This window comes from Rattus norvegicus, chromosome X (genome assembly GCF_021556685.1).
Source record: "Rattus norvegicus strain SHRSP/BbbUtx chromosome X, alternate assembly SHRSP_T2T, whole genome shotgun sequence".
NCBI lineage: Eukaryota > Metazoa > Chordata > Mammalia > Rodentia > Muridae > Rattus > Rattus norvegicus.
In genome coordinates this window covers 10,391,343-10,463,431 of record NC_141554.1, presented here as the reverse complement: position 1 = coordinate 10,463,431, position 72,089 = coordinate 10,391,343, and the positions used below count along the sequence as shown (strand labels likewise).

General features: G+C 42.0%; 1 long non-coding RNA gene and 1 pseudogene across 2 annotated transcripts; one reads left to right on the top strand and one right to left on the bottom strand.

The window, feature by feature from the left end:
• Positions 1 to 36,293: 36,293 nt before the first annotated feature.
• On the bottom strand, positions 36,294 to 37,738 carry LOC100359876 (multifunctional protein ADE2-like; annotated as a pseudogene). The gene has a single exon (XR_015646464.1). The product of XR_015646464.1 is annotated as a multifunctional protein ADE2-like (transcript).
• A 17,453-nt stretch (positions 37,739 to 55,191) lies between these two features.
• Positions 55,192 to 62,167, top strand: LOC147998135 (uncharacterized). Its single transcript, XR_015646463.1, has 2 exons — positions 55,192 to 58,794; positions 61,145 to 62,167. It is a non-coding gene; the product is annotated as an uncharacterized LOC147998135 (long non-coding RNA).
• Positions 62,168 to 72,089: the final 9,922 nt, after the last annotated feature.

The window sequence follows — 72,089 nt, the reverse complement described above, 5'->3', positions numbered from 1 at the left end:
GCCAAGAAGCTGTTGTCATCCGTGTACCATGTGTGGTCAGCATTCTGAAGAGGCTGGTCCGATAGGTCCGGCCTGGTTCCATGTACTTCTGTGAGGATTTGTAGGCAGTCATGCTGTTCTGCCTCCTCTGGTAGAGGAAGCAAGGTGGCAGGATTGAGGGCGACTACGGGCCCAAACTGAACCCGTTCTGCATCCAGTAACAAGGCTTGGTAGTGGGTCATGCGAGAATTAGAGAGCCAGCGGTCTGGGGGCTGTTTTACCAAGGCCTCCACTGCGTGGGGTGCTAGGATGGTGAGTGGCTGTCCCAAAGTCAATTTTCCAGCGTCCTTGATCAGGACAGCAATAGCAGCCACCATCCTTAGGCACGGTGGCCAGCCGGAGGCCACAGGGTCCAATTTCTTAGACAGGTAGGCCACGGGGCGTTTCTAGGGTCCCAACCTTTGTGTTAGGACCCCTTTAGCCTACCCCTGTTTCTCATCGATGAACAGTTACTGAGCAAATTGTAAGGGTTTGGAACAGTCAGATGAATATCTTCTATCCTCTTGTTGACCTCTCTCAAGTCTTGTATTGTTTCTCACCAGTAGTTCCTTGTACCCAGGCCGTCCGGTCGCTGAGTTGTCCTGAAGCTTGACTGAATGCTGGGCTCCTGTGTCTACCAGGAAAGTAACCGGCTGCCCCCCAACTTTAAGCGTTACCCTGGGCTCGGGGGGGGGGGGGGCTCCTGGCCCTGACCTCCCTAATCTTTATCTAGAGCCAAGAGGGAGGTTCGTGGTCGAGGCTTTCGGGGTCCGCCAGGCTTCTTGGGGCACTCTCTGGCCCGGTGCCCTTTCTCTTTGCAATAGGCACATCGCTCTTTATCTAGCTTCAGCCCCTTTCGAGCTCCCCCCTATCTCCCTTCCTTTCTTGGCCCTGAACTACAGCGGCCAAGATTCGACTCAATTCTTTGTTTCTTTTTTATCTCTCTCTTATTAAAAATCTTTTCAGCTTCTTTAAGTAAATTCTGTAATGTATAGCCCTGTAAATTTTCTAACCTCTGTAACTTAGTCCTGATATCTGGAGCAGCCTGCCAGATGAAGGACATAGAGACACTTGTCATTTGTCCTGGGTCATCTGGGTCATAGGGAGTGTACATACGGTAGGCCTCCTTAAGTCTCTCTAGAAAGGCGGAGGGAGTTTCCCCTGCTTCCTGTAATACCTGTTTTACCTGAGCCAAATTAGTAGGGCGTCGTATAGCCCCTCGGAGACCCGCTAGAAGCAACTGGCGATAAAGGCATAGGTGTCCCTTACCTTCAGCTGTATTAAAATCCCAGTTTGGTCTCTTAAGTGGGAATGTAGCATCAATTTCACAGGCAGCTGGGTGGGACGCCCATCATCTCCCAGAACATGCTTTCTGGCCTCTAGGAACACTCTTTGTTTTTTTTTTTTTTTTTTCTGAGGTTAAGAGGGCCTGTAAGAGCTGTTGGCAGTCATCCCAAGTAGGCTAGTGGGTAAGTAAAACAGATTCTATTAGGTCGGTGAGTGCCACCGGATCTTTGGAGAAAGAAGGGTTGTGTTGTTTCCAATTGTAAATGTCAGCTGCTGAAAATGGCCAGTATTGGGTCTGGCCACCGGTTCCCTGTCTAAGTGGGAAAGCCTGGGAGGTTGAATCTGGCATCACCTCGCGCTTATTGCGCAATCTCCCTGCGACAGGGGAGAAACCATTATCAGACTGTGTCCCGGCAACTGATCTGGCCGGCGGCTCTGCCTCCTCCGTTTTAGCCGGGCCTGTCAGAGAGAAGATCTATGAGAGGGGAGTTTGGGTCTGCCGGGAGGACAGGTTTCTTAGAAGGCTCTGATTTCATAAAGGTAGAGACTGTCCCATGTTAGTTCTAAGGAAGATTAGGACACAGAGAAAACAAACAACACCAACAGTCAAACAAACAACAGACAGGCGTGCTGCATGGCTTTGGTACCAAACTGAAAGCAAAAAGTCAGATGGAGGTGGCAAAGGTCCGGGGCCCTCTGAAAGCCAAAAATACAGACAGAGGTGCCGTAAGTCTGGATCCTCCTCCTCTAACCAGAGTCCCAGATTGGGCCCCGAAAAGTTGGGCCCCTAACACCCTTGGAACGTCTTCCAGGGCTGCAGGGCGAGAAGTCCGAGCTCGTCAGCTCCTTCTTCGTCCCGCCCAAATTCCAAACAACCTGGCTGAGTGCTCACAGAACAGACCTGGCCGAGCGCTCACAGAACAGACCTGGCTGAGCGCCCACAGAACAGACCTGGCTGAGCACTCACAGAACAGACAGAATAGTCCCAGATTGGGCCCCGAAAAGTCGGGCCCCTAACACCCTTGGAATGTCTTCCAGGGCTGCGGGGCAAGAAGTCCGAGATCGTCAGCTCCTTCTTCGTCCCGCCCAAATTCCAAACAACCTGGCTGAGCGCTCACAGAACAGACCTGGCTGAGTGCTCACAGAACCTGGCTGAGCGCTCACAGAACAGACCTGGCTGAGCGCTCACAGAACAGACCTGGCTGAGCGCTCACAGAACAGACAGAATAAGGCAGAACGAGACAGAATCAGACAGACGCCGGCCGGCTTACCTCCCAGTGGGTGGTCGGTGGTCCCTGGGTGGAGGATCTCCTTTCCCGGCCAATGCACCAAATGAAAAGCTCTCAGGAAGAACTTTCCCTCGGGATGGAGACCGTCCAACTCCAAAGACCAGACCGAGACACCACAGGATGCAATCAGCAAGAGGATTTGGTTTATTGTCGGGATACACAGGCACAGGCACCTGCGGGCGCTTCAGTCACTCGGGGGACTGGCGCGCCCCACGGAACCAAGGATGGGCTTTTTATAGGATTCTGGGGAGCAGAAGCAAGCATACAGAAGCAGATGCATGGTTACAGGGATATAATTGGTGGATTTTAATGTGGCAAGGGTTTAGCCCGGGGGCAAGTTTCCTAGCTACCTTCCTGAAACATAACGGCTGACTCGGCCCCCCAAGGGTTCAGCCCGGGGGCAAGTTTCTTAGCTACCTTCTTGGAACATAACGACTGACTCGGCCCCCCACCAGGGTGTGGGACCTCTCCCAGGGCTTTTTTTTCATTGTCAGGTGCTCAACCGCAGTCGTCCTGTTGCCAAGCCTTCAACCAAACATATCTTGCTTGGCAGCCGCTGTGTACTCAGTGTTCTAACCTTTCCCTGAACCAGTCATCTTAAGTACAGCCTTGCAAAATGGCGTTACTGCTGTTAAGCTGGGGTCTTTCATTTTTTATTTCAGGGGACTGCAGATCATGAACTAGAACTGTTCAAATTCAGAGTGGATCTTCCCTCCTCAGTTATACCTTTCTGGAAATACTTCCATATATACACTCAGGTGTGTTTCTTTGGTGATTCTACAACACTTCGAATTGGCAATCAAGACTTTACCATCTATATGAAACAAAAGGTGTATAAAGATAGTATATGATAACCTCCCAAAATAGGGCTAAGAAAGTCTAGATCACATCAAATTCCTTGTCTCAATGAGAATTATCTTTATTCAGCATAAGTAAGACATAGAAGGAGTGAGGCAATAATTTTTGACAAAGGAAAGTAAGCCATGATATTCATGAGTTGATAAACACACAGTACATTGTGTTAGAGGCAGTGAGGAGAGAGAAGAATGGACTGGAGCCAGGAGTGCTTATATGTAATTGAAAACACAAGTGGGTTTGACAAATGCTGGCTTCATCAGGATTATGTCAAAAGCCTGGAGTCTGGAACTATTCTTGGCCTTCTCTTTCCACAGTCCTTAGGCAATGGAGGTCTTTATGAGATACGATCATTGAGATCCTTTTAAGTTTTCCTTAGCAGAAGGATGCATGGAGAAAGTGGCCATGCAAATTTCATAGTGAATATTGGGTATTTGTGAGAACTGATAAGGTATATTATTTTTGCTCCTAGGCAGGGTTTGCCATATATACTTGTGATGGTTTGTATATGCTTGGCCCAGGGAATGGCTCTATTAGGAGGTATGGTCTTGTTGGAGTAGGTGTGTCAATATGAGCCTGGGCTTAAAACCCTCACCCTAGCTGCCTGGAAGTGAGTATTCCATTAGTAGTCTTCAGATGAAGATGTAGAACTCAACTCCTCCTGCACCATGCCTGCCTGGATGCTGCCATGCTTCCACCTTGAGTGCAATGGACTGAACCTTTGAGCCTGTAAGCTAGCCCCAATTAAATATTGACATTTATAAGATTTACCTTGATCCTGGTGTCTGTTCACAACAGTAAAACCTTAACTAAGGTAGAAGTTGGTACTAGAGACTGGGGTATTTGTGATAAGCTGACCTTACTTTTGTTTGGAAGATGTGGATTTGGGGACTTTGGATTGGAAAGCAGTGAAATACTTTAAATGGGGCTTAGTGAGTGAAAGACCCCAGCTTAGCAGCAGTAACGCCATTTTGCAAGGCTGTACTTAAGATGACTGGTTCAGAGAAAGGTTAAAACACTGAGTACAAAGCGGCTGCCAAGCAGGATGTGTTTGGTTGAAGGCCTGGCAACAGGAGGACTGCGGTTGAGCACCTGACAATGAAAAAAAGCCCCGGGAGAGGTCCCACACCCTGGTGGGGGGCCGAGTCAGTCGTTATGTTCCAAGAAGGTAGCTAAGAAACTTGCCCCCGGGCTGAACCCTTGGGGGGCCGAGTCAGCCGTTATGTTCCAGAAAGGTAGCTAAGAAACTTGCCCCCGGGCTGAACCCTTGGGGGGCCGAGTCAGTCCTTATGTTTCAGGAAGGTAGCTAGGAAACTTGCCCCCGGGCTAAACCCTTGCCATATTAGAATCCACCAATTATATTCCTGTAACCATGCATCTGCTTCTGTATGCTTGCTTCTGCTCCCCAAAATCCTATAAAAGCCCATCCTTTGTTCCGTGGGGCGCGCCAGTCCCCCGAGTGACTGAAGCGCCCGCAGGTGCCTGTGCCTGTGTATCCCGACAATAAACCAAATCCTCTTGCTGATTGCATCCTGTGGTGTCTCGGTCTGGTCATTGAGTTGGAGGGTCTCCATCCCGAGGGAAAGTTCTCCCTGAGAGCTTTTCATGAGTTATTCTAGTAGGAATATAAAAGACTTTGTTACTGAGAGTGATCTGAACTGTGAGAACCTGGCCCAAGAGGTTTCAGTAAAGGATTTCAATATGTGGCCTAGAGACTATTTTTGTGGGATTTTGGTGAACCATGGCTGCTTTATGCCATCATCTGAAGAGTCTGTCTGAGGCTAAGGTGAAGAGATTTAGATTAATTGCTTTGAAAAAGGAAGTCTCAAAACAGCCTGGTGTAAATTCTGTTGTATTGTTACTAAAGTTTACTCTTATGAAGAGCATGTTTATGAATGAACAAGTTGAGAAAGGAAACATATAAAATATATAGTTTGAATATTTAAGGGGTGACAGGAAGTGAATCCTGTGTTCAAGGATATTAAATCGAATAAAGAGAATAATGACCTTGGGGCAAGATCCCACCCATCTGAGTTTAGCTCCATGTAACTTGGTAAACAGATTTAATCCCAAGAGACAAAGACAAACAGATCTCTGAGTTCAAGGCCATCCTGGACAAACTGGGTTCTAGGTGAAGAAAAAGCTTAAATCCAGGCACGGTGGTACACACCTTTAATTCCAGCATTACAGGATATAGAGTCATGCAAATCTCTGAGTTCAAGGTCAGTCTACAGAACAAATTCTAGGGCAGCCAAGCTTAGAGAGGGAATCAGGAAAATAGAAAACTGGTAATATAATAAGGTAGGGTGCATGTTGCAGTCCCAGCAAGCAGCAGAACTCGGCAGCTTTAGAGTCAGGAATAGAAGAGGCTACTGGGACAGTTGATGCTGGCTAGCTGGAGCTAAGAAGTTAGCTGTGATTAAGAAGAGACCAGCATCACTGAGGTGATATCTGCTGGCCCAGGGAGTGGCCCTATTAGGAGGTGTGGCCTTGTTGGAGTGTGTCACTATGGGTCTGGTCTTAAGCACCCTCGATCTAGCTGCCTGGAAGTGAGTCCTCCACTAGCTGCCTTCAGATGAAGATGTAGAACTCTCAGCTCCTCCTACACTATGCCTGTCTGGATACTGCCATGCTCCTGCCTTGATGACAATGGGCTGTACCTCTGAACATGTAAGCCAGCCCCTATTAAATGTTGTCTTTATACGATTTGCCTTGGTCCTGGTGTCTGTTCACAGCAGTAAAACCCTAACTAAGACAATACTCTAGACTTCTCAGGCAAGCTTAGACTATATACAAGGAAAGAAAGGCCCATGGTACCACATTATGTTTGGCAGTTTGGGGTTGCAGTTTAACACAGCAGAGAAGATATGATGGTAGGAGAAATGAACATGTTTTTTTCTTTCCTATTCTTTCATTCAACAATTAGCACAGAAATTTTTTTGTGAGGATGTGGGGATGTCTTTTCAATAAGTCAGCCAAATTTTAGTTGGCGCAGCTAGGTGTCCTAAGGAATGCTACAGGGACTCCTATCAGACAGTTTGAAGCCAATTGGCAAGACCAGTACATACAAGAATGGAGAAAGCTTCATGACCTGCAGTACACAAGGAAAACACTGGAGTTCTTCCAGAACAATACTCTTTTTGATAAAAGGAAACATGGGGATTTTATTTGCGGAGTTTATACAGCTTTATATATGAAACCAATTTAGGACACATGTTTTGGGCATGCTCAGTTTAAGCAGTATTTTACTGAGCATGCTCTTAAGGTTATAATTCAAAAGGTACAGATGACTGATACAGTTTTGGGCATGCTTACATTAAGTTCATACAACTGATGTGCAAAATACCAAGTGATTGACAGGAGCAGGTCTAAGCATCTGTGTCACAAAGACTGTAGAAAAGGATATCTTTGGACATATGAACATTGCATCACAAAGGTGACAGACAGGAATGCTTGTGGGCACGGTCAGTTTTCTCAAAAGTTTTTAGATGAAACAGATATTTTACAGATGTATTAATGCAGACATCCCTCTCCCCAATGTGCTTGCCTTCTTTTGTGAACAATTTCCTCTGTGACATTTCCTCCCTTGTTTTTGATGGATTTCGAAATAGAGGTTGCTCTGAACCTGCCTGTGGTAGTACTGGGGTCCTGTATCTTCTTAGGAGAGTGAAACAATACTGAGATTGAAATTACACTGAAGTTGAAACAACAGTGAGCTTGGTTTTGGAATCCCAGTGGATTTGTTGTTGTTGTTCTATGTTACCTAAAGGTACATCAAATTATGATACAAGCTGTAAATAAAATGAATAACATTGATATTTTCACTTCAAGTAATCCAGAGAATATACTTACTGTTCCAAGTAATTCAGGCTAAAATACAGTTGTGCACATAAGGAAACTAACAGAAAAGGGAAAACTAAATGATTACTGTTGAAGTTGTATAACAGTTTCCTCTGATTGGAAACATTTGTTCCAGGAAGGTATAGGGAGGCTTGGAAACTCAGAAGTAAACAAATTCCACATGTTTGAGAAAGCTGAGATTTGCAGGATTCACTATAGAGATTAGAAAGCAAAAACCACTGCTACACTGATGGGCTGAGCTGAAAAAAAAAAAGACAGATTTTTTAGTCCTGTTAAGATTCCTGAAAGTTGTGCATAAAGATCCAGCTTTCTGTACATCTTTCACAAGTTGTTACCCATGCTGGGAATGGATCTTTTTGGTGCATTATAGCCATTCCTGCTCCTGTAAGCAACCTTTTATCCATGCTTCTGTTAGTAACCTTAATAAACAATTTGGACATTGGTACAATTGTTTCTTTCGTCTTTCATGGTTCCAGGGTGGGCACACAAGGGGTGTGTGTGTGTGTGTGTGTGTGTGTGTGTGTGTGTGTGTGTGTGTATGTGTCTCTGTGTGTGTCTGTGTCTGTGTGTGTGTAGTATCATCTCAGGAAAGTTTGTAACACAACAGTTGAACATAATTCTAAGCTTCTGGTAAGATACAAAAGAGATTTATCAGACAGAAGACTAAAGTTATTATGAATGAATAAAACAACTAGGAGAGTAGGGAAAAGAGTCTTATTATTTGGCTGTACTTATTTGATCTTTTGTGAGAGATTGCAAGATGGTATAGTGGTTAAAGGTCATTGTCACAAATGCTTGGTGATTTGAGTTTGATACCTGGAACTTACATGCTCTACTTTGGTTTTCTGTTGCTGTGATAAACACCAAAAACAAAAAAAACTTGGAGGAAAAGTTTCATTCGGCTTATCTGGTTCATAATTGAGGGGAGTTAGAGTGGGAACTCAAGCAGGGAATGAAACATAAACGATGAAGGAAGCATGGTTCCTGGCTTGTTCTTCCTTGCTTGCTCAGTCACCTTTCTTTTCGAGTCCTATTGCCTAAGGATGGTAACCCCTATAGTGAGCTGACCTTTAATACAAGTCTCATAGACATGACCACAGGCCAATTTGATGGAGGTAGTCCCTCAACCAGGACTTCCTTGGGTACCTCTGTGTTATATCAAGTTGAGGGATGAAACTAACTAGAGACCATGTAAAGGTAGAAGAAGAGAACTGACCCATGGCTCCAACTGCATATGTAGCAGAGAATAGCCTTGTTGGGGCACCAGTGGAAGGAGAAGCCCTTGATCCTGCCCAGGTTGGACCCCCAATGCAAGGGGAATGTTGGGGGGGGCAATAAGGGGGATCGATGGGGGGGGTACCTGTATGGGGGAGGGAGAGGAGATGGGGGCTTATAGGCAGGAAACCAAGAAAGGGAATAACATTTGAAATGTAAGTAAAAGAAATATATCTAATAAAAAAAGAAAGAAAAAATAAAAAAAGGAGAGAACTTGTTCCACAAGTTGTCCTCTAACCTCCATAGCCTCCTTGTATAGTGTGCATGATAATATACACATACTCATAATGCAAGCACACACATAATATTAATACTTAATAAATGAAATAAAATAAACTAGAATGTGAGTCTTGATCCTACTTCATAGGAGAAGATATTTGTAGGAGCATTTGAATCTTTTGGTTCTTGAACCTTTATAACACTAGAGGGATGAAGGCAGGGAGTTGTATTTTACAATTTAACGGAGGAGTGAGTCATTAGTAACATAAAATAAGGTTCTATGAAAATTGGACTATGCCGATTATGAATGGCCCCTGAATGCTATAATTTTTTCATTTAATTTAAATTTTGAGTTTTTTAGGAGTACTTCACACATGAGCATAAGTAGTTTACATCACTTCACTTCTCCTTTCCTGGACAACTCCTTCTATCACCACCCTAACTCCCTCTGGAATTCCTGTCCTCTTCTTCAGTGTTTATTATTGTTATACACAAACCCACACGCACATGCACACACACACACACACACACACCTACTGAGTCCATTTAGTGTTACTTCTATGTACATGTCTGTAGGGCTCACCACTTGGGATTGGATAGCTTATTAGAGGGCTCATTTCTGGGGAAGCATGTACCATATTCCTCTTAATAGGCACAAATTGCCTATAGTTCTTTTTCCAGATGTGGGGCCTTGTGATTTTTTGCCCTATGCCCATTAGCATATTGACTCTCATTTAGGTAACCATATTGTTGAAATTTTATGGGTGCAGCTTCCCTGTCATGGGTATAAGAATAGGTATTTAAAGAACCATCTATCTGTCTGTCTGTCTATCTAATCTAAGTATTGTGTGTGTGTGAGTATTTTACCTGCAGGTATTTCCATGTGCCATCTTTATATCTTGTGCCTCTACATGTCAGAAAAAGGAGTTGGATCTCCTGGAAGTGGAATTACAGATAGTACTGAGCTGCCATGTGGGTTCTGGGAATTAAACCTAGGTCCTCTGGAAGAACAATCAGTGCTCTTAACCATTGAGTATCTCTTCATCCTCAAGGATATGAATTAAGAATACAGTTAGAAACTATGTTGATTTAGTAAAATGTTAGTAGTTTGGTTTTCCTCTCAGGTCTCTGACATCTCCAGTTGTTTGTAGTTGGTTAGGTTTATAGTTCCAGACATTAGTTTTCATCTATTTAGAGGACCTCAAATCCAATAAGACAACTGTTGACTATCTCCAGGCTATAAGTGCTACCATCGAACCATTTGAAAAATCTTCCCAGACTATTTCTCAGACTTTACATATAGGTAGGTAGAACAGTTTATTACTATCACCCCTGTCATGTTTCATAACATCTTCTGATATGATCTGATACTGTAAGTTCTCTACTTTTTGGGTTGGCTTCCAGGTCAGTCCTGTCTTACTCCTTATAAGTCCTATATGTCTTTAGTATTTGGGGGAGCAGCAGTGATTACCAACATTGTTTTGGAAGTTTCTTGGGTTCCTTTGACAAAAAATTTAGAGAAAGGTTTCCTATACCTGGTACTGGGGCATTTATTAGACAGTTCCTGGGGGTAGGGAGTATTATCATTCTGTGTGGTATGATTTCATTTAATCTCTCTCTCTCTCTCTCTCTCTCTCTCTCTCTCTCTCTAAAATATTGATGTAGATGCAGGTATAGATATACATATGATATACATATAGATATAAACATATCTATGTGCTTTTGCACACATATATACATATAAAATATGTTGTTTTAAGTAAGTCTAGAAAATAACATCTTCCTATGACTTTCTATTATTTAATGTTTTCTATACCTCCTTTCCTCTACTTCTATGTTACTTCACCCCCATGAAGTCTTTCCATTCTCCCTCTACTCCTCTTCATAGCACTGTGTCATATTATCCCCCTCCCCTAGAAATCCTTCTCCTTCCCCCATCCCTTCAGTCCTTAGTTCTTTTCTGCTCTCTTGGCTTCTGTTGTTACTACTGACTATGTATTACAATCTAGGATTCAGATCTGGGATCTAAAATAAAAGAACACATGTGCTATTTGTTTTTCTGGGTCTAGGTTACTTTATTCAGTATAATGTCTAGTTAGACTCATCTACCTTAAATTTTTATGATTTTATTTTTCTTTATAGCAGAATAGTCTTACATTGTGTATATGTACCACATTGTGTTTTCCATTAATTAGTTGATGAACAACTAGATTGCTTCCATTTCTTGGTTATTGTGAACACTAGAGCAACGAATGCAGCTGAGGAAATACATGCAGAGTAGGATACCAAAATCATTGAAGATTTGCCCAGGAGTGATATATCTAGGTCATAGGGCAGAGTTATTCGTAGCTTTTTGGTAATTCTCCACATTGATTTCCACAGCTGCCACACTAGTTTGGAATGCCACCAACAGTAAATGAGGATCCCTTTTCCCACATCCTCATCAGCATTTGTTGAAGGTTGTTGATTTTAGCCACTCTGATTGGGGTGAGCTCTCAAAGTACTTTTAATTTGCATTTCTATAATTGCTATGGATGATAAGCACTTTAAAAAGATATTTATTGGTCAATTTCTTTCTTCTTTTGAAAACTATCTGTTCAGATTGATAGCCTGTTTTAATTAGGCTGCTTATTTTCTGCTTTCTTTTTATATTCTTGGATATTATTCCTCTGTCAAATGTATAGCTGGCAAAGATCCTCTCTAACTCTGTGGCTTTCCTTTTCACTTGACTGATTGTTTCCTTAGCTGCACAGAAGGTAGTTTTATAAGATCCTTCTTGTCAATTGTTGGCCTTAATTCTTGGACAAATAGAGATCTATTCAGAAAGTCATTTCTTAGATGTATATTGTCGGGCATTGTCTACATTTCCTTTTAATCCTTCCAGCATTTTAAGATTCACACTGATGTCTAAATATGAGTCTAATTTCATTCCTAAATGTGTACACATTCAGTTTTTCTAGCACCATTTGTTGAAGATGCTATCTTCATTGTGCAATTTTGGCATCTTTTTCAAATAGAATGGATATAATTATGCACAGTCATGTTTGGGTCTTCTGTTTTATTCCACTGATCTACATGTTTGTTTTTGTGCCCGTACCATGATGTTTTCAATAAGAAAGTTGTTATGTAGCTTGAAACCTAGTATAGTAATCAAATTTGATGCTTTACAATATACCCGATCTTTTATTTAGAGGGTAGAAAGTTTTCTTGTTGACCTATTAAGGGTCAACATCACCTGCCTTGGAAATATGATGCTTAACTTCTAATGCAAATTTCATTCTAGGATTTACTTTGAGAATTATTCCACCTTCCTTCCATACAACATTATAAATGGGGCTGAGTTTGAGTTGTGGAATACTCAGTGAAGGTCAGAGCAACAGATAAAGTTTACCTAATTTGAATGAGCTTTCAGATACAATTTTTCCAAGCTTACCTTAAGAATGTACTTGGTATTAATTTCTGCCAGATGGATAGTCTCCTAGCTTCCATGCACCTGGAAATCTCACTACCATTGAAACAAAGATGGGACTTTTGTCACTTTGGACAGAAGTGGGCAACCCACATGTAGATAATTTCCACTAAAGGCTCCTGATTTTTTCTTTTCTACAAGCGAAAGCTTCTATAGAACCAGTATAAAGGTATCCAAAAAAAAAGAGTGATGTTTAAATGTGTCTGAGGTAGTTGGTAAGAATGTAAAAGTCCAATTACCAGTCCTATTTGGTCAGAAACTCAGACCTTTATTGCTAATTCTGATGGAGGAAGAAGAGGAGGAAGAGAAAGAAGAGGAACGATTTGGGGGCCTTATCTGCGATTTTCCTTAAACTGTAGTTTTTATTAGTCTAAGAAGCTAGATGTAAGGAATTTCTTTTCCACAATCAGATGAACTATGGAAAAATTAAATAAATGTTCAGGGCCTTCTTCTATGGCAAGCCTGTCTGGAGTGGCATGGACTTTCTCAAGGGGCTTTTTTGCTACATCTCAGCAGAAATCCCAGGTGTAAGAAGTCATACATTAATCTTCTTGTGATGCAGACAATATAATGGTTAGTTCAAGGTTCCAGAAAGGCTTTTCAGATTGGGCATCTCACAACCAACTGAGCATAGTAATGTTCAGCTGCTAATTAGTAGGACTAAGATTGTCAGTGGCTTCCTCATGTTAATAGACTACCTTCTAATAGGGAAATTGGGCATCACAAACCCACAAAAATGGGAGCTTTAAAAACTTTGAGGATTTCTGACTCTAGAGGAAAACGCCTAGCCATCTGGGCCCCCTGTGCACAGGATCCCGAGTGAAGGCGGGGCAGGCCCTTCTGGTTGCGGCCCACACCAAGAGCTGAAACCCGGATCTGAGAAGAGATTCAAGAACTGAGACAAAAGGTAAGACCAACTTTTCTGCTCCAAGTGACCTGCCTGGTGGACTCAGGACTCACAAAGGCAAAATTCCTCTAGGACCGGGCACTTCAGGTTTCTAGCTGGGGCCCAAACCTCACTGATCCTGGCCCAGTTTCCTGCTCCCAAACCCCGTGGGAGAGAGAGTTCACCACCCAGACAGGTGGGCACACCAGAGACTGCAGGGCAGGAGAGACTGATAGTACTGCCCACCCCTGCCCACATTTCTGGCCCAATAGGAAACCTTATAGGGCCTCTGGGAACAGGAAGATAGGGGCACTCATCACTGTGGTCCAGACACCACCCAGATCTGAAGGAACCCAGTCAAACAGCTCCCTACACCCAATTCCTGAAGGAGGGAGTGCTAGACATTCAGAGGGGCAGGAATGCCTGGGAAGCCAGAGGAGAATACTCTCTGCCCACATTTCTGACATTAGAGGAAAACGCCTAGTGCCATCTGGAGCCTTTGTGCACAGAGACCCAAGTGAAGGCAGGGCAGGCCCTTCTGGTTGCTGCCCTCACAAAGAGCTGAAACTCGGCTCTGAGAAGCAACTCCAGGCCTGAGACCAGAGGCAAGACTAACCTTTCTGCTCCGAGTGACCTTCCTGGTGGACTAAGGACACACGCCCACAGGAACACCTGAAGACCAGTAGACAGGAAAGACTACATGTCTGAAAGCAGGACACCCTGTTCCCATAACTGGCTGAAAGAGAACAGGAAAACAGGTGTACAACACTCCTGAGACACAGGCCTATAGGATGGTGTAGTCACTGTCAGAAATAGCAGAATAAGGTAACACCAGAGACAATATGATGGCAAGAGGCAAACACAGGAATGCAAGCAACAGAAACCAAGACTACATGGCATCATCAGAGCCCAATTCTCCCACCAAAGCAAACACTGAATATCCAAACACACCAGAAAAGCAAGATCTAGATTTAAAATCACATTTGATCATGATGATGGAGGACTTCAAGAAAGACAAAGAAGTCCCTTAGAGAAAAGCAGGAAACACAAATAAACAAGCAGAAGACTATAGAGAGGAGATGCAAAAATCCCTGAAAGAATTATAGGAAAACACAATCAAACAGGGGAAGGAATTAAAAATGGAAGTAGAAGCAATAGAGAAAGCACAAAGGGAGACAACCCTGGATATAGAAAACCAAAGGAAGAGACAAGGTGCCTTAGATACAAGCATCACCAACAGAATGCAAGAGATAGAAGAGAGAATCTCAGGAGCAGAAGATTTCATAGAAATCATTGACACAACTGTCAAAGACAATGTAAAATGGAAAAAGATACTGGCCCAAAACATACAGGAAATCCAAGACTCAATGAGAAGATTAAACCTAAGGATAATAGGTATAGAAGAGAGTGAAGACTCCCAACTCAAAGGACCAGTAAATATCTTCAACAAAATCATAGAAGAAAACTTCCCTAACCTAAAGAAAGAGATGCTTATTAACATACAAGAAACCTACAGAACTCTACATAGATTGGACCAGAAAAGAAACTCCTCCTGTCACATAAGAGTCAAAACACCATATGCACAAAACAAAGAAAAAATATTAAAAGCAGTAAGGGAAACAGGTCAAGTAACATATGAAGGGAGACCTATCAGAATCACACCAGACTTCTCACCAGAGACTATGAAAGCCAGAAGATCCTTGACAAATGTCATACAGACCCTAACAGAATACAAATGCCAGCCCAGGTTACCGTATCCAGCAAAGCTCTTAATTAACATAGATGGAGAAACCAAGATAGTCCATGACAAAACCAAATTTACACAATATCTTTCTACAAATCCAGAACTACAAAGGATAATAAATGGTAAAGCCCAACACAAGGAGGCAAGTTACACCCTAGACAAAGCAAGAAACTAATCATTTTGCAACAAATCAAAGAGAAGACAAGCACAAACATAATGTCACATCCAAACACGAATATAACAGGAAGCAACAATCAGTATTCCTTAATATCTCTCAATATCAATGGACTCAATTCCCCAATAAAAAGATACAGATTAACAAACTGGATATGCAATAAGTACCCAACATTTTGCTGCCTACAGGAAACACACCTCAAAGACAAAGCAGACACTATCTCAGAATAAAAGGCTGGAAAACAATTTTCTAAGCAAATGTTCTGAAGAAGCAAGCTGGAGTAGCCATTCTAATATCGAATAAAATCGATTTTCAACCAAAAGTCATCAAAAGAGATAAAGAAGGACACTTCATAGTCATCAAAGGAAAAATTCACCAAGATGAACTCTCAAACCTAAATATCTATGCTCTAAATACAAGGGCACCTACATACATAAAAGAAACCTTACTAAAGCTAAAAGCATACATTGCACCTCACACAATAATAGTAGGAGACTTGAACACTCCATTCTCATCAATGGACAGATCATAGATACAGAAATTAAACTGAGACATAGACAGACTAAGAGAAGTCATGAACCAAAAGGACTTAACAGATATCTATAGAGCATTCTATCCTAAAACAAAAGTATATACCTTCTTCTCACCACCTCATGGTACTTTCTTCAAAATTGACCATATAATCAGTAATAAAATAGGCCTCAACTGATACAGAAAGATAGAAATAACCGCACACCCTTCATAATAGTCCCAAATAATATAAAATACCTCAGTATGCCTTTGACCAAGCAAGAGAATGATCTTTATTATAAGAACTTCAAGCCTCTGAAAAAAGAAATTGAAGAAGATCTCAGAAGATGGAAATATCTCCCATGTCCATGGATTGGCAGGATTAATACAGTGAAAATGGCAATTTTACCAACAGCAATCTACAGATATGATGCAATCCACATCAAAATTCCAACCCAATTCTTCATAGAGTTAGACAGAACAATTTGCCAATTCATCTGGGATAACAAAAACCCCAAGATAGCTAAAACTACTCTCAACAATAAAAAGACTTCCGGGGGAATCACAATCCCTGAACTCAAGCAGTATTACAGATCAATATGATAAAAACTGCATGGTATTGGTACAGAGACAGACAGATACACCAGTAGAATAGAATTGAAGTTCCAGAAATGAACCCACACACCTATGGTCACTTGATTTTTGACAAAGGTTCCAAAACCATCCAATGGGAAACAGATAGCATTTTCAGCAAATGGTGCTGGTTCAACTGGAGGGCAACATGTAGAAGAATGCAGATCGATCCATGCTTATCACTCTGTACAAAGCTTAAGTCCAAGTGGATCAAAGACCTCCACACCCATAAAGAAGAGGAGGGGGAGGGGCTAGGGGGATGTTGACCTGGAAACAGGGAAAGAGAATAACAATCGAAATGTAAATATCAAATACCAAAGTTAATAAAGATGGATAATATGGAATAAAAACAAAACAAACAAACAAACAAACAAAAAACAGAAAACAAAGAACAACAACAACAACAACAAAAAAAAAAAACATTTGAGGAGCCAGAAGGATAGCTGAGCAGTTAAAGGCATCTGCCACCCATACCTGAATTTAATCCCTCAGATTCATTTGGTGAAAGGAAACAGATGACATCCTCACCTTGTCATCTGACCTCAACAACTAGGCTATGGAATGTGTACCTCCTCACACAATAAGTAAATGTAATAAAAAGCCTTTGAAACCGTTCCACAGGTGAGAGATTAAAGAAATTATTTTATTTCTTCATGCTCAAACACTTCTCCTATGTTATATCTCTTTTGGACTAAGTGTCCTTTTTTGAATTAACGTAATGTATGTGCTTCAATACTGAGAAAAAGTCAACATTCTTGGTTTTTTAGGTTTTTTTTTTTTTGTTGTTGTTGTTGTCTTTTTTGTATTATCTAAGGCAACTTAGGTCTTTTTGGTAGAACTCTGGATTGTACTAAAGGACAGAAATGGAAAGTCACTTGGCTTCTTATTTTCTGTAAGAAGTACTGAATGAAATCATGTTGGCTCCCCACTTTCATTTTGAGTATGGTTTGGGAATTTCCTCTTTCAAAGTTTCTCCTGCTTTGAAGAATTCACATTGGTTTGTGAAGTGATTCTTAGCACCATCTTGTCCAGATGCCATTTTCTGTTTACTTAGGCCATTCTTAGACACACTTTCCTCTGCAATATTTACATCTGCCTTAGCAACACATTTGATGTATTCATGACTTCCATCATGGTCAAGATACAATAACCAAACTAATGTTTATACTTTCTTAACATAAATTAAAATAACCAAAGAGGATATAAATAAAAAATAATTGTCATGTTATATCTAAAATAATTGGTATGTCCTACCAGAAACAAATGCTTCAAGGTAACTCTAGCCTTCATCTAACTTTGTTGTAAATTGTGGTTTTTTTGCTTTGAAAAATGCTGTATCCCTATGTTTCAGCATCAAAAAATCTTTAAGCATGAACCTATTTTTGGTTGTTGTCTAATACACTCATATAATTTTTACTGTGATAATTACTGTGGTTGTATCTTTCTCACATGCATTATTGTAATTAGACCCAGATTTAATGGTGGTTGATGGAGCCTATGCTGGGATATGGAAAACTTATCACTCAGGAATGGGTGGGGTTGGAGAGGAAGTTTTAATATGGCAGCTTAAATTAGAATTTTTGTCCTATTTGTTGTCAAAAACCTTAAAGACAATAGTTATCAGTCAAGAAATGTTCATTTTTGAAATGACAACCTATGTCAGGAATTTTTTTGAATATCAGGAATACTCTAAATATGAAGTAGCTTCCTAGGAATGTCTAGTTAGCATCTTTCATAAAAGTCATTGATTTGATTAAACTTATATTTGTGATATTTCTGTTATCTCATTTTAAGCCATTTTACTTTAGGACAAAACCTCATTTTATCACAACAATTTATTCAAATTTCAATTTATTTTTTAACTAAAAATAAATTTTTCTTTAGTTTTTAAAATATTTATTTTCCTTCCAGTTTCTGTCTGTCCCCCAAGCTGAACCACTCCCACCGCTCTCTATACTCAAATGCAGTAGGGGTGAGAGCTGGATTCTCAGAAGTGCAGATAATCCTGAGAGCTCAGAGGAAACAACTATTTCTGCTCACATTCCTGACCTAAGAGGAACCAGCTTAGTACCTTCTGGGCACAGGAACTTAGGAACAGTCAGGGGCAGTACCCTTCCAGTTTCTGCCTGCACCAAGAGCTGAAAGCCAGTTGCCAGGAGCATTGAGAACTGAGGTAAGACCAACTCTTCTGCTCCAAGCAAGAAACCCTGAGGCCTCAGGACACATAACACCAGGAACAGTCTGGTAGAAGACCCTTCCAGCTTCTGCCTGTACCCAGAGCTGAACCAGTCACATATCTCTTTGTACCCAGATCTGGCTGTAAGAAAACAGGTCTACAGGAGTGATGATACACAGGCTTACAGGAGATCAAGCCACTGTCAGAAAAAGCAAGACAACCTAACACCAGAGACAACGTGATGGCCAGGGGCAAGCAAAGTAACCGAAAGCAAAAGAAACCAAGACTAATGGGTTTCATCACAGCACAGTTCTCCCACCAAAGCGAAGACAGCCGGAAAAGTAACATTTGATTTTAAAAAACACATCTCATGATGATAATAGAAGACTTTAAGAAGGACATAAATAACTCCCTTAAAGAAATACAGGAAAACACAGGTAAACAAGTACAAGCCCTTAAAGGGGAAAAAGAAAAAATCACTCAAAGAATTACAGAAAAACACAACCAAAGAGGTGAAGGAATTGAACAACATCATCCAGGATTTAAAAATGGAAATAGAAATAATAAAGAAATCACAAAGGGACACAACCCTGGAGAAAGAAACCCTAGGAATGAGATCGGGAGTCACAAATGGAAGCATCAGAAACAGACTACAAGTGATAGAAGAGAGAATTTTGGGGCAGAAGATACCATAGAAAACATTGGGCAAACTGTCAAAGATAATATAAAAGGTAAACAGCTCCAAAAACAAAACATCCAGAAAATCCAGGGCACAGTGAGGGGATCAAACCTAAGGATAATAGGTATAGAAAAGAGCAAAGACTCCCAACTTAAAGGGTAAATATCTTCAACAAAGTTATAGAAGAAAACTTCCCTAAACTAAAGAAAGAGATGCCCATAAACATAAAAGAAGCCTACAGAACTCCAAATAGATTGGACTAGAAAAGAAATTCCTCCCATCACATAACAGTCAAAACACCAAGTGCACAAAACAAAGAAAGAATATTAAAAGCAGAAAGGGAAAAAGGTAAAGTAACACATAGAGGCAGACCTGTAAGAATTAAACCAGACTGCTTTCCAGAGACTATGAAAGCCAGAAGATCCTGGGCAGATGTCATACAGACTCTAAGAGAACACAAATGCCAGCCCAGGCTACTGTAGCCAGCAAAACTCTCAATTAACATAGGTGGAGAAACCAAGATATTCCCTGACAAAACAAAATTTACAAAATATCTTTCCACAAATCCAGCTTTACAAAGGACAATAGATGGAAAACTCCAAAACAAGGAGGGAAACTACACACTAGAGAAAGGAAGAAAGTTATCTCCGTACAGCTGAACCAAAAGAAGAGAGACACACATACATAATTACACCTCTAACAGCAAAAATAACAGGAAACAACAATCACTATTCCTTAATGTCTCTCTTTTCCCCATCTTTATTAACTTGAGTATTTCTTATTTACATTGTTATTCTCCTTCCCGGTTTCTGGGCCAATATCTTCCTAACCCCCTCCCCCTCCCCTTCAATATGGGTGTTCTCCTCCCCATCCTCCTCCCATTACCACCCTCCCCACAAAAATCATATTCACTGGGGGTTCAGTCTTGGCAGGACCAAGAGCTTCCCCTTCCACTGGTGCTCTTACCAGGCTATTCATTGCTACCTATGAGGTTGGAGACCAGGGTCAGTCTTTGGGTAGTGGCCTAGTCTCTGGAAGCTCTGGTTGGTTGGCATTGTTGTTCATATGGGGTCTCGAGCCCCTTCAAGCTCTTCCAGTCCTTTCTCTGATTCCTTCAACGGGAGTCCCGTTCTCAGTTCAGTGGTTGGCTGCTGGCATTCGCCTATGTATTTGCTGTATTCTGGCAGTGTCTCTCAGGAGAGATCTACATCCGGTTTCTGTTGGCCTGCACTTTTTTGCTTCATCCATCTTATCTAATTTGGTGGCAGTATATGTATGGGCCACATGAGGGGCAGGCTCTGAATGGGTGTTCCTTCTACCTCTGTTCTAAACTTTGCCTCGCTATTCCCTGCCAAGGGTGTTCTTGTTCTCCTTTTAAAGAAGGAGTGAAGCATTTGCATTTTGGTAATCCTTCTTGAGTTTCATGTGTTCTGTGCATCTAGGGTAATTCAAGCATTTGGGCTAATATCCACTTATCAATGAGTGCATACCATGTGTGTTTTTCTGTGATTGGGTTACCTCACTCAGGATGATATTTTCCAGTTCCATCCATTTGCCTATGAATTTCATAAAGTCATTGTTTTTGATAGCTGAGTACTATTCCATTGTGTAGATGTACCACATTTTCTGTGTCCATAACTCTGTCATAGGGCATCAGGGTTCTTTCCAGCTTCTGGCTATTATAAATAAGGCTGCTATGAACATAGTGGAGCATGTGTCTTTCTTATATGTTGGGGCATCTTTTGGGTATATGTCCAAGAGAGCTAGAGCTGGGTCCTCGGGTAGTTCAATGTCCAATTTTCTGAGGAACCTCCATACTGATTTCCAGAATGGTTGTACCAGTTGGCAATCCCACCAACAATGGAGTAGTGTTCCTCTTTCTCCACATCCTCACCAGTATTTGCTGTCACCTTAATGTCTCTTAACAAAAATGGCCTCAATTCTTCAATATAAAGACATAGACGCACCACCTGGATACCAAAAGAGGATACATACAGGAAACATACCTCACTTACAAAACAGAAACTACGTCAAAGTAAAAGGCTGGCACAGAGTTTTCTAAGCAAATGTTCCCAACAAACAAGCTGCAATAGCCACTCTAATATTGAATAAAATTGACATCCTGTCGCGCGCCTAACGTCCCGCCAGCAAGAACACGCGCGGACACCAGGATCCTTCTGCAGCAAAGTGTTTATTGCATCTTGAAGAGGAGAGACCCGGGGCCCAGAAAGGCGCTGCTTATAAAACCCTAGCACGGCGCATCCACGCCTGATTGGTCGCTTACCCATGATCTCACTGGCATGCCCCAGGGTGGGCAAAGACTTGGCGCGAACACACTCTTGCACATGCACACACAGCTAGTTTCCTGAAAGGAAGTCGGGCTGGCGCAGCAGAAGCCAGCCCCATCTTTTGATGGCGAATGTTATTGCGGCTTTCCACATCTCCCCCTTTTTTTTTGGTTCTTTTTTTCGGAGCTGGGGACCGAACCCACGGCCTTGCGCTTCCTAGGTAAGCGCTCTACCACTGAGCTAAATCCCCAGCCCCTATATCTCCCCCTTTTTGTTTTACTAGAATGAGGCTGGTCTAGGCCTCTGCAGTTACGTCCATCTGCTGTGGCTCCTGTCTTAGGTTGTTCCTCTAATGTCACAGCCTTATCTGTCGTAGGTTAACCCTATCGCCACCGGGCCCTGTGTCTTAGATTGGTCTGTGCATGAGGAAAGTTGCCCGTCTCTGGATACCGCAGTGCTGTGTGACAGTAACTGCTAAACGACCTAGGGCGAACTCTACAAAAGAACCAAATTCCAGGGAAGGCCCCTTGTTCAATGGCCACAAATGCTTGAGTGACAACGACCTTGTCACGTTTCTGTTGAGATCTGAGTTTGCAAACCAACCATAGCATGAACAGTAATCTACAGCATAGGGCTGTACCAAACAGAGCCACTCCCGATAAGTAGTGGGCACCTCATCTGGTTCTCCTCAGCTGCTACCACCAAGGGCCGTAGTCAAGCCGCTCCTATAATAAAATTTAGAATTCCCAATTGTTAGCAACTACTCCAGAAAGTTCACCCACTGTGCTTGCCTAAAAATAGATTGGGGGAGGGTAACTCTAGACAATGCAGACTCAATGGCTGCAGCAGTAATGGCTGCTACAATAGCAGCGAAAGTAACAAGGTCTTTCCCAGGACAGTTTAGGATCGGTCATTCTTCTCTGGAACAACCAGCAGGCAATGGAACCATGTTTGAGATCTGTACAACCAGGGCAGAGTTCCCCAGTCCACAGCAGCTTCACGCAGATGGCATTCCTGTGAAGCTACAGAGTGCAAAATGACAACACCAGTTAAGGCAGCAAGAGTCGCCAGGGGAATGAGGGGGGCAAGGGTAACAGCTGGAGTCCAGTCTTCTCCAGCAAGCAGCAGTGCACATGGGGTTGGAGCGCAGGCCAAGGTGGGACGGGACACACGCAGTGGTAACACTGACTGCAGCAACGCCAAAATCTCTGTGATGACAAAAGATGAGGGGGGATCTTCCATCTTCCTCTCAGGGCAGAGGAATGACTTCAGGGACCTGAACCACAAGAGCTGAATCTTCATGCTCCCAGGATCAGCAAGTCTCACCAGCCACTCAGGCAGCTGGCACACTCCTGTAGCATCCTGTAGAAAAAAGACAAAGATTCCCTCTTCCCCATATAAAATATCTGAACAGGATCATGCCAATATGTGGATCTTTCTATTTCACCTAGGCAGAAGTATGCCTAGTTGTAGGGTGCCATAAACACTCAAGGGTTCCTTGGCATCCAAATTTTAAAATTGAAATAAAAGGAGCATTATTTAGCATACAGGGATAACTCCCCCTTTTTATTTATTGAAATTTTGTTAACGTATCATTTATTAAGATAAGTCCTCGAGGATTAAATTGAGGACACTGAGCACTTGTATTTATAAATTGACTTGTATACCAAATTGTTGTTTCTAGCATTATTGTTTTGGTGATATAAAGAATGAGATTTTTTGACTAATTGTTTCTATGTAAGGCCTATAATCTGCTTGGTATCATTGTCCTCCCTTGTTAAGGGGTCCAGGCAATCTAGTTTGAGTTCTTAAATGGCCTATAAAGAAACAGTATTTAGTGCTCTTAACCACTAAGCCATCTCTCTAGCCCCTCACCAGCTTTATTTACCTAAACATAAGCATTAATTAGAAATGCCAAATCCTGTAAACAAGGTCTAGTTTTAGCCTTATTTAGAAATCCCTGAGTTGGCAGGGTGAGGCTCGGCGTTGAAAGTAAGCAAATGGAGTCTTCCTCTTTTAGTGAGGGTGTGTTATCAACTCCATTACCATTTTCAAAGAGCTGGGTCTATGGTTTTGTATAGTTGTCTGAGGCAGAGCACTGAAAGGACAGTGAGTTGTCAGACATTCACACTGAAATCACTCACTCACTGATTTCATGTAGAAAACTTGTCTCCAATAAAGCATTAACTAATTGTAAAATTGAAGGGTTAGCAGTATCATAAAAAAAAAGAAAACTTTTTAATCAACTGTAAACCATAAGCCACACATTGGTTATCAGTATATGAATTGAAAGCTTGATTTTTAACATTTAACAACAGTGGCTATAGCACGTACTTTAATAATCTGTGCTGAAGCAGCAGAAACTCAAGAGAATAAACAAGTGATCCAATAATACACGTAGCCTTTTCATTAGATGAACCACCTATAAATATAGTAAGTGCATTTTCTATGGGTTGCATGCACAAATGTACAGGAAATACAAAAGCATGTAAAGAGTAAACTTATCAATTTTGCATGTAATAGGCCAAATATCAGTATTTTGTAATAACCAATTTGATTGTTGTTTGGAATAAGATATGTTTCACCAGGTTTCTTTTTAAAATACTTCCATGACTCTAGCCTACAATTTTGTACTAATACGACAAAAGCTTTATCTCCAATGAGGATAACAAAGGCTAAAGTCCTCTGGTAAGGTGAGGTACTTAGCCAACTAACATATCCTTAGAAGTTTATAATTAGTTTCAAATATTCTTTTTTTGGAGTAGTGTAACAGCTACTCCCCAAATATTAAAGCTCATTTTGAGAGCAAAGGTTTGTAGTAAAAATTTCTATATACACTGAAAGATTTAAAGTTCTAACTTCTTACATTGAAGAAGCGACAAAATTATATAATATAAGGCTATTAGCCATTCCTTTGTAAAATTTTTAATGATATCACTTTATGGGCTCTCTAAAATTATAAGCAAGGTCACGAAATGAAAACTCACAATCGCCAGGACGCAAACAAATTGTATAAAATCTAAATCTGTCTTGAAATGGCAGTTGGAGTAAGCAAACAGGCTGTAATGCTCTCACAAGTTCTAAAACCTCATCAATCCTTCGTAAATCCTGTAACAATCTCTACCTGTTTGATTTTTTCTTAATTACAAATAAGTTTGAGTTAGTCAATGTAACACTGGCAATCCTTAATCACAATCCTTAAGTTCTCCTTGTAACACCAGAGCACAACCACAAGGTCACCTGAGTTCTGAGTAGTGACTAGGCAGCTGTCCTTGGGGCAGTGGAATTAGCATTAAAATACAGGTAACTTTAGGGCAAACCACAACTTTGGAAAGCAAAACTCAACCTCCAAAAATCTAGTCTCCAAAATCCAGTCTCCAAAACACCGAGTCTATCCTCCATGCTACTAAGTTTGACTGTTAATAACTACATATGAACGCACGATGGTGCGGTCTCCAGTACCTCAACAAAGAGACATTGCCCTAAATTCTTTTAGAAGCCTTGTTTCTAGAATACAAGTTATCAAAAAAGTTAAGGAAGGACAATTCATATTTATCAAAGAAAAATCCACCAATATGAACTCTCAATCCTGAATGTCTCTGCTATACATGCAAGGGCACCTGCATTCAAAAAGAAAACTTACTAAAGATTAAAGCACACATTGCATCTAAAACAAAAACAGTGGGAGACTTCAACACCCCATTATCATCAATTGACAGATCATGGAAACAGAAAATAAAAAGAGACATAGAGACACTAACAGAAGTTCTGAATCAAATAGATTTAACTAATATCTTATAGAACATTTAATCTTAAAACAAAAGTATATACCTTCCTCTCAGAACCTCATGGTATCTTCTCCAAAACTGACCATATAATTGGTCACAAAATGGGCTCCAAAGATACAAGAAGATTGAAATAATGCCATGCATCCAATCAGATCACCGTGGACAAAGGCTGGTCTTGAATAACAACAAAATGACAGAAAGCCCATATACACATGGAAGTTGAACAACACTCTACTCAATGATAACTTGGTCAAGGGAGAAATTAAAGACTTTTTAAAGTTTAATGAAAATGAAGGCACAAATACCCAAACTAATAAAAGAAAGCAGTACAAAGAGGAAAAATCATAGCTCTGAATGCCTCAAAAAAGAAACAGGAGAGAGCATACACTAGCAGCTTGACAGCACACTGAAAAGTTCTAGAAAAAGATTAAGATATAGGCAAGAAGAGTAGAAGGCAGGAAACAATCTAACTCAGAGCTGAAATCAACCAAGTAGAAAGAAAAAGGATGATCCAAAGAGTCAACAAAACCAAGAGCTTTTTCTTTGAGAAAATCAACAGGATAGATAAACCCTTAGCCAGACTAACCAGAGGGCATGGAGATACTATCCAAATTGAAATCATAAATGAAAACGGAGAAATAACATGAGAATTTGAGGAAATTAAAAAAATCATCAGATCCTAATAAAAAGGCCTACATTGAACAAAACTGGAAAATCCGGATGAAATGGACAATATTCTAGACAGATACCAGGAACCTAAGTTAAATCAGGATGGGATAAACTATCTAAACAGTTCCATAACTCCTAAATAAATAGAAGCAGTTATTAAGAGTCTCCCAATCAAAAAGGAAAAAAAAGCCCAGGACCAGATGGGTTTAGTGCAGAATTCTATAAGACCTTCATAGAAGAATTCACACCAATACTATCCAAACTATTCCACAAAACAGAAACAGAAGGACCCCCTACACAATCCCTTCTATGAAGCCACAATTAACACATATACTTAAAGCACACACAGACACAACAAAAAAAGAGAACTTTAGACCAAATGCAAATCAAAACAACCCTGAGATTCCACCTCACACCAATGAGAATGGCTAAGATCAAAAAGTCAGGTGACAACGGATCCTGTGGAGGATGTGGAGAATGAGGAACACTCTTCCATTGTTGGTGGGATTGCAGACTGGTACAACCACTCAAGAAATCACTCTGGAGGTTCCTGAGAACATTGGACATTGTACTACCTGAGGATCCAGCTATACCACTCCTGGGCATATACCCAAAAGATGCTCCAACATACAACAAAGACACGTGCTCCACTATGTTTATAGTAGTCTTACTTATAATAGTCAGAAACTGGAAAGGACCCAGATGCCCTACCACAGGGGAATGGATACAGAAAATGTGGTACCTCTGCACAATGGAGTACTACTCAGCTATCAAAAACAATGACTTTATGAAATTCATAGGCAAATGGATGGAACTGGAAAGTATCATCCTGAGTGAGGTAACCCAATCACAAAAAGACACACATAGTATGCACTCACTGCTAAGTGGATATTAGTATCAAAACTCGAATTACTCAAGATACAATCCACAGACCTCATGAAGTTCAAGAAGAAGGACAACCAAAGTGTGAATGCTTTCATCCGTCTTAAAAGGGGGAACAAAAATATTCATAGGAGAAGATATGGAGACAATTTTTGGAGCAGAGACTGAAGGAACAGCCATTCAGAATCTGTCCCACCTTGGGATCCAGCCCATATATCTATACAGCTACGAACACTAGACAATATTGATGAAGCCAAGAAGTGCATGCTGACAGGAGCCTGATAATAGCTGTCTCCTGAGAGACTCAGTCAGGGAGTGACTAATACAGAGGTGAATGTTAGCAGCAAACCATTGAGCCAAGGATGTGGTCCCCATTGGAGGAGTTAGAGAAAGGATTGAAGGAGCTGAAGGGGCTTGCAACTCCATAAGAACAATAATACCAATCAACCAGAGTTCCCAGGGACTAAACCACCATCCGAAGAGTGCACATGGAGAGATCCATGGCTCCATCTGCATATGTAGCAGAGGATGGCCCTGTTGGGCACCAATGGGAGAAGAAGCCCTTGATCCTGCCAAGTCTGGTCCTCCCACCCAGTGTAGGGGAATGTCAGGGCAGTAAGGCAGGAATGGGGGGTGGTGGTTGGGGAGGGGGAACTCCTTTATAGAATAAGGAGGATAGAGATGGGATAGGGGACTTATGGACGGGAAACCAGGAAATGATTAACATTTGAAATATAAATAAAACAATCCATTAAAAAGAATAAAAATACATTTATTTATTTATTTATTTATTTATTTATTTATTTATTTATTTATTTATTTGAGACAAGGTAACACAATGAAGGTCTTGCTCTCCTGGTACTCACTTTGCAGACCAGGATGGACTTGAACTTACACAGAAGCCCAGATTATACACTGGAAAAAGACAGAAATCTCCAGCAAGTGCTGCTGGTCTAACTGGATGACAGCATGGAGAAGAATGCAAATCGATCCATATTTATCATCACAAAACTCAAGTTCAAGTGGATCAAAGACCTCAACATAAATCCAGATACCCTGAACCTGATAGAAAAGAAAGTGGGGGACAACCTTGAACACATTGGCACAGGAACAGCTAACCAATGATTTAGACTCCTAGGAGCCTAGTATAATCATCTTCAGGAAGGCTTCCTTTAGGAAATGATAGAAACAGATGCAAAGGTCCACAGCTGAATATAGAGCAGAGCTTAGTTAATCCTGTGAAAGAGGGGAAAGATGAATTGGAAGAACCAGAGAGGTCCAGGACTCGAAAGACCCCTCAGAATCAACTAGCTTGTGCCCACAGGGTGTCACAGAGACTGAATAATTAACTCGAGAGATTGCATGTGATTTATATAGGCCCTCTGTGCATGTGTAATAATTGTATAGCTTGGGCTTTGTGTGGGACTCCTAACAGTGCGGGCAGGGTCTGCCTCTGACTCTGCTGCCTGATTTTCGGATCCTTTTCTACTCTTCTGCTACTCTGTCTAGCCTCAATGAAAGAGAATGCTAGTCTTACTGCAACTCGATATGCCAGACCTGGTTGATATCCATGGGAGGCCTCTCCTTTTCTGAAGAAAAACAGAGGAAGAGTGAGTGGATGGGGGATTGGAGGGGTGTTGGGACAGGGAGGACTGAAGGAAGGGAAACTGTGGTGGGGATGTAAAATATGTTAATTAATTAATTAATTAATTAATTAATTAAAAAGAAAGTACAGGCTGGGCACTCCTCTGCCAGTTTCTTTACAAAGAACATCCAGGCCCACTGAAAAAGGAACAACCAGGCTAGATTTCTTCCCCCACACGCTATTCCTCCGCCTATCCCCTGGGCATTCCCAGCTTCCCTGAGCTAGCTTTAGGCTATCCACAGAACTCGATTGCCTGGCCACTTACCTCCATCCAGGCATGCCCAATCCACCACACAAGGAAATTTCAGGCCTGCTACACCAAGAACATCCAGTCCTAGGCTACCCACCACAGGCCTGCTGCCTGGGAAACATCCAGATTAGGCCTGCCTTCCTGATACGGGCTTCACCAGGAATATCCAGGGACATCCAGATGGCTAAAGGCCAGTATAAGAACACAAACAGCAAGAGTCAAGACCACATGGCACCTTCATAGCAAAGCTATCCCACTACAGCAAGCCCTGGATGTCCTAACACAACCAAAGTGCAGGAAAATGATCTTTAAAGTCACCTTATAAAAATGATTGATGCTTTTAAAGAGGAAACATATAAATCCCTTAGAGAAATTCAGGAAAATACCACCAAACACACAGAGGTCTTTAAAGAGGAAACTAATAAATCCCTTAAAGATATACAGGAAAATACAATTAAATAGATGAAAGAAATGAATAAAACTGTTTGATACCTGAAAGTGGAAATATAAACAATAAAGAAACCAGAATCTGAGAGAATCCTAGAGATGGAATACCTAGGAAAAAAGAACAGAACGATGCATGCAGCACCAACAGAATACATGAGAAGCACTTAAAGAAATGTTTAGTATCCTTGGTCATCAGGGAAATAAAAACCAAAACAACTCTGAGATTCTACCTTACGGCTGTCAGAATGGCTAGGATCAAAAACTCAAGTGATAGCACATGCTAGCGAGAATGTGGAGCAAGAGGAACATTTCTCCATTGCTGGTGGGAGTGCAATCTTGTACAACCGTTCTGGAAATCAATTTGGTGGTTTCAGAGAAAACGGAGAATAATTCTACCTCAAGACCCAGCTATTCTACTCCTCAGCATATACCCCAAATATGTCCCAGTATACCACAGGGACACTTCTTCAACTATATTCATAGTAGCTTTATTCATGATAGCCAGAAATTGGAAACAACTTTAATGTCCCTCAATTGAAGAACTGATAAAATGTGTTACAATGTGTTACATCTACACAATGGAATACTATTCAGATATTTGAAACAAAGATATCATGAAAGTTTCAGGTAAGTGGATGGAACTTGAGAATATCATCCTGAGTGAGGTAACCTAGTCCCTAAAGACAATACATGGTATTTACTCACTTGTAAGTGGATATTAGCCATAACGTTCAGGATATACTTGCTACAATTTACAGACCCAAAGAAAGTGGGTAATGAGTGAGTAAGGGAGGATGCATGAATCCCACTCAGAAGAGAAACAAAATAGTCATCAGAGGTGGATGGAGAGAAGGAAATAGATGGGAAAGGCCTGAGGAGGTGTATGGGAATGGTGATCAGACGTAGGGAGCAGGGACAGGAGAGGGCTGGGAGAGAGAAGAGAAATCATGGGGGTCAATCTCTGGGACTAACTAGAGATCTGAGATCAGAGAGGCTATGGGGAATTTATGAGGATGAACCTAGCTGAGATTATTCTTACCAGTGGGGGATATAGAGACTGAAGTGGCCACCTTCTGTAGCTAGGCAGGGCTCCCAGTGGAGGAAGGTGATATCAACCATCCACAAACCTTCAATGTAGAATTTGTTCTGCCTACAGGATGGGCAGGAATAAAGAACAGAGACTGAGGGAATAGCCAACAAATGACTGGCCCAATAGGAGACACATCCCATGGGAGAGACCCAACTCTTTATACTATTGATACTCTGCTGTTCTTGCAGTCAGGCACCTAGCATAACTGTCTCCTGAGAGACTTCAATCATTAGAGGATGGAAACAGATATAGAAACCCATGGACAAATAACAGGTGGAGCTTGGGAGTCTTATCAAAGAGTGGGGTCACACTATGTAGGATTGGCTTTACTGGAACTTAACTCTGTAGACCAGGATGGCCTTGAACTCAGAGACCCACTTGCCTCTGTTTCGAAAGTGCTGGGATTAAAAACATGTGCTACTACACCTGGCTCCAAAAGTACATTTTCATCTTAAATTTTCTTTTGCATTTCTCTCCAGTGATTCCTTCCTGCCTTACACATATGTATTGGTTCACCTTACATAGTATTGTTGAGCTCAACTTGGGATAACACCGACAATGAGAGAAACTGGCCCAATAACTGTTCAGGAGGTTCCTGTGGCAGCTTGCTTCTTCTGAGGACTTGCCTCAAGCTGGTTGGCAAGCATCACAGTTTCTTCAGGATTGATCTACAACTGCCTGGTGCCTGCTTGCTGAAAGGACTGGACTGTAGCTTCTATTTCATGTCTGTTGTCTGCCTGTCTAGAGGACTGGTCTGTAGCTGCTAAGTCATGTTTGGTGTTTGCTATGGGACTGAACTGCTGCCCAAGAAGATGGAAGTTGCTCCCAAAGCACTATTGCTGAACAGGTCCACTTCCCCCATATCCTAATAACTTTTCTCTTCTACTACCTCTGCTGGGTGGTGGGCTAGAGAAGTTGAACCCTTATTAAAAGTAGGTTACAAAATATTTATGAATACAGGTGGTAGATATGGATATACTTGCATTGTTTTTTTTAATTATTCTTTAATCTTTTTTTACTGTCCAAATGTTAGTCCCTTCCTGGTCCACATTCTGACTGTTCCACATACCACACCTTCTCCCACCCCACCACCATCTCCAAAAGAATGTCCCCACCTCCACTTCTACTCTACCAGACCTCCCCAATCCCTGGGGCCCCATGTCCTTGGAGTGTTAGGTACATCTTCTCTGACTGAGTCCAGACCCAGCAGTCCTCTACTGTATTTGTGTTGGGGGCCTCATATCAGCATGAGTACTGAGAGGCTCCAAGGCCTGCTTTTGTTGTGAAAGCACCTTGTAACCTTGTGATGCTATTTGTACAATTATTCTTAGTACTGATCATTTTCTTTATCTATATACTGTTCTATATTTTTCTTTCTCCTTTGATTAAACTGGTATTTGGTGACCTGACAAAACCTAATATGAGCCCACTTGACATCTAGAAGTCAGATGTTATCAGTTACATTAAAGTGATGAAGGCTGTTCATGAATTCAAGAGAAATGTATGTTACAGTCACTTGTTAAAGGTGGAAATGAAAGTAACCTAGAGCCACAGGCAGAGATGAATAAATTTGCAGTTCTTTCCCCAGTCTTAGTCTCAATTCTGTATAATAAAGATAGGATTTTTATTATAAAATTGAGGATGGAATAATATACAGATATTTCCCAGAAAGTTAGCCATGGGTTCTTTGGGTTCAGGGAAGATGGTGGCAGCCCCCTAGGAATTCTCCCTACAGGTTAGGTAAGGATGTTTTTGTAGACAAACAGATGGGGCCCAAAAATTTCAGACTGTATGGTCAACAGTATGACTTCATGTTTGCCCTTTTAGGAAACCATACTGCCTCACACATGTCTGAAATATACAGACTTTGTAACTGCAATACTGCTGACTCCGACCTGACTGGAGACTGGTGGTTGGGAGATTAAAAAAAAAATTGTGCTTGCTGTAAAGTTTTTATGTTTGAGTTTATATAGTTCCCTTTTTTGTTCTAAATTTGTACTACTCAAATATTGGCTCAGGAAAATAGAGAAGCATTTACCCACCCGCCTATGAGTTTTGTAACCCAACTTCCTTATATGATTTCAATGAAATACGGGGGCTGAATCAAGTCTAGGTAAACCTTATGACTCCCAGGTTTAGAAAGCTTTTATGGAAATGAACAAGCCTGTCAGTATTCTATCTCAATTGTTTTTCTTATTTGCCTACCAGATATCCCTAGTCCTTGACAACTCCTGACTCTTGTCCAGGCTGGACCCCAACACTATTGCTCTGTAGTATAGCTTGAGGTCAGGGATGGTGATTCTCCCAGAAGTTCTTTTATTATTAAGAATTGTTTTCACTATTCTGGGATTTTTGCCTTTCTAGATGAATTTGAGAATTGCTCTTTCCATATCTTTGAAAATTAGTGTTGTGATTTTGATGGGATTTTATTGAATTTGTAGATTGCTTTTGATAGAATGGCCATTTATACTATGTTAAATCTGTCAATCCATGATAATGGGAGATCTCTCCATTTTCTGAGATCTTCCTCAATTTCTTTCTTGAGAGACTTGAAGTTCTTGTCATACAGATTTTTCACTTGTCTGGTTAGAGTTACCCCAAGATATTATGTATTATTAGAGACTATTGAGAGGGGTGTTATTCCCCCAAATTTCATTTTCAGCCTATATATTTTTGTATACACGAAGGCTACTGATTTATTAGGGTTAATTTTATATCCAGTCACTTTGCTGAAGTAGTTTATCAGCTGTAGAAGGTCTCTGGTAAAAATTTTGGGGTCACTTATGTATAGTACCATATCATCTGCATATAGTGATACCTTGACTTCTTCTTTGCCAATTTGTATCCCCTTGATCTCCTTTTGTTGTCTTATTGCTCCATCTAAAACTTCCAGCATTATGTTGAATAAATATGAGGAAAGTGGGCAACCTTGTCTTATCACTGATTTTAGTGGAATTGCTTCAAGTATCACTCCATTTAATTTAATATTGGCTGTTGTTTTGCTGTATATTGCTTTCATTATGCCTTGAATTCCTGATCTTTCCAAGACTTTTAACATAAAGAGGGGTTGTATTTTGTCAAATCCTTTTTCAGCATATAAGGAAAGGATCATGGGATTTTTTTCTTTGAGTTTGTTTATATAGTGGGATATGTTAATAAATTTTCATATATTGAACCAACCTTGCATCCCTGGGATGAACCCTACTTGATGGTGGTGAATAATTTTTTTATTGAATTTTTTTATTTCCATTTCAAATGCTATTCCCTTTCCCAGCTGTCTGTCCATAAGCACCCTATACCCTCTCCTCCTCTTCTTCTATAAGAATGTTCCCTTCCCCATTAACCCCCTTCCTGACCCCCTGACATTCCCCTTCATTGGTGGTCCAACCTTGGCAGGACTCAAGGGCTTCTCCTTCTTTTGGTGCCCAACAAGGCTATCCTCTGCTACATATGCAGCTGGAACCATGGTTTAGTCCATGCATAGTTTTAGGTGGTGGTATAGTCCCTGGGAGCTCTGGTTGGTTGGTATTATTGTTCTTATGGGTTTACAAGCCTCTTCAGCTCTTTTAAACCTTTCTCTAATGCTAGCAAAGGGGGTCCTGTTCTCAGTTCAATGGTTTGCTGCTAGCAGTCACCTCTGTATTTGACATGCTCTGGCAAGTGTGTATATATATATATAGTGAACATATTAGAGAATGTGTCTTTGTTGTATGTTGGAGCATGTTTTGGGTATATGGCCAGGAAAGGTATAGCTGGGTCCTCGGGTAGTGCGATTTCTAATTTTCTGAAGAATCTCCAGACTGATTTCCAGAGTGCTTATATGAGTTTGCAACCTCACCATCATGGAGGAGTGTTCCTTTTTCTCCACATTTCCCACAGAATCTGTTGTACCTGGGTTTTTGATTTTAGCCATTCTGACTGGTATGAGGTAGAATCTCAGTGCTGTTTCGATTTGCATTTCCCTGATGAATAAGGGTGCTGAGCATTTCTTTAGGTACTTCTCAGGCATTTGCTATTCCTCAGCTGAGAATATTTTGTTTAGCTCTGTACCATATTTTTAATAGGGTTATTTGACTCTCTGGAGTCTAACTTCTTGAGTTCTTTGTATATATTTGATATTATCAATCTATTGTATGTAGGATTGATAAAGATCTTTTCCTAATCTGTTGGTTGCTGTTTTGTCCTAAGAACAGTGTCTTTGATTTACAAAAGCTTTGTAGTTTTATGAGGTCCCATTTGTTGATTTTTGATCTTACAGCCTGAACCATTTGTGTTTTGTTCAGGAAATTTTCCCCAGTGCCCACGTGTTCGAGATTCTTCCCCACTTTTTCTTCTATTAGTTTTAGTGTATCTGGTTTGATGTAGCAGTCCCTGATCCACTTGGACTTAAACTTTGTACATGGTGATAAGAATGGATTGACTTGCATTTTTGTACATGCTGACCTCCAGTTGAACCAGCACCATTTGTTGAAAATGCTATCTTTTTTTCCCACTGCATGTTTTTAGCTCCTTTGTTGAAGAATAAGTGACCATAGGTGTGTTTGTTCATTTCTGGGTCTTCCAGTTCTATGCCCTTGATCTACATGCTTTTCTCTATATGAATACCATAAAGTTTTTTTGTTTGTTTGTTTGTTTGTTTTTTATCACTGTTGCTCTGTAATACTGCTTGAGGTCAGGTATGGTGATTCCCCAAGAAGTTCTTTTGTTGTTGACTATAGTTTTCCATATCCTGGGTTTTTCATTATTCCAAATGAATTTGTAAATTGCTCTTTCTAACTGTATGAAGAATTGAGTTGGAATTTTGATGGGGATTGCATTGAATCTGTAGAGTACTTTTGACAAAATGGCCAATTTTACTATATTAATCCTGCCAATCCATGAGCACGGGAGATCTTTCCATCTTCTGAAGTCTTCTTCAATTTCTTTCTTCAGAGACTTGAAGTTCTTGTCAGACAGATCTTTCACTTGCTCGGTTAGAGTCACACCTGAGGTACTTTATATTATTTGGGACTATTGTGAAGGGTATGATTTCCCTAACTTCTTTCTCAGCCTGTTTATCCTTTGAGTAGCCAAAGGCTCCTGAATGGTTTGAATTAATTTTATGTCCAGCCACTTTCCTGAAGTTCTCTGGTTGAATCTTTGGTGACACTCAAGTATACTATCATATCACCTGCAAATAGTGATATTTTGATTTCTTCCTTTCCAATTGGCATCCCTTTGTTGTCTGATTGCTCTGACTTGGTCTACAAGTACTATATTGAATAAGTAGTGAGAGAGTGAACAGCCTTGTCTAGTCCCTGATTTTAGTGAGATTCCTTCAAGTTTCTCTCCATTCAGTTTAATGTTAGCTACTGGTTTGTTGCTTATTGCTTTTACTATGTTTAGGTATGGGCCTTGAATTCCTGATCTTTCCATGACTTTGAACATAAAAAGGGGGTTGTATTTTGTCTGCTTTCTCCGCATCTAGTGAAATGATCATGTGAGTTTTTTACTTTGAGTTTGTTTATATAAAGGATTATATTGATGGATTTCTGTATATTGAACCATCCTGGCATCTTTGGGATGAAACCTACTTGATCATGATGGATAATCATTTTGATGTTTTCTTGGATTTACTTTGCAAGAAATTTATTGAATAGTTTTGCATCAATATTCATAAGGGAAATTCATCTGAATTCTCTTTCTTTGTTGGGTCTTTGTGACGTTTAGACATAAGCGTAATTGTGGCATCATAGAAGGAATTGGGTAGTGTACATTCTGTTTCTATTTTGCAGAATAGTTTGGCAGTATTGGTATGCAGCTGTGTGTGTGTGTGTGTGTGTGTGTGTAGTATTTTTAAAATTTTTTATTAGATATATTTCTTCACTTACATTTCAAACATTATTCCCTTTCCCGATTTCCTGTCCATAAGCCCCCATTCACTTCCCTCCCCCTCCCTCATACGGGTATTCCCCCTATACATCCCCCTTATTGTCCCCCAACATATTCCCCTGCACTGAGGGTACAACCTTGGCAGGACCAAGGGCTTCCCCTTCCACTGGTACCCCAACAAAGCTATTCTCTGCTATATATGCAGTTGGAGCCCTGGGTCAGTCTATGTATAGTCTTTCAGTAGTGGTTTAGTCCCTGGAAGCTCTGGTTGGTTGGCATTGTTATTCTTTTTTTTTTTTCCGGGTTAAAGGTTATTTATTGTGAGGCAGTCTACATGGATGCTGGGAGCCAAACTCAGGGCATCTGCAGGAGAGCCATACTGGTTCTTGAACCACAGACACATTGCTCCAGTTCCATAATTACATATTTACCCAACAATGACTATATAGAAAGCGAGATGTAATTTAGCAGCGTTGTGCCAAGATCCCCTCCCCAGCAAATACAGGGTCTCAATACACAATTCAGGCTGGCCTTGAATTTAGTGATCCTCTAGAGTGCTCAGGCTACAGGGACATATCACTACATAGAGCCAGAAAATAAACTGAATTGTTTTCTCTGATGTGAAATCATTTTGCTTGATTTTTTTTTTAAATCCAAACTAGGAATATGTAACTTTTCTCCTACAAATTAAATTGCTTTATTACAAATTGCACTCTCTGATTTTCTTATCAGCCTGCTTTAAGGATATCCACGTGTTCAGTTTGCTCGCTCGAAGTTTGGCCCACACTAAATGGTTGTTTAACCCAAATATCTGAGCAGCAAACTGGGCTGATCCTTCTGGAGAAAGTATAGTTGAACAGCCAATACCACTGGGCAGTCGCAGAGATGACCACACATCCTGAGCACCCCAGTCTGCTGTGATTGGGGGACAGCTGATAACCGGGTATGCAGTATTACCAGACATCACTGGGCCCAGTCCATTGCTCCTGCCCGCCACTGCGACAAATACAGTAGGTATGCCATCCCCTTCATATTCTGCTTTAATCCTCAAAGTTTCATCTGGTCCTTTATGTGCAGATGTTACTCTAAGTTCACATGGAATCCCAAAGTTTCCACAAGCCTTCTTAATTTTTTCACAGTGACCAAAGTCAGAGGTCGACCCCATCAGCACTACCACCCTGCACTGACTGTTTGACTTGAGAAGCAACTCCACTCGGTCTGCAACCCACTCAAAGTTCTTCTTTACCATCTGGAGTCCTTCCGGAGTTACTTCTTTGAGATCCCGATAAGACTGTTTGTCTTTCTCCTGGCTCCGATCTCCTGATGGCCATAGTCTCCAGGAATCATTATCTATGACATCAGCAAGAACAATCTCTTTGGTGGTTACATCAACGCCAAACTCAATCTTCATATCAACCAGCGTACAGTTTTGGGGCAGCCAGGATTTCTCCAGAATTTCAAAAATAGCTTGTGTGGCATGACTCATGATATCCACTTCAGTTTGCCCTATAACGAGTCCAGCAAAACAAAATTTTGCAGCGATGAGTTGCTCCTCAGACCACTGTGGGTCGTTATTGGCATCATCCTTGAAGAACATCTCTACTTTTGGTGGATAAAACCTATACCCCTCCTTCACACCAGGGTTCCTTTTGAGAAAAGATCCAGTGGCGATTCTTCGGCATACCCACTCAATTGGAATCATTTCACACTGGGGTGCAATGAAAGCAGTCTCCCCACATTTCTTGGTGAAAGCAGTTTTTATACCGAGATCCTTAAGGACCAGAGTCGGTTCCTATCACCCATGACTAGAGGCTCAAACTCTCCTGTAACTCTAACTCCAGAGGATCCAATGCCTTTGGCCTTCTATAGCACCTGCACTCACACACACACACACACACACACACACACACACACACACACACACACACACATACACACACACACACACACACACACACACACAATTAATTAAAATCATCTAAGGTTGACAAAATAAGATGACTTTTTCTATTTCTCAAACAGTAGTTTCATTTCAGTATCGCATGGCAAACCATGCATGAGACCTAAAGCCTGGTGCTCAGCGTTTTACCGGCATTGTTGTTCTTTTGGGGTTGCTAGCTCCTTCAACTCTTTCAATACTTCCTCTAATTCCCTCCAAGGGGGTCTTGTCCTCAGTTTGGTGGTTTGCTGCTAGCATTGACCTCTGGATTGGACATGCTCTGGATGTGTCTATCAGGAAAGATCTGTATCTGGTCCCTTTCATCATGCATTTTCTAGCTTTATCAATCTTATTTAGTTTTTGTGGATATATATATATATATATATATATATATATATATATATATATATATATATATATATATATATATATATATATATATATATATATATACCATGTGGGTTAGGCTCTGAATGTCCATTCTGTGAGTCACTGCCCTAAACTTTACTTCCATATCCCCTCCTATGGGTAATTTTTCCCCATTACAAAAGGAGTGGGAGCATCCACATTTTGGTCATCCTTCTCTTTCTTTTCTTTTCTTTTCTTTTTTTTATTAACTTGAGTATTTCTTGTATACATTTCGAGTGTTATTCCCTTTCCCGGTTTCCGGGCAAACATCCCCCTCCCCCCTCCCCTTCTTTATGGGTGCTCCCCTCCCCATCCTCCCCCCCCATTGCCGCCCTCCCCCCAACAATCTAGTTCACTGGGGGTTCAGTCTTAGCAGGACCCAGGGCTTCCCCTTCCACTGGTGCTCTTACTAGGATATTCATTGCTACCTATGAGGTTAGAGTCCAGGGTCAGTCCATGTATAGTCTTTAGGTAGTGGCTTAGTCCCTGGAAGCTCTGGTTGCTTGGCATTGTTGTACATATGGGGTCTCGAGCCCCTTCAAGCTCTTCTAGTTCTTTCTCTGATTCCTTCAATGGTGGTCCTATTCTCTGTTCAGTGGTTTGCTGCTGGCATGCACCTCTGTGTTTGCTGTATTCTGTCATCCTTCTCTTTCTTGAGCTTCCTGTGGTCTGTAGATTGTATCTTTGTCAACTCGAGCTTTTTGGCTAATATCCACTTATCAATGAGTGCATATCAAGTGTGTTTTTCTGTGATTGAGTGACCTCACTCAGGATGATATTTTCTAGTTTATTCCATTTGCCTATGAATTTCATGAACTCAATGTTTTTGATAGCTGAGTAGTACTCCATTGTGTAGATGTACCACATTTTTTTAATCCATAATTCTCTTGAAGGGCATCTGGGTCTTTCCAGCTTCTGGCTATTATAAACAAGCTGCTATGAACATAGTGGAGCATGTATCTTTGTTGTATGTTGGAGCATCTTTTGGGTATATGCCCAAGAGAGGAATAGCTGGGTCCTCAGGTAGTGCAATGTCCAATTCTCTGAGGAACCTCCACACTGATTTTCAGAATGGTTGTACCAGTCTGCTATCCTACCAACAATGGAGGAGTGACACTCTTTCTCCACATCCTCGCCAGCATCTTCCGTCGCCGGAGTTTTTGATCTTGGCCATTCTGACTGATGTGAGGTGGAATTTCAGGGGTGTTTTGATTTTCATTTCCCACATGATTAAGGATTTTGAACATTTCTTTAGTTACTTTTTGGCCATTCAATAATCCTCAGCTGAGAATGTTTTATTTAGCTCTGAACCCCATTTTTTTAAAGAGGGTCTCTGGAGTGTAACTTCTTTAGTTCTTTGTATGTTTTGGATATTATCCCTCTATCAGTTGTAGGATTGGTAAAGATCTTTTCGCAATCTGTTGGTTGCTGTTTTGTCCTAATAACAGTGTCATTTGTTTACAGAAGCTTTGTAGTTTTAGGAGATCCGATTTGTCGATACTTTTTTTAAATTTTATTTTTTTATATTTATTAATTTGAGTTTTTCTTATTTACATTTCAATTGTTATTCCCCTTTCCGGTTTCCAGGTCAACATCCTCCTAATTCCTCCCCCGCCCCTTCTATATGGGCTACCCCTCCCCATCCTCCACCCCATTACCACTCTCCCCCCAACAATCACGTTCACTGGGGGTTCAGTCTTTGCAGGACCAAGGGTTTCCCCTTCCATTGGTGCTCTTACTAGGCTATTCATTGCTACCTATGAGGTTGGAGCCCAGGGTCAGTCCATGTATTGTCTTTGGGTAGTGGCTTAGTCCCTGGAAGCTCTGGATGGTTGGCATTGTTGTTCATATGGAGTCTCAAGCCCCTTCAAACTGTTCCAGTCCTTTCTCTGATTCCTTCAACGGGGTCCCGTTCAACGCTGACATTCCCGTATGTATTGGTTGTATTCTGGCTGTGTCTCTCAGGAGAGATCTACATCCAGTTCCTGTCAGCCTGTATTTCTTTGCTTCATCCATCTTATCTAGTTTGGTGGCTGTATATGTACGGGCCATATGTGGGGCAGGGTCTGAATGGGTGTTCCTTCTGCCTCTGTTCTAAACTTTGCCTCCCTATTCCTAGTCAAGGGTATTCTTGTTCCCCCTTTAAAGAAGGAATGAAGGATTCACATTTTGGTCATACTTCTTGAGTTTCATGTGCTCTGTGCATCTAGGGTAATTCAAGCATTTGGGCTAATAGCCACTTATCAATGAGTGCATACCATGTGTGTTTTTCTGTGATTGGGTTAACTCACTCAGGATGATATTTTCCAGTTCCATCCATTTGCCTATGAATTTCATAAAGTCATTGTTTTTGATAGCTAAGTAATATTCCATTGTGTAGATGTACCACATTTTCTGTGTCCATAACTCTGTCATAGGGCATCTGGGTTCTTTCCAGCTTCTGGCTATTATAAATAAGGCTGCTATGAACATAGTGGATGACGTGTCTTTCTTATATGTTGGGGCATCTTTTGGGTATATGCCCAAGAGAGGTATAGCTGGGTCCTCAGGTAGTTCAATGTCCACTTTTCTGAGGAACCTCCATGCTGATTTCCAGAATGGTTGTACCAGTCGGCAATCCCACCAGCAATGGGGGAGTGTTCATCTTTCTCCACATCCTCACCAGCATCTGTTTTTGCCAGAGTTTTTGATCTTAGCCATTCTCACTGGTTTGAGGTAGAATCTCAGGGTTGTTTTGATTTGCATTTCCCTTATGACTAAAGATGTTGATTATTTCTTTAGGTGTTTCTCAGCCATTAGGCATTCCTCAGCAGTGAATTCTTTGTTTAGCTCTGAACCCCATTTTTTAATAGGGTTATTTGTCTCCCTGTGGTATAACTTCTTGTGTTTTTGGTATATTTTGGGTATAAGCCCTCTATCAGTTGTAGGATTGGTAAAGATCTTTTCACAACCTGTTGGTTGCCGCTTTCTCCAAACCACAGTGTCCTTTGCCTTACAGAAGCTTTGCAGTTTTATGAGATCCGGTTTGTTGATTCTTGATCTTAGAGCAAAAGCTATTGGTGTTTTGCTCAGGAATTTTTTTCCAGTGCCCATGTGTTCGAGATGCTTCCCCACTTTTTCTTCCATTAGATTGAGTGTATCTGGTTTGATGTGGGGGTCCTTAATCCACTGGGATTTAAGCTTTGTACAGGGTGATAAGCATGGATCGATCTGCAATCTTCCACATGCTGACCTCCAGTTGAACCAGCACCATTTTCTGAAAATGCTATCTTTTTTCCATTGGATGGTTTTGGCTCCTTTGTCAAAAATCAAGTGCCCATGGGTGTGTGGGTTCATTTCTGGGTCTTGAATTCTATTCCACTGGTCTACCTGCCTGTCTCTGTACCAATACCATGCAGTTTTTATCACAATTACTCTGTAATATTGCTTGAGTTCAGGGATAGTGATTCCCCCAGAAGTCCTTTTATTGTTGAGGATAGTTTTAGGTATCCTGGGTTTTTTGTTATCCCAGATGAATTTGCAAATTTTTCTGACTAATGGTCTGAAGAATTGGATTGGTATTTTGATGGGCATTGCATTGAATCTGTAGATCGCTTTTGGTTAAAGGCCATTTTTACTATGTAAATCCTGCCAATCCATAAGTATGGGTGATTTTTCCGTGTTCTGAGGTCTTCTTCAATTTCTTTCTTCAGAGGCTTGAAGTTCTTATCATACAGATCTTTTACTTGCTTGGTTAAAGTCACACTAAGATATTTTATATTATTTGGGACTATTATGAAGGGTGTCGTTTCCCTAATTTCTTTCACGGCTTGTTTCTCTTTTGTGTAGAGGAAGGCTACTGATTTATTTGAGTTAATTTTATACCCAGCCACTTTGCTGAAGGTGTTTATCAGCTTTAGTAGTTCTCTGGTGGAACTTTTGGTTTCACTTAAATATACTATTATATCATCTGCAAATAGTGATGTTTTGACTTCTTATTTCCAATCTGTATCCCCTTGATCCCCTTTTGATGTCTGATTGCTCTGTCTAGAGCTTCAAGAACTATATTGAATAAGTAGGGAGAGAGTGTGAAGCCTTGTCTAGTTCCTGATTTTTGTGGGATTGCTTAAAATTTCTCTCCATTTAGTTTAGTATTAGCTACAGGTTTGTTGTATATGGCTTTTACTATGTTTAGGTATGGGCCTTGAATTTCTATTCTTTCCAGGACTTTTATCATGAAGGTGTGTTCAATTTTGTCAAATGCTTTCTCAAGATCTAAGGAAATTATCATGTGGTTTTGTTCTTTCAGTGTGTTTATATAGTGGATTACATTGATGGTTTTCTGTATTTAAATTCAGCCCTGCATTTCTGGGATGAAGCCTACTTGTTCATGATGGATGATTATTTTGATGTGCTCTTGGATTCGGTGTGCCAGAATTTTATTGAGTATTTTTGGGTTAATATTCATAAGGGAAATTGGTCTGAAATTCTCTTTCTTTGTTGCATCTTTGTGTGGTTTAGGTATAAGAGTAATAATTGTGGCTTCATGGAAGGAATTTGGTAGTGCTCCATCTGTTTCAATTTTGTGGAATAGTTTGGATAGTATTGGTATGAGGTCTTCTATGAAGGTCTGATAGAATTCTGCATTGATCCCGTATGGAACTGAGCTCTTTTTGGTTGGGAAACCTTTAATGACTGCTTCTATTTCATTGGGATTTATGGGGTTGTTTAAATGGTTTATCTGTTCCTGATTTAACTTCAGTACCTGTTATCTGTCTAGGAAATTGTCCATTTCCTCCAGATTTTCAAGTTTTGTGGAATATAGGCTTTAGTAGTAGGATCTGATGATTTTTTGAATTTCCTCTGACTCTGTAGGTGTCTCCCTTTTAATTTCTGATTTTGTTAATTTGGACACACTCTCTGTGTCCTCTCAGTAGTCTGGCTAAGGGTTTTTCTATCTTGTTGACTTTCTCAAGAACCAACTTTTGGTTCTGTTGATTCTTTCTCTGGTCCTTTTTGTTTCTACTTGGTTGATTTCTGCTCTGAGTTTGATTATTTCCTGCCTTCTACTCCTCCTGGGTGTATTTGTTTCTTTTTGTTCTAGAGCTTTTAGGTGTGCTCTCAAGCTGGTAACATATGCTCTCTCCTTTTTCCTTCTGTAGGCACTCAGACCTGTGAGTTTTCTTCTTCGCACAGCTTTCATTGTATCCCATAAGCTCAGGTATGTTGTACCTTCATTTTCATTAAACTCTATGAGGTCTTTTTTTCTTTTCTTTTTTTTTTTTTTTCCAGAGCTGGGGACCGAACCCGGGGCCTTGCGCTCCCTAGGCAAGCACTCTACCACTGAGCCAAATCCCCAACCCATTCTATGAGGTCTTTAATTTCTTTCTTTATTTCTTCCTTGAACAGTTTATCAATGAGTAGAGCATTGTTCAACTTCCATGTTTATATGGGCGTTATTCCCTTATTGTTATTGAAGACCAGCTTTAGCCTGTGGTATTCTGATAGGACACATGGGATTATTTCTATCTTTCTGTATCTGTTGAGGCCTGTTTTATGACCAATTATATGGTCAATTTTGGAGGAAGTACTATGAGGTGGTGAGAAGAAGGTATATCCTTTTGTTTTAGGATAGAATATTCTATAAATATCTGTTAAGTCCATTTTGTTTATGATTTCTCTATGTCTGCTTATGTCTCTGTTTGATTTCTGTTTCCATGATCAGTCCATTCATGAGAGTGGGGTGTTGAAATCTTCTACTATTATTGTGTGAGGTGCAATGTGTGGTTTGAGCTTTAGTAAGGTTTCTTTTTGTATCTAGGTGCCCTTGTATTTGGAGCATAGAGATTTAGGATTGAGAGTTCATCTTGGTGGATTTTTCCTTTGATGAATATGAAGTGTCCTTCATTATTTTTCTGATGTCTTTTAGTTGAAAATTGATTTTATTAGATATTGCAATGGCTACTCCAGCTTGCTTCCTCAGACTATTTGCTTGGAAAATTGTTTTCCAGCCTTTTACTCTGAGGTAGTTTCTGTCTTTGTCTGTGAGGTGTATTTACTGTAGGCAGCAGAATGCAGGGTCCTTACTGTGTATCCAGTTTGTTAATCTGTGTCTTTTTATTGGGGAGTTGAGACCATTGATGTTGAGAGATATTAAGGAATAGTGTTTATTGCTTCCTGTTATATTCATATTTGTTTGTGAGATTATGTTTGTTTGCTTCTCTGTGTTTTGTTGCTAATACGATTAGTTTCTTTCTTTTTCTAGGTTGTAGCTTGCCTCCTTATATTGGGCTTTACCATTTATTATCCTTTGCAGGGCTGGATTTGTAGAAAGATATTGTATAACTTTGGTTTTGTCACTGAATATCTTGGTTTCTACATCTATCTTAATTGAGAGATTTGTAGGATACAGTAACCTGGGCTGGCTTTTGTGTTCTCTTACGGTGTGTATGACATCTTTCCAGGATTTTCTGGCTTTCATATTCTCTGGTGAGAAGTCTGGTATGATTCTGATGGTCTGCCTGTATATGTTACTTGATCTTTTTCCCTTACTGCTTTTAATATTCTTTCTTTATTTTGTGCATTTGGTATTTTGACTATTTTTTGATTGGAGGATTTTCTCTTCTAGTCCAATCTGTTTGGAGTTCTGTCAGCTTCTTGTATGTTAATAGACATCTTTCTTTAGGTTAGGGAAGTTTTCTTGTATGATTTTGTTGAAGATATTTGCTGGTCCTTTGAGCTTGGAGTCTTCACTCTCTTCTATACCTATTATCCTTAGGTTTGATCTTCTCATTTAGTCCTGGATGTCCTGTATGTTTTGGACCAGTAGCTTTTTCCGTTTTACATTATCTTTGACTGTTGTGTTGATGATTTCTATGGAAGCTTCTGTTCCTGAGATTCTCTCTTCTATTGCTTGTATTCTGTTGGTGGTGCTTGTATCTGCAGCTCCTTGTCTCTTCCTTTGGTTTTCTATATCCAGTGTTGATTCCCTCTGTGCTTTCTTTACTGCTTCTCTTTCCATTTTTAATTCCTTCACCTGTTTGATTGTGTTTTCCACTAATTCTTTCAGGTATTTTTGTTATTCATCTCTCTAGACTTCTACTTTTTAATGTGTTCCTATGTTTCTGTAAGGGAGTTCTTCATGTCTTTCTTGAAGCCCTCCCGCATTATGACCAAATGTGATTTAAAATGTAGATATTGCTTTTCTGGTGTGTTTGGATATTCAGTGTTTGCTTTGGTGGGAGAATTGGGCTCTGGTGATGCCATGTGTTTCTGTTGCTTGGGTTCCTGTGCTTGCCTCTCTCCATCAGGTTGTCTCTGGTGTTACCTTTTTCTGCTGTTTCTGACACTTGCTAGACCATCCTATAGTCCTGTGTGTCAGGAGTGCTGTAGACCTGTTTTCCTGTTTTCTTTCAGCCAGTTATGGGAGCAGAGTGTTCTGCTTTCAGGTGTATGTTCTTTCCTGTCTACTGGTCTTCAGCTGTTCCTATAGGACTGTGTCCTGTGTCCACCAGGCAGGTGGCTTGAAGCAGATATGTTTGTCTTTCCTGTGGTCCCAAGGCTCAAGTTGCTCGCATTGGGCTTCTTTTGAGCTCTGGGTGAGGGCGGCGACCAGGAGGGCCTGCTCTGCCTTTTACTGGAGCCCCGGTGCACCTTGGTCCCAGATGTCGTTAGGTGTTTTCCTCTGGAGTCAGAAATGTGGGCAGAGTGTAGTCTCTTCTGGCTTCTCAGGCATGTCTGTCCCTCTGAAGGTTTACCTCTCCCTCCCATGGGATTTGGGTGCAGAGAACTGTTGACTGGGTCCCTTCAGGTCCCGGGGGTGTCTGGGCTGCGGGGGACCTGCTGCTAGAGTGCCTCTATCTTCTGGTTCCCAGAGGCCCTTTACAGTTTCCTCTTGGGCCAGGGATGTGGGCAGGGTTGGGCAGTATTGTTGTTCTCTCATGCTCTGCAGTCTCAGGAGTTCCCTCCTGTCCGGGTGGTGAGTTCTCTCTCCCAAGGAGTTTGGGAGCAGTGAGCTGTGGGCCATGATGAGAGAGGTTGGGGCTCCAGCTAAAACTGGAAGTGTCCGGTCCCAGAGGAATTTTGCCTCTGGGTGTCCTGAGTCCACTAGGCAGTTTGCTTGGAGCAGAAAAGTTGGTTTTACCTGTGATCCCACAGCTCAAGTTGCTCATGGGGGTCTGCTTTTGAGCTCTTGGTGAGGGCGGCAACCAGGAGGGCTTGTGCTGCCTTTTCTTGAAGTCCCTGTGCACCGAGGTTCCAGATGGCATTAGGTGTTTTCCTCTGGAGTTAGAAATATGGGTAGAGTGTTTTCTCTTCTGGCTTCCCAGGCATGTCTGCCCCTGTGAAGTTATAGTGCTCCCTCCCGCAGGATTTTGGTGCAGAGAACTGTTGACCCATTCCCTTCAGGTCCAGGTGGTGTCTGGACTGCTGCGAATCTGCCATTCAAGTGGCACATTTATCGATTCTTGATCTTAGAGCATAAGCCATTAGTGTTTTGTTCAGGAAATTTTCTCCAGTGCCCATGTCTTCGAAATTCTTCCCCACTATTTCCTCTATTAGTTTGAGTATATCTGGTTTGATGTGGAGGTCCTTGATCCACTTGGACTTAAGCTTTGTACAGGGTCAGAGGAATGGATCGATCTGCATTCTTCTACATGCTGACCTCCCATTGAACCAGCACCATTTGCTGAAAATTCTTTCATTTTTCCAGTAGATGGTTTTTGACTCGTTTGTCAAAAATCAAGTGACCATAGGTGTGTGGGTTCATTTCTGGGTGTTCATTCCTATTCCACTGGTACATCTGCCTGTCTCTGTACCAATACCAAATAGTTTTCTACCACTATTGCTCTGTAATACTGCTTGAGTTCAGGGATAGTGATTCTCCAGAAGTCCTTTTACTGTTGAGGAGAGTTTTAGCTATCCTGGATTTTTTGTTATTCCAGATGAATTTGCAAATTGTTCTGTCTAAATCTCTGAAGAATTAGATTGGAATTTTGATGAGGATTGCATTGAATCTGTAGGTAGCTTTGGGTAAAATGGCCATTTTTACTATATTAGTCCTGCCAATAAATGAACATGGGAGATCTTTCCATCTTCTTAGATCTTCTTCAATTTCTTTCTTCAGAGGCTTGAAGTTCTTATCATACAGATCTTTCACTTCCTTCTTTCAAGTCACACTGAGGTATTTTATATTATTTGGGACTATTATGAAGGGTGTTGGTTCCCTAATTTCTTTCTTGGCTTGTTTCTCTTTTGTGTAGAGGAAGGCTACTGATTTATTTCAGTTAATTTTGTACCAAGCCACTTTGCTGAAAGTGTTTATCAGGTTTAGTAGTTCTCTGGTGGAATTTTTGGGATCACTTAAATATACTATTATATCATCTGCAAACAGTGATATTTTGACTTCTTCCTTTCCAATATGTATCCCTTTGACCTCCTTTTGTTGTCTGAATGCTCTGGCTAGGATTTCAAGAACTATATTGAATAAGTATGGAGAGAGTTGGTAGCTTGGCTAGTCCCTGATTTTAGTGGGATTGCTTCAAGTTTCTCTCCATTTAGTATAATATTAGCTACTGGTTTGCTGTATATGACTTTTACTATTTTAGGTATGGGTCTTGAATTCCTGTTCTCTCCAGGACTTTTATCAGGAAGGGATGTAGAATTTTGTCAAATGCTTTCTCGGCATCTAATGAAATGATCATGTGGTTTTTATGTTTCAGTTTGCTTATATAGTGCATTACATTGTTGGTTTTCTGTATATTAAACCAACCCTGCATACCTGGGATGAAGCCTACTTGATCATGATGGATGATTGTTTTGATGTACTCTTGGATTTGTTTTGGAAGAATTTTATTGAGTGTTTCTGAGTAGATATTCATAATGGAAATTGGTCTGAAGTTCTCTTTTTTTGTTGCATCTTTGTGTGGTTTAAGTATAAGAGTAATTGTTGCTTCATAGAAGTAATTTGGTAGCACTCCATCTGTTTCAATTCTGTGGAATAGTTTGGATAGTATTGGTGTGAGGTCTTCTATGACGGTCTGAAAGAATTCTGCACTGAACCCATCTGGACCTGGGCTCTTTTTGGTTGGGAGACTTTTAATGATTGCTTCTATTTCTTTGGGAGTTATGAGGTTGTTTAAATGGTTTTTCTGTTCCTGATTTAACTTTGGTACCTGTTATCTGTCTAGGAAATTGTCCATTTCCTCCAGATTTTCAAGTTTTGTTGAATATAGGCTTTAGTAGTAGGATCTGATTATTTTTGGAATTTCATCTGATTCTGTTGTTATGTTTCCCTTTTCATTTCTGATTTTGTTGATTTGGACACATTCTTTGTTTCCTCTGGTTAGTCTGGCTAAGTGTTTATCTATATTGTTGATTTTCTCCAAGAACCAACTTTTCTTTCTGTTGATTCTTTCTATAGTCTTTTTTGTTTCTACTTGGTTGATTTCAGCTCTGAGTTTGATTATTTCTTGCCTTCTACTCCTCCTGGGTGTATTTGCTTCTTTTTGTTCTAGAGCTTTTAGGTGTGCTGTCAAGCTGCTGGTATATGCTGTCTCTCGTTTCTTTCTGCAGGTACTCAGAGCTATGAGTTTTCCTCTTAGCACAGCTTTCATTGTGTCCCATAAGTTTGGGTATGTTGTACCTTCATTTTCATTAAATTCTAAGTAGTCTTTAATTTCTTTCTTTATTTCTTCCTTGACCAGTTTATCAATGAGTAGAGCATTATTCAACTTCCATGTATATATGGGGGTTCTTCCCTTATTGTTATTGAAGACCAGCTTCAGCCCGTGGTGGTCTGATAGGACTCATGGGATTATTTCTATCTTTTTGTATCTGTTGAGGCCTGTTTAATGACCAATTATTTTGTCAGTTTTGGAGAAAGCACCATGAGGTGGTGAGAAGAAGGTATATCTTTTTGTTTTAAGATAGAATGTTCTATAAATATCTGTCAAATCCATTTCATTCCTGACTTCTCTTAGTCTATTTATGTCTTTGTTTAATATCTGTTTTCATGATCTGTCCATTGATAAGAGTGGGGTGTTGAAATCTCCTACTATTATTGTTTGAGGTGCAATGTGTGCTTTGAACTTCAGTAAGGTTTCTTTTATGTATGTAGGTGCCCTTCTATTTGGAGCATCGATATTTAGGATTGACAGTTCATCTTGGTGGATTTTTCCTTTGATGGATATGAAGCATCTTTCCTTATGTTTTTTGATGACTTTTCACTGAAAATTGATTTCATTCGATATTAGAATGACTACTCCAGCCTGCTTCTTCTGACCATTTGCTTGGAACCTTTTCCAGCCTTTTACTCTGAGATAGTGTCTGTCTTTGTCTCTGGGGTTTGTTTCCTGTAGGCAGCAAAATGCTGGGTCCTCATTGCATATCCAGTTTGTTAATCTTTGTCCTTTTATTGGTGAATTCAGTCCATTGATGTTGAGAGATATTAAGCCATAGTGTTTGTTGCTTCCTCTTTTATTTGTGTTTTGATGTGAGATTATGTTTGTTGCTTGTCTTCTCTTTTTTTTTTATTGTTGTTGTTGTAAAACGATTAGTTCTTGCTTTATATGGGGTGTACCTTGCCTCCTTGTGTTGGGCTTTACCATTTTTTATCCTTTGTAGGGCTTGATTTGTAGAAAGATATTGTGCAAATTTTTTTTGTCATGGAATATCTTGGTTTCTCCATCTATGTTAATTGAGAGTTTTGTAGGATACAGTAACCTCGGATGGCATTTTTTGTTCTCTTAGGGTCTGTATGACATCTGTCCAGGATCTTTTGGCTTTCACAGTCTCTGGTGAGAATTCTGGTGTGATTCTGATAGGTTTGCCTTTATATGTTACTTGACCATTTTCCCTTACTGCTTTTTATATTCTTTTCTTTGTTTTGTGCATTTGGTGTTTTGACTATTTTATGACGGGAGGATTTTTTTTTTTTTCTGGTCCAATCTGTTTGGAGTTCTGCAGCCTTCTTTTATGTTTATAGGCATCTCTTTCTTTAGGTTAGGGAAGTTTTCTTGTATGATTTTGTTGAAGATATTTACTGGTCCTTTGAACTGGGAGTCTTCTCTCTCTTCTATACCTATTATCCTTGGGCTTGATCTTCTCATTGAGTCCTGGATTTCCTGTTTGTTTTGGGCCAGTAGTTTTTTCCGTTTTGCATTATCTTTGCCAGTTGCATCGAGGATTTCTGTCGAATCTTCTGCTCCTGAGATTCTCTCTTCTATCTCTTGTATTCTGTTGGTGATGTTTGTATCGGTGTCTCCTTTTCTCTTCCTTTGGTTTTCTATATCCAGGGTTGTCTCCGTTTGTGCTTTCTTTATTGATTCTGTTTCCCTTTTTAATTCCTTCACCTGTTTGAGTGTCTTTTCCTGTAATTCTTTCAGGGATTTTTGTGATTTCTCTCTTTAGGCTTGTTTATTTGTGTTTTACCGCATTTCTCTAAGTGAGTTCTTTATGTCTTTCTTAAAATCCTCCATCATCGTGATCAAATGTGATTTAAAGTGTAGATCTTGTTTTCTGGTGTGTTTTCATATTCAGTGTTTGCTTTAGTGGGAGAATTGGTCTCCGATGATGATATTGCTTGGGTTCTTGCGCTTGCCTCTTGCCATCAGGTTGTCTGTGGTGTTACTTTGTTCTGCTATTTCTGACAGTTTCTAGACCATCCTATAGTCCTGTGTGTCAGGAGTGCTGTAGACCTGTTTTCCTGTTTTCTTTCAGCCAAGTTATGGGAATAGAGTGTTCTGCTTTCATGTGTGCAGTATTTCCTGTCTACTGGTCTTCTGCTTTTCCTGTGGGCATGTGTCCTGAGTCCACCAGGCAGGTCACTTGGAGCAGAAAATTTGGTCTTACCTCTGGTCTTGGGCCTGAAGTCACTGTTCGGTGCTGTGTTTCAGCTATCAGTGAAGACAGCTACCAGAAGGACCTGCCCTACCTTCTCCGGGGTCCCTGTGCACTGGGGGTACAGATGGTGCTATGTGTTTTCCTCTAGAGTCACAAATATCGGCAGAGAGTAATTTCCTCTGGCTTTCCAGGCGTGTCTGCCCCTCTGAAAGTATAGCCCTCCCTCCCACAGAATTTGGATGCAGGGGGCTGTTTGACTGGGTCCCTTAAGATCAGGGCAGAGTCTGGACTGTAGGACACCTGCAGCTTGAGTGGCCCTATCTTCGTAAGCTATTCTAAGTTATAAATGGTTTGGTAATGGATCCTGGCAGATATGATACCTAAACTGAGGGCCTCCTCTACCTACATTTTGTCTTCCATCATCTCTCCCATCCAAAAGGTCAGAGTTTTCCTTCTATCATCTTTTGTAACACTAAATTTGCAGATAGTTATTGTTTAAATTTGCTTTTCTCATCGAAAATCTTTTTTTTTCCATCCATAATGATTGAAGGTTTTACTGGATATTGTTGTCTAGGCTGGAACCTGTGGCCTCACATCTGTTTAAGCCCTCTGGCTTTTTTTCTTCAATTGTTTACTTCCTGCATTCCCTCAGTTTGTGTTGTCTTTATTCTATTTTTGTTTTTAGCTCTTGAACAGTTGTATTCATTTTCTACCACTGTTATTTTGTGTTTTCTTGGGGTTCTTTAAGGGACTTAACTCATTTCCTCTTTAAAGACCACTATCATCTTCATATAGTTGGTTTTAATGTCTTTTCTTGTGTGTCAGCTATGTATGGTATTCTATCTGAGCCCTATTTACTTTGTATTTGACATACTCCACTGGCTGTTATTGATCATGTTCTTATTATGGTGTCTAGGCATCTGGTTTTGGGGGCAATTATAGATCTAGGTGCATAATTCTGAGTTTGTCTTTGTTGGATATGAGTTTTATTCCTTGATTTCTGTTCCTTCTCTGGATTTTCAGAGTGTATTGTCTGAATGTTGCCTGTTTTCTTGGCCTGTCTACCTAGTATGTTCATGTAGAGTCCTTGCTGGTATTAGAAGTTGGGGGGAAGAGGAGGTCAGAGGGTAATGGTCTGAGGGATACATGCGAGGCATGGACAGGATGAAAGGTATACTGACCCTGGTGTTCTGTTTCAGTACTAGGGGCCACCCTGAGAACTGAGTCTGTGGTAACTGAGAGAGTAGGAGAGGTCTGGGGGCAGCCTTCTTGGTCTTCTGGAAGACATGGCTGATTGTTGTGCAGGTGAGTCTGTCTGGATTGGAGGGTGGAATACAGCAAAGGGGTGGGAGTGAACGGGCAGCTGGGGATCGTCTGTGGAATTCACAGGAGGCACACACATGAGTAGGGGAGGATGGGAAGGGAGGAGTCTGCTTCTGGTGTTCTGTCTTAGCACTAGGGCTGTCTCCCTAGAATTGGGTGAGGGATAAGAGTAGGGAAGGTCCTTGAGAATCCTACCTCGTCTTCTGGTAAGTGTTGTCTGGGGTTGAGCAATGGGTGTCTACCAGACATACTTGTTTAAATGCACTCAATTTGATATTTAGAGGTGCCTTAATTTAGTTGCTATTCTGTTGCTGTTGACACTGTGACCAAGGCAACCCATAAAATTAAGCACTTATTTGTGAAATTGCTTACAGTTTCAGAGCTTCTAGTGCTGAGAGCTGTATCCTGATCTTAGGCTTTAGGCAGAGACACAGAGACTGGAACTGGCATGGGCTTTTATAACCTGGGTTGGATCTGGAATTGTGAATGTGGAAAGCCCCAGCAACACACTTTCTTCAATAAGGATAAATATACTCCAACAATATCATACATACCTGCTAATTTTCCCAAATACTCTACTAACTGACTAAGCCTTCAATATATTTGCCTATGGGTGGCAATCTCATTCAAACTACCACATCCACCCTCTGTCTACCATATCACAGTACAAAATGCATTCAGTTTAACTTCAAAACTCTCCTAGTCTTTCTGTTGCATTATTTAAAGAAACAGCTGTAGTAGGCAGAAAGAAAAATAGGCTTGCTATGAACTTACGTGGTACTATCTTTGTTCATGGCAAGAGTGCAAGTTGTCACCCACATTTGTGGATGGCCAAAATGTCTACAAGGGAAAATGGGATGTGGCCTCTAATAGGGGCAGAAGCTGGGAATGTAGTCCTTAAACAGGAAGTTATCATTCCTAACCATTGAGAAGATATAAAAAATTAGAGGAGTGGGGTGTTATAACTGTTTTCTGATGATGGGAATCTTTGTAAGAAAGCCTTTCTAGGTCTATTGAAGAGGACCTAGGGTTAGATAGAGTTCCTTTGGTCATGTAGCTGTGGGAGAGTATTAACTTTATCAGCTGCAATGACTCAGGTATTCCTGAAAAGACTTGGAAAGTAACTGTTAGAGTGATGTAAGCAGATGATTTGGCTACATAATAAAACTTAGATTTCCTGGGAAAGTTGGAGTAGGAGGAGAGGTGGGAGAGACAGAGTGGGATGGTGAGAGAAGTGGTCATGGGCTTGATTCATAGTGACAGTGACTGGCCTCAGTGCTAGGGCTGTTGCACCACAATGAGTCAGCAGAAGTAGCTAAGGAACCACAGAACATCAAAGAAAGGGAATAGGAGAAAATAGAGGAGTAATGGAAAGAATTGCATCTGGCCTAGGGTGAAAGGGATGACGATTTTTTTAACCAGAGTTTCTCCACAGCATCTTAAAGGTCTTTCTGTAGATGTATCAGGAACAAATAGAATTGTAGGGTGAGAGGTATTGAGAGAGCTTGTATAGAACTTGTTGTTTGGGTTTACAGTGAGGTTCAGTAAGTAAAACACCTAAAAGGCAAGGAAAGAACAGAGGTACAGGGAGAATGAGGAAAGAGTGATCAACGGGAGGAACCAGACTGGGAAGAACCAAAAGGAATTTTTGTCTGGGTGCTGTCTTTAAGTCCCATTTCAAACAATTAGGATTTATTGTCGTGGAAGTAATATTGTTTGTAGAGAAGGGCTCAAATCCCATCCTTAGCGGTAGATCTAGTCCCTTTTAATCTTGGACCACTGCAGCAGCCAAGGAGTCCAGCTGGTCCTGAAGGATGTGATACTGATCTGAGCAGCTGATAATTTTTGCAAAGGAGACTTCAGTCTAGATGTTTTTGTTCTGAGTCTTTCAATGTGCAGAGTGCAAGAAGAGGAATGAGTTGGATGGCCTGTGACCAATTAATCATGTTTTAGAGGTCACTTGAACTGATTTTAGGGGTTTAGGGTCCTTGATCTCTAGGTAATTGCTCATAGCTGACAAAAAGGCAATGTGAGGATCAGTAGTAGAGTGCCTCAGAAGAGGGTCCATACAAGGGGCCAGGTAATGCTGAACAGTTGGCAAGGATCCAGAACATAAGCAAGGAAGTAAGAACTGTACACTCGGTGGGGAACATTAAAAGACAAACTTGCAGGAGGAAAACTTTTACATTAAGATTAAAATGAGTTACAACTGGCTGGACCATGACCAAAGATCTATGGAAGGATGAGGTAACTGTAAGTAGATGTTTGTTTATATCAGACATCAGACTCCTACATGAGGAATAAGTGTTGGTATCAGGAATTGCCTTCAGCAGCAACACCACTTGGTCACTGTTGCCAGGGAAACAGCCATATGTTCCTAGCAAACCTTTTGGATCAATTCCCAACTCCACCTGGGAGCAGTTATGCCATATTCCTTTGTCTCACTCTCCCATCAAATCTCTCCACATGGAACTATGTGGGTTTTGTGTGCTTTATCCGGGAGCAGATCGATATTTAAACAACAATATTGGTGACTCACATGTGTTTTCTGATTTCTCTGTGACTACTGCTCCCCACATCCCCACACCCCCTTGGGGGAATGCTCATCCTGCTGTTCGATTTACCACTGTTTCTACAATTGGATCACCGGGTCTTCTGTGCCTCCACTACCACATTCTTGCTTCTGTAAGACTCAAGACTTCTACCATGTGAGTTACTGCTTTAGCTGGCTCGCAAGCCGACTTCAGCATAAACTGCTGCTGAAAGACCTCCGGAGAGGACCTTTCCCTCAGGAGGAGACCCAAGCGCCCAATGACCGAGCCGAGTCCACTCGGATGCAATCAGCAAGAGGGTTTATTGGAAAACACAGGTACCTGTGGGCACACAGTCTCTTCGGAGGACTTGCGCGCCCAGCAGCTCCAGCATGGGGCTTTTATAGCATTTGAGGAAGCAGAAGCGGGCGTACAGAAGCAGATGCATAGTTACGGGGATTGGTGGATTCAAACGAGGCACATAGACATGTTCACATATGATTGGCTATTTCACATGATGAGGTAATAAGGTATAGCTACACACATTGGCAGGTTTGGGGCGTCCTGAATGTCGGGGGCTGGAGGCTTATCTCTTCCTGCCAGGTGGCCGATGAGTCAGATCCAGTACTCCTGGTCTGTTCTGCATTCCTTTCCTTTTATGGTCTGTTAGTTCTAGCGGCAGGGCGGGGCTGCCTGGACTTGCTTTTCACAGTGTTTAGTCCTGAGTTTGTGAATTTTGAAACATACTCTTTTAACTTCATATTTTTAAACCTTAAATCTGTATAATTTTCCTTTCACTGCCCTCTGTGGCACGTTTTGCTAGTTTTTGCCACCTAGATGGTTCTACACTCCTGCTACCAGATTTCAGGTGAAGGATTAAAAATTAATAATAAGCCGCCTAGCTACCCAAAAAGAAGAGGTAGGGTCTGTGAGAACATGAACTTTTCGCCCCTCCCTTGCTGTACAATGGTTCCCGGAACATTCTTGCATGAAAGGTTTCCTGGAACAGCCACAATGACCCATAGCCTCCGGCCACAATGGTCCAATGACCCTGAAAATGTCACTACCCCTAATCACAATGTCACAAAGTCCTGGGTGTGTTGCCTAGTGTTACACATGACTAGCATATGACCTAAATGTATGGGCAGTTTGTGGTTTTGGAATTCCCCTCCTCCCTCCCTCTTGATCCCCCTGGTTTGTGGTTTTTTCCTTTATAAGCTCTGTGAAAATTCAGGTCGGGGTCGAACTCCTCTACTCCCTGTGTGGCGTATGAGTCTCGACCCCAGCATGCTGGCCTGAGCTCTCGTTTCATCTCGCTCACAATAAATCTTCCTCGTGTGATTACAGCAGGTCGGTGTCTGTGTCCTACTGGGTGCGCGTCTTTCCCGAGACTTGAGTGGGGGGCTCCCTTCGGGGGTCTTTCATTTGGGGGCTCGTCCGGGATCTGCGCGACCACCCAGGGGTCCTAGACCCACTTGGAGGTAAGATTCTCTGTTTTATCTCAGCGCTGTGTCTGGGTCTGTGTCTATGTTCTGTCTGGGAATCTGGTGCGATCGCTGTTTCGGTTTTGCGGACGCTCAGTGAGACCGCGCTCCAGGAAGGAGAGCGGGGTGGATAGGGATAGACGTGTCCAGGTACCCACCGTCCGTTCGCCCTGGGAGACGTCCCAGGAGGACAAGGGGGGACCAGGGACGCCTGGTGAACCCCATCTGATAGGTCCAGAGGAGACTTTACTCCTTGACGACCGGTTTGTTAGGCAAGGTCTGCGACCAGCCGATCAGTTTCAGTGCCTCTGGTCGACACGAAGTCGACGTCGGTTTTGTTTTTTTTTTTTTTTCCTCTTTTGTTTGTGCTCGTGTGTGTGAGTGTGTGTGAATTAAGTCCTGTAGTCTGTGTTTTTCGGTACCGGTTTAAGGTCTTAGTGCACTGTCTGGGCAGAAGAAGGTTTCCTGCCCTGTGCACGGGTGGAAGAAGGTTCCCCACCCCGAAATGGCGCCTGTGAGTAGATGAAGGATTCCTACTCCGAATAGTCTTTTTCTTTCTTTTTTTCCTTTTTAGAAAGCGCACCGAGGGACGCCCCAATCGCGCAGGCTCTGGGACTCGTGAGAGACGTTCCACGAGTCAGCCTTTGTTGGGTCCTGGCTCTGGGACGCGTGAGAAACGTTCCACGAGCCGAATTTTGTCGGGAGGACCCGGCAACGGACAGTCAAAAAGATCTGACTGTGACTTTGGAGGTCGAGTTCGGCTGCCTATTTAAGTATAGGCACGGACAAGTGTGCTTAGATGTGTTAGTGTCTGTTGTCTGTATTCTGTTTCTGTGTTTGGTATCCCGGAAGCAGCTAAGGTTAAGCTGCAGTTTGGGCCAGGTACTGAAGGTACCAGGCATCTGTGGAAATTGGTTATAGGATGCTTTGTCTTGGTCTTGTTTGTCTGGATTGTTTTCTGTGGTATTGTCCAGTGTTTTTTTGACTTTTGTTTCGTGTTTGAATTTGGACTGACGACCGTGTTTAAAATCTTGGACTGACGACTGTGTTTGAAATCATGAAACTGTTTGCTTTGTTCGTTGAAGAGTTTTACTTGGTCCCCTTAATGCTTAGTGAGTAAGAAACTTAATCTTATGGACCCCGCTCTAGTGGCGGTGTGTTGGTTGATAGCCAAAGTTAATTTTTAAAATAGTGTTTTATCTGTGCTTGTGCTCGCAGCACACAGTAGAGGGGAGCGAAATTAGCTGCGGAGCTGCTGCAGCGAGCATGGGGACTTCTCAAGTCTCACCCAATTTTTCTGGCTCTTCAGGAGCTGTTTAAAAGGAAAAGGCTTAAGGTAAAAAGAAACACTATAGAGAGATTTCTTAGTGAATTACTACACCTTGGTTCGCGATCTCTGGGAATCTCATGGTGGACAGCTGAGATAAGCTGGAAAAGGATTTAAATTTTGCTTGGGAGCAAAGAATCTTAAAGGCGGAGTTTCAGCCGGTATGACACTTAGTGCATAACTGCCTAAAAGATCAAAAATGCTGTTAACAGGCTAAAAAAAAAAAAAAAAAAAGGGACAGGCTGTGTTAGAAATGCTACAGGAAGAATAATCTAAAAAGGCTGAGAGCTAGGTGGGGCTATAAGGAAAACAAGAACAGGAAAGGAATTTCTGACATTTGCTCACAGAAGGAGAGTGCTCATTTAGAGAAGTTCTTTAAGGAAGCCTGCCTTATCTGCTGTCTTTATTCCAAGGGAGGAGTCAGTCTCCAGCACTAAATTACTTGGAGGTAGCCAAGGTCAGGATTAATGTTTTCTTTTCCATGGGCCTTTAAACCCAGTGAGACAGTTTGGTAAAGGGCTACTACTGAGGTCCTGATAGCCCCAGGTGAACTGGTTACAATTCTTTTATCAGCCCCCTGGCATCTAGCAACCAGGTTCTAACCATCTCTCCATCCTTTTGTTATTAGTTGTTACTAGAAGCCTAGTGTCATTTGGAGGCTGGTTCTCTTGAGAGGCAAAGCCATGGAGCTGACACTGACAATGGCCTTTTTGTTCCAAGAAAGGCCTCCTGGTTTAGCTGTGTGACTAAATGCTGTTTGCCCTCTTCGGTAGACTCTATTCTCAAGATTCTCTTGTTTTCTCACCATCCCATTTGATATGCTTGTTAGTAACTGTTACAGGTCTTCTTTACCACTGAGGAAAGACGGAATCCTACTAGAGGCCAGAAAAAAAAAAAGGGGGTTCCAACACGCATAGAAGGCCCTCACTTCTGCCTGCTCTCTTCATACCCCTGAAGGTAGGGAGTGCTCCAGGTCTGCCCCCAGGCTCCAAGGGTGGGTCTCCTAGGGGCTGGAAAATGCCCCACCAATCTGGCTAAGATAAGGAAAAGATATGAAGAGAAAGTTACAGAAACTTGAAGGGTTAAGCTAAGTCGCTGAGAGAGTTATTGTAAGTTGATGCATGGTTCAGGGTCTGTGCAGAAAAGTGGACAGCACCTAATAGCTGTAGAAGAAGATGCAGAGAGACAGAAAAAAAAGAAAGAAAGAAAGAAAGAAAGAAAGAAAGAAAGAAAGAAAGAAAGAAAGAGGTAAAGAGTGCAGGAAGCTAGGGAGGAAAAGAGACTAAAAGAAGAGGAAGCTAGAGAGCTAAAGAGAGATAAAAGACAAGAGAGGAACATATACTGGCCACAGTAGTTAGGGAACCTAGGAAGATAGTACCTGGCAACAGAAGAGAATTCCTGGCTAAAGATCAGTGTGCCTAATACGAAGAAAAAAAAAAAGACACTGGGTCAGGGACTGCCCCAGAAAGAACAAGAGGGGACACTGGAGAGCCTCTTGGTCCTAGAGTGCTGGCTATGGTACAGAGATAGAAGGGAAGTGTGGATGCAGGGACCCAATGCTCTGTGCTCCTATGCCCCCCTCCAGTGGGCCAATATCCAAAGACCTTGGGTACAGGGGCCTACTGGCAACAAACAATACTTATGGACTGCCCGAAGAACAGTGGACCTTGGCGTGGGCCGGGTAACCCACTAGTTCATAGTCATCCCTGACTGCTCCCATCCCTTGCTCATGAGAAAATTGCTCCCCAAAATGGCTTGCGTGGGCTGAAATGGCTGGGTGAGGCCATGTGTATGCATATCTACAGACTGTGTATGCGGAGCTTAAGACCTGTCTCAGTGCACCAGTACCTGATGCTGGGAGACGAATGGCTTAGCGCTGTTCTACTTGGAACATATCACTCCTGCCAGCCGGGCACTAACAATTATCACCCAATCCAGGACTTAAACTGTGATAGAGTGGCTGATGTTCTGCCTTTGAATAGAGTGTCCCAAAAGATGGGACCACTGGTCAGCTGCCATGGACTAGATTCTCTACCAGTTGGGGACAATCTGGTCACCTTGCTGCCCAATCCGGACCTGGAGCCACCACAGCACGAGTGTCAAGTACTGGCAGAAGCCCATGGGTGGAGGAAAGACCTCTGCGACTGGCTGATTGACCCCTGCTGAAACCCGAGGACCTTGTCCACAGACGGGAACAGTTCTCTTCATGAATGAAGGTCAGAGACAAGTGGGTGCTGCCATGGTGGACAACACAATGTCATCTGGGATGGCTCAACCCCCCAGTACATCAGTGCCGCAGATGCCTTTGCCATCTCTTGGATGTCCTGATGAAGCCAACAACTGTGAGTACTATTCATTGCTCAGGATATCAGGAGGGAAGAGATTCAGTGACATGGGGCAATAACGAAGCAGATAAAGTGGCTCAAAAAATGGTTATGCAGGAGCCCATCCTGGTTGCAGGCCTGCAAGAGACAGCCACTGGGAACTGGGATCGGACTAAGGGATGGCCTCACTTAGAAAAGGCCCAAATTGCTTAAAAGATAAAGGACAATGGCACATTGAGGGGAAAGCTATACTCCCCAGAGAATAAAGGAAAGACTCACTTTGCCAAATACAGAAATGGACTCAATTAGGAGATAAAAAGTTTGTCCAAGTAGTTAAGTGTATGTAATAGACTTTAAGATTTTAGCCAGAGAGACAGTAGAAAGTATAAGGTATGTCAATAAGTGAATGCTTAGCAAGCAAACAGGGCAAAGAGACCTAGAGAGTTTGGTGAAAAGTCGAAGTGAACTTCACTGAGATAAAACCAGAAAAATATAATCACAAGTATCTCCTAGTGCTTGTAGATACTTTTTCAGGAATAGATAGAAGCTTTCCTCACCAAACAAGAGACGGCCTCTGCAATCATCAAGAAGATACTGGAAGAAATCTTCCTCCGATTTGGAATGCCCAAGGTAATCTGGTCAGACAACGGCCCTACTTTCGTTGCCAAGGTAAGCCAGGGTGTGGCCAAGTATTTAGAGGTCAATTGGAAATTACATTGTATTTACAGACCTCAAAGTTCAGGACAGGTAGGGTAAATAAATAGAACTCTAAAAGAGACCCTGACCAAATTAACCATGGAGACTGGCACAGACTGGGTGACACTCCTTCCCTCTTGCTCTCTTCAGAGCAAGAAATACCCCTTCCAGATTCAGCCTTACCCCCTTTGAGATCTTATATGGGGCCTCAGCCCCCCTGACTGTATTAGATGATGTTACTGAACCAACATGTCATAGTGCCATAGTAATAATGATTTGTGTGCCAGGCTAAAAGACCTACAGGTGATACAGAAAGAAATCTGCTCACAGCTGACAGCAGCCTATGCCCCGGAGACCCCTGAGACATCCCATCAGTTCCAGGTTGCAGCTACACTGAGTCCAGACACTCGAGCCTCGCTGGAAAGGACCGTACCTGGTGCTGCTGACCACCCTGACAGCTGTCAATTCTCAGCCCTCACCAGCCGTGTACTAGCTGTTGGGGCTGAGAGCTGGGACCTAGAGGGAAATTCAGTCATGTTTGTCCTGGGTTCTATCAAGATAGGTGTGGGATAGGCTTGATTTCCATTACAAATGATGTAACATTGCATATGTTAGTACTCTTAACACTTCTTGGGACTGTGCCTCAGGGATCACAGTCCGTATAAGCTTAGAAGTTCTAAAAGCTAGTCATGACCTTGGTGGATAGGCTTGGATAGTGTCCAGGTTAGAATCCTCATGTTAAGACTACAATACCAAGCTGTTATGCTAGATGAAGCTGAGTTCTCCATGAAGTTCTAGGATTAGAACTATTAACAAAAAAAAAAGAAGTGGGGAATGAAGGATTAAAAATTAATAATAAGCCGCCTAGCTACCCAAAAAGAAGAGGTAGGGTCTGTGAGAACATGAACTTTTCGCCCCTCCCTTGCTGTACAATGGTTCCCGGAACATTCTTGCATGAAAGGTTTCCTGGAACAGCCACAATGACCCATAGCCTCCGGCCACAATGGTCCAATGACCCTGAAAATGTCACTACCCCTAATCACAATGTCACAAAGTCCTGGGTGTGTTGCCTAGTGTTACACATGACTAGCATATGACCTAAATGTATGGGCAGTTTGTGGTTTTGGAATTCCCCTCCTCCCTCCCTCTTGATCCCCCTGGTTTGTGGTTTTTTCCTTTATAAGCTCTGTGAAAATTCAGGTCGGGGTCGAACTCCTCTACTCCCTGTGTGGCGTATGAGTCTCGACCCCAGCATGCTGGCCTGAGCTCTCGTTTCATCTCGCTCACAATAAATCTTCCTCGTGTGATTACAGCAGGTCGGTGTCTGTGTCCTACTGGGTGCGCGTCTTTCCCGAGACTTGAGTGGGGGGCTCCCTTCGGGGGTCTTTCACAGGCACAATTTCTTCACACACACTGACACATTGTTAGGGTTTTTTTCTGGTTGGCAGGGAGGATCCTGCTTTACAGGCAAAAGTCGGCCAGTGTGTTCTGGGATTGAGGGAATTTCCTGAGCTAACACATGGATGATAGGACCTGGGTGGCATTTCCCTCGAAAGCGGTTCCTTATCCCCCCTTCTCACTCTGGGCTCTTGCAGCCAACAGGAAATCCCAGGCATGGGTGAGAAAGCTTTCTGGCAGGTCCGAGCCAGTCGTAGCCAACAGGAGTTTGAGTGTTGACTCAAATACCTGGCCTTGGTAGAATACTTCAGTTGCCATTAATTTTCCCTGGGGCACTGGTGGAAATTAAGTGATGACTTCCCCCTGTAGGGCGCCATATTGGATTTGGGCCTGGCCGCTTTGTGACTGTATGGCCACAGTTAAGATGACGGCCATAAAGTCTTGAGATTGTTGGACAAAAGCCTCTCGCATGAATTTATGGCACAAGAAGATAACAATCACAGAATGCTTTCAGCCCGAACAAGACCCTTCTGGGTCTCTTGCAGGGTTTGACCCCTGCTGAGCCCTGCTGATGCATGTGGAAGCCTTTTGTTTCTAACAAAGGAGCAGTCTGGCCTGGTACCCCACACCTGAGTGGTGGTCAATTCTTTCCTGCCTTTTGTCTTCTCAGTCTTTGTCTTTAAGATTTAGGCTGGTCTTCCTGGATATATCCCTATTTTATTCAGGTCACATAGTCGGTCTTTTGTTACCAAAGTCTTGAGCCAGGGTTTCCCACTGTGCTTCCCAGATATTTTCTACCTGGTGTACTTGGGGTATATAGTTTGGTGAATAAAGTTACAAGAGGCCCTTCCTCTTCTGGCTTGACACAAATAACCTGTGTGTGTGTGTTTCTTTAATCCCACAGGCTTCCGCTCGATTCTCTGTACTGTGTCGGTGCAGGCGTGGTGCACTGACATCCCCCAATGGGAAATTCAAGGTCTTTGATACACATTAACTGTTAAGATGTCTTCTGGAGAATTTTAAAACTTTAAAATTAATGCCTCACCTGAGGACATAAAAAGTGATACACCTATGCAATAATGTCTGGACATTCACTAGATAATGGTTCAAAATGGCTGCATTACAGCACACTAGATTCCTCAATTTTACGGGTTCTTCACAATTACTGCCAGCAGTCTGGTAAATGGAATGAGATTCTTTATGTCCAAGCATTCATATGCCTTTGCTCTAAACCCTCTTTGTGTTCCTCTTGCAACTCCACCCAACTCCTCTTAGCTATGAAACAGGCACAAGTTATATAACTCTGATGTAACCAATCAATATTCTTCTTGTCAGAAGTCTGATAATTATTAATATGTTTAAGTTTATGACAGACGGAATTTCCCAAAGCCTTTAACAGTTTGTCCCCACAAGGTCTCAGAAGATATGAACATAGCTTCAACAGTTTGCCTGGATTATGATAACCACAGAGAAACACAGTAGACAAAACTGGATACTCTCAGAGGCAAATGATTTATCTAAATCAAGGTAAGTCATTTCTCATGTCACATGTATCCATTCCACAGAGAAAAGGCTCTGCATCTTCTGGGCTTGAAAGTCAGACTGACTCTCCCCAAGTTGCCATGAAGACCACAGAGCCCACGGGGAACTGTTGGCTGATGGACTCTGTCATTTTTTAAATAGTACACGAATGCTAGATTATAGTTTATTCTTCTCCAGATTTCTGACTACATTGGCAGCTAAAATAACTGTAATTTAGCAGTTAAGAAACAGACCTCTGAACTGAATTTCTAGCAACTAGTTCAGATGTAAGTTTTCAAAGATGTAATCTGTTACTTCTTTACCTAAACTCGGTTTTCATTGATTAAATGTTTCATATTTCCTCTTCTTGCTATACCACTGTCCTATTCAAGTCCTTATACATTTGCCTAACTAATGAATCTTCCCACTATACGATACAACTGTAATCACAAATTCTTGTTCCTTCTGCTCCACAAAAAAGTTAACTCATGTTGTTATCTCTTTTGTAAACTTATAAGCTACAGGAAACCCACTCAGATCTACCTCTCATGGGCCAAATAGACTCCACCCAGATAAGTACATCTGCCTAAAGTTCCCACTTACTACCTATTCCAAAGGGTAGGATTCCTCTGGGTTTTAAATGTACATCTAAGAAAAAATTTTTTCTTTCCCCCAAATGTGCTTAATCTTTTTCTCTGCCTATAATATGTATGTGTGTGTGTGTGTGTGTGTGTGTGTGTGTGTGTGTGTGTGTGTGTGTGTGTTTCAACATCTTGTCAAGTCCAGGCACTTACTATACCTGGGACAGCTCCAGAGAAGTGATCTCCAGATATTCCAAACTCCTCTCACAAACACAGGTGCTTCCATTGGACTGAAAGACCCCCTCCCAGAAAGGAGGGGCCCAAGGCCCTCAACTATAGAAGTAAAAAGTAAGTTTTTAGACACACAGACTCAGAACTAAAATAAGCCTGGGAAAGTTCAGATGTGTCCAAGCTTTGTGGGACAAGCTGACCCATCATTCAGACGAAACAGACCATAAAAGAAAACAAAATACAGGAACCAGTCTAAATTATTGATATTGCTTTATGGGACACCTAATAAGAGATAAGCCCCTAGCCCCTGATATTCCGGACGCCCCAACCTGCACGTATTCTCTTGCTGTGTGACAACCTCATTTGAATAGCCAATTGGGTGTAACCATACATCCGCGCCTCACTTGAATCCACCAACCATGCATCTGCTTCTGTAAGCCTGCTTCTGCTCCCCAATACCCTATAAAAACCCGTCCCTGGTTCTGTTAGGCTTGCCAGTCTTCCGAATTGACTGGGACGCCCACAGATACCTGTGAATCCTGATCAATAAAAATCCTCTTATAGATTGCAGCCTGTGGACTCGGACTGGTCATTGGGCTCGAGGATCTCCCTCCTGAGGGAAGATTCTCTCTGAGAGTCTTACATTATGGGGGCTCATCCGGGATCGGAGATCCTCTGCCTAGAGACCACCAACCACCCACCGGGAGGTAAGCTGGCCAGTGTTTGTCTTGTCCTGTCTTGTCTTGCTTTGTGACTTGTTCTGTAAATGCTTAGTTACTTGGCTTGGGTCTAGACCGTTTGTATTTGGGCGGGCCAGAGAAGGAGCTGACGAGCTCGGACTTCTCCACCGCAGCCATGGAAGATGTTCCAAGGGTGTTTGGAGCCCGGTTTTTCGGCGCTCAGCCTGTATCAGAAGGATACGTGGTTTTGGGTTGGAGGAGAGAGGAGAGAGCTGGATCCACTGAAGGATACAGACCGTCGTTGCCTCTGTCTGAATTTTTGGTTTCAGTTTGACACCGAAGCCACGCAGTGTGTCTGTCTGTCTGACTGTTGGAATTGTTTGTCTTCTTTGTGTCCTAATTTTCTTTGAACATCTGTAGAAATTGGTTATAGGATTCTTTGTCTTGGTCTTATTTGTCTGGGTTGTTTTCTGTGGTATTGTCCAGTGTCTTTTTGACTTTTGTTTCGTTTTTGGACTTTGGATAGACGACTGTGTTTAAAATCTTGGACTGACGACTGTGTTTAAAATCATGAAACTGTTTGCTTTGTTTGTCAAGGAGTTTTACTTGGTCCTCTTGGTGCTTAACTTAAAAGTTAAAAATAATCTGCTTGAGAAAAATTGTTTTCTGCCGGGGAGTTTTATCTTTCTCTCTTGAGCCTCCTCCCCAAGGAGAGATGCCCCTCCCTTTGCTCCCCTTGTCCAGTCTAGCTGCTGTTAACAGTTGTGTATGAAGAACTCCAGGTTAGTGAGTGACCCTGTCTGAAGCAGGTATTAACAAGAGCCTGAAAGCTTTACCTTGGATCCTGAAGAAAAATTCTCCCTGTTGCTTAAACATTCACAGCTTCTAAGGAAGGGACAGCACAGAGTAGAGAAATGTAGGGGCTGAGGGTGGTGAGCATACAGGCCTGCTAGCAAGCTGCAGGCTGCGCGTGGGCAATGGCGCAGCTCTGGCCAAGTCAGCGTAAGAGGAGTTTCAAGGTGATGAGGCCGGCTGGGGTTGACGCTTTGACAACAAAAAGATAATATAGAGTTAGTGGTTGTTTTATGAGACTTTTGGCCCTGAAAAAAAATAATTCCAGTTGCTGCCTTCAGTGACCAGACCTTCAACACTTGCTCACAGAAGGAGAGCGTTCATTAGGAGAAGTTCTTTAAGGGAGCCTGCCTTATCTGCTGGCCCTATTCCAAGAGAGGATTTGATCTCCAACATTAAGTAACCTTCCCTGTTAGTCATCATTGACATGGAGAGTGCCTTTGATCCTATCCCCACAGCAGCCAGTTCCTGCCCCTGTGGTCAAAATGCCCCAGGTTGGGGGGCAGAGAAGCCCCTAAAATAGTTTCAAAAAGAATCTGCAACAAACTGTGAAGAACTTTGTTTTGCCAGTCAAAATTTAGAATTCAGGCTTTTGCTGTGGCCAAGGTCAGTATTAATGTTGTCTTTTTCATGGGCCTTTAGCCCACTGAGACAGTTTGGTAAAGGGCTGCTACTGAGGTCCTGAAAGTCCCAGGTGAACTGGTTACGATTCTTTTGTCAGCCACTTGGCATCTAGCACCCAGGTCCTAACCATCTCTACATCCTTTTGTTATTAGTTCTTAAGTCCAGAGAGATAGTCGGTAACAGATCAGCTCCCTCTCTGCTTGCCATTTTGTTTCACAGACACAAAGCTTGTGCTTAATTTTACAACGGCCTTTTTGTCCCAAAAAGTCCTCCTGGTTTAGCTGTGTGACTAAATTCTATTTGTCCTCTTCAGTGGACCTCTATTCTCAAGATTCTCTTGTTTTCTCACCATCCCATTGGAGATGCTTGTTAGTAACTGTTACAGATCTTCTTTACCACTGAGGAAAGATGGAATCCTACTGGAGCTCAGAAAGAATGTTCCAGACATGGATGGAAGACCCTCACTCCTAACTGTTGATTTGAATACCCCTGAAGGTAGGGAGTGCTCCGGGTCTGCCACCAGGCTCCAAGGGTGGGTCTCCGAGGGGCTAGAAAATGCCCCACCGATCTGGCTAAGATAGAGTAAAAGATATAAAGAGAGAAAGTTACAGAAATTTAAAGGGTTAAGCTAAGTTGCTGAGAGTTAGTGTAAGTTGCAGAGAAAGTAAAGTTGAAGTGTAGTTACATAAGTGGATAGCATCTAATAGCTGTAGAGGAAGATGCAGAAGATATGAGAGCGACTGAGGAAGAGAAAGAGGAAAGAAGATAAAAAGAGCAGGAAGCTAAGGAAGAAAAGAAGAAGCTAGAGAGCTAAACAGAGATAAAAGACAGGAGAGGAATATATACTGGCCACAGTAGTTAGGGAACCTAGGAAGACAGTACCTGGCAACAGAAGAGAATTCCTAGCTAAAGATCAGTGTGCCTATTGCAAGGAAAAAGGACACTGGGTCAGGGACTGCCCCAGGAAGAACAAGAGGGGCCTCTCCAGCAGCCCGGAAGGCAAGCTTCTTGGTCCTAGAGTGCTGGCTATGTACAGAGATAGAAGGGAAGTGTGGATACAGGGACCCAATGCTCTGTGCTCCTATGCACCCCCAGTGGGGCCAATATCTAAAGACCTTGAGTGCAAGGGGGCTACTGGCAACAAACAATACTCATGGACTACCCGAAGAACGGTGGACCTTGGTGTGGGCCGGGTATCCCACTTGTTCCTTGTGATTCCAGACTGCCCCTACGAGTCTAAGCCCTGCAACCCTGCTCCCGGATCCCGACCTAGACACCCCCCTTCATGACTGTCAGCAGGAGCTCACTAAAGCACAGGAGTGGCATAAAGATCTGACTGACCAGCCACCAAAGGGGGTAGATGCCATCTGGTTCATAGATGGGAGCAGCTTCTTAGAGAAGGAAAAAGATGGGCTGGGGCAGCAGTGGTTGATGGAAACAGAGTCATATGGGTTCAGGCCCTACCAGAAGGCACCACTACTCAGAGAGTAGAGCTTGCTCCCCTCACCAAAGCCCTTGAGCCGAGAAGGAGACTTAACATCTATGTGGACAGCACATATGCCTTTGCTGCAGCCCATCAGCAGAGGGGCCTGCTAACATCTGAGGGCAAGAAAAACAAAGAAGGGCCCTCCATGACCCAGCCAGGCCGAGGAAGAGACTCTGGTACACCTCAACGAGAAAGAAGATCCTGCTACAATTTTTACAGGCAGAGGCCATGGTAAAACAAATGCATCAATGGACTCACTTAGGGGTAAGCAAACTCATCCAGACGTTTTCAAAAACTAAATATTATGTCACAGGTCTCAAGTATCTCGTGGAACAGATAGTGCACTGATGTATACCATGCCAAAACGTAACTGTTTTCAGGAAAGTTGACTGTGGTAGGAGGCTCCGTGGGGAACGGCCTGGATACTACTGAGAAGAGGACTTCACAGAGATAAAACCAGGAAAATATGATTTCAAATGTCTCCTAGTGTTTATAGATATCTTTTCAGGAATAGATAGAAGCTTTCCCCACCAAACAAGAGACGGCCTCTACAATCATCAAGAAGATACTGGAAGAAATCTTCCCCCGATTTGGAATGCCCAAGGTAATCTGGTCAGAAAACAGCCCCACTTTCCTTGCCAAGGTAAGCCAGGGTGTGGCCAGGTATTTAGAGGTTGATTGAAAATTACGTTGTATTTACAGACCTCAAAGTTCAGGACAGGTAGAGTAAATAAATAAAATTTTAAAAGAGACCCTGGACCCGTGGATCCCGGCCCGCAGCAGCTCTCTGCTCCCAAACCCCGTGGGAGAGAGACCTCACCACCTGTTCAGGTGGGCACTGCTGAGGCTGCAGAGCGGAGGAGACCACCAACACTGCCCACCCCTGCCCACATCCCTGGCCCAAGAGGCAACTGTATAAGGCCTCTGGGTTCCCGTAGGGGAGGGCCCAGGAGTGGCAGGACCCCTGCGCCTGAGACACCGCCAGAACCTGAAGGAAACAGACCGGATAAACAGTTCTCTGCACCCAAATCCCGTGGGAGGGAGAGCTAAACCTTCAGAGAGGCGGACACGCCTGGGAAACCAGAAGAGACTGCACTCTGTGCACATCCAGACGCCAGAGGAAAACAACAAACGTCATCTGGAACCCTGGTGCATGGAGGCTCCCGGAAAGAGCGGCACAGATCTTCCCGGTTGCTGCCGCCACGGAGAGGACTTAGGCAGTACCCCACGAGCAAACTTGAGCCTTGGAACCACAGGTAGGACCAACTTTTCCCCTGCAAGAAACCTGCCTGGTGAACTCAAGACACAGGCCCACAGGAACAGCTGAAGACCTGTAGAGAGGAAAAACTACACGCCCGAAAGCAGAGCACTCTGTCCCCATAACTGACTGAAAAAGAGGAAAACAGGTCTACAGCACTCCTGACACACAGGCTTATAGGACAGTCTAGCCACGGTCAGAAATAGCAGAACAAAGTAACACTAGAGATAATCTGATGGCGAGAGGCAAGCACAGGAACCCAAGCAACAGAAACCAAGACTACATGGCATCATTGGAGCCCAACTCTCCCACCAAAGCAAACACGGAATATTCAAACACACCAGAAAAGCAAGATCTAGTTTCAAAATCATATTTGATCATGATGCTGGAGGACTTCAAGAAAGACATAAAGAACTCCCTTAGAGAACAAGTAGAAGCCTACAGAGAGGAATAGCAAAAATCCCTGAAAGAATTCCAGGAAAACACAATCAAACAGTTGAAGGAATTAAAAATGGAAATAGAAGCAATCAAGAAAGAACACATGGAAACAACCCTGGACATAGAAAATCAAAAGAAAAGACAAGGAGCTGTAGATACAAGCTTCACCAACAGAATACAAGAGATGGAAGAGAGAATCTCGGGAGCAGAAGATTCCATAGAAATCATTGACTCAACTGTCAAAGATAATGTAAAGCGGAAAAAGCTACAGGAAATCCAAAACATACAGGAAATCCAGGACTCAATGAGAAGATCAAACCTAAGGATAATAGGTATAGAAGAGAGTGAAGACTCCCAGCTCAAAGGACCAGTAAATATCTTCAACAAAATCATAGAAGAAAACTTCCCTAACCTAAAAAAAGAGATACCCATAGGCATACAAGAAGCCTACAGAACTCCAAATAGATTGGACCAGAAAAGAAACACCTCCCGTCACATAATTGTCAAAACACCAAACGCACAAAATAAAGAAAGAATATTAAAAGCAGTAAGGGAAAAAGGTCAAGTAACATATAAAGGCAGACCTATCAGAATCACACCAGACTTTTCACCAGAAACTATGAAGGCCAGAAGATCCTGGACAGATGTCATACAGACCCTAAGAGAACACAAATGCCAGCCCAGGTTACTGTATCCTGCAAAACTCTCAATTAACATAGATGGAGAAACCAAGATATTCCATGACAAAACCAAATTTACACAATATCTTTCTACAAATCCAGCACTACAAAGGATAATAAATGGTAAAGCCCAACATAAGGAGGCAAGCTATACCCTAGAAGAAGCAAGAAACTAATTGTCTTGGCAACAAAACAAAGAGAATGAAAGCACACAAACATAACCTCACATCCAAATATGAATATAACGGGAAGCAATAATCACTATTCCTTAATATCTCTCAACATCAATGGCCTCAACTCCCAATGAAAAGACACAGATTAACAAACTGGATACGCAATGAGGACCCTGCATTCTGCTGCCTACAGGAAACACACCTCAGAGACAAAGACAGACACTACCTCAGAGTGAAAGGCTGGAAAACAACTTTCCAAGCAAATGGTCAGAAGAAGCAAGCTGGAGTAGCCATTCTAATATCAAATAAAATCAATTTTCAATTAAAAGTCATCAAAAAAGATAAGGAAGGACACTTCATATTCATCAAAGGAAAAATCCACCAAGATGAACTCTCAATCCTCATCTTCGATTGGTTTATATACAAGTGTGCAATTTCTAGGCTTGAAAGTAAAATGATGCTATCTGGTGCTGGATAGAGGAGCCTTATTTTTTATTATGGCAACTTGCTATTTTTGTAACATGGTGATTTGGTTGAACACAATAAAGTACAGTAGTAACTGATCTCCCCCTCTTCCTGGATGAGTGAGGAGATGATTAAATGTTGATGTCAGCATCCATGAGCATATTCAGATGAGCTTCTGCTTCTGTTGAAAAGGATGCTGTGTTTGATTGTGGTCCGAAGCTTTGAAGCACTACTTGGCATCTCCTTCCTTGGAGGTCTCACTGTTTAAACATAACAGATTTGATAGCTTGTTGGTAAGGTGAGGTCCAGCTTGTCTCCACTAGGTCATCTTCATGTGAATCTGGTGGTTATACGGTTTTGTTCTAGGGATTTTTCATTTTTTTAATAACGGTTTTAGCTGACATTCATGGAGAGAATGAATCCTTAGAACTGTGCCACTAGTGAAAGGAAATCCTGTCTAGAGTATGTTTCTTTACAAAGCTGTGTCACACCATCCTTTGGGCCCTCTGCTGGAAAAGTAGAATCAAGTCTCAAATAATGCCTTTTAAATTGTATCCTCTAGTATTATAGATGTAGGACAGTACTGTATCATACCTCTGTGGATGTAAAATAGCTTGTACCTGCTTTATGATACGTAGTAGTGACCGTGCTTTATCAGAGCTGTTTTTAATGATGTTGCTCAGAATGTTTTCTTTCCAGATGATGATTGAGAAGCTAATTTAAAAAAAATGGTGCCAGGTACCACAAGAGTAACAGAACTGTGCTGTTTTCTCGGGTTTTGTTTTTTTACTTTTTTTTTTTTTAATGGAGTATGCTGGATGTCTCTACAGTTTTGTTCAGATGAC